At 39.4% G+C, this 72089-nt stretch overlaps 1 protein-coding gene across 1 annotated transcript; it reads left to right on the top strand.

The window, feature by feature from the left end:
• The first annotated feature begins 44629 nt into the window (after positions 1-44629).
• On the top strand, positions 44630-47603 carry LOC107788548 (endoglucanase 17). Its single transcript, XM_016610229.2, has 8 exons — positions 44630-45013; positions 45594-45800; positions 45906-46106; positions 46198-46290; positions 46406-46567; positions 46655-46766; positions 46846-47009; positions 47088-47603. Exons 1-8 carry the CDS (start codon positions 44756-44758, stop codon positions 47418-47420), a joined length of 1530 nt encoding a protein of 509 aa, XP_016465715.1. The 5' UTR covers positions 44630-44755; the 3' UTR covers positions 47421-47603.
• The last annotated feature ends 24486 nt before the right edge of the window (positions 47604-72089 follow it).

Genomic DNA, 72089 nt, shown 5'->3' on the forward strand with positions numbered 1-72089 from the left:
TGATGACCTTCTTGTTTTAAAATTTAATTCTATGTTTTGAGGCCTTAAAACCTCCTCCTTTTTCTCACCTCATTTTGCGTGCACAGTCCGGGCGTATATCCGGAAAGCCCTTATTTGAAAAAATTGAGAAAATGCTAATTTTGCCTTTTAAAATTGAATTTAAGTTGACTTCGGTCAATATTTTATGTAAACGGACCCGGAACCATGATTTGGCGGTCCCAGAGGGTCCGTAGAAAAATATTGGACTTTGGCGTATGCCCGAAATTAAATTCCAAGGTTCCAACCCTGAGAAATGAATTTTTGAAAGAAATTGTTTAACTGAAATTCTAAGAGTTTTTAGAAATTTAAAGATGTTTGAATTTGATGGTATCGGGTCCGTATTTTGGTTCCGCAGCCCAGTACAGGTTTAATAAGGTATTTAAGTTGTGCCTGTAAAATTTGGTAAGAAACGGAATTCATATGACGTGAATCGGACCCTCGGATGTGAAAATGAAACTTTAAGAGTTCTTGAGATTTTTCTTAGATTTCAATGCTAAACTTGAAGTTGTAGGTGTTATTTTGGCGATTTGATCGCACGAGTAATTCCGTATGATGTTTTTAGTTTTGTGTGCATGTTTGGTTTGAAGCCCTGAGGGCTCAGGTGAGTTTCGAATAGGTTTCGGGATGTTTTGAGACTTAGAGATTCTGTTGTCTTAGCTGTTACAGGTGCACAAGGGTTTTCTTCTTCGCATTCGCGAAAGAACTCTCGCGAATGCGAAGAGTAAAGTTTGTCAGAAGGAAATTACTTCTATGCGAACGCGAGGTACAGGTCGCGAACGCGAGGTACAGGTCGCAAACGCGACCTGGCTATCACTAACGCGAAGGCCATTATGGCAGGCACCTAGGGGAGGGGTGAAATACTAATCGCGAACGCGTCACTTGGATCTCGAACGTGGAGGTTGGGGGAGAACGCCTTCGCGAACGCAATGGGTATCTCGTGAATGCGAAGGCTTTTGGCCGCTGCATCTCGCGAACGCGAAGAAGGCCTGTCGAGCGATTTAAAAACAGGGGTAGAATGTGATTAAGCCCAAAATTTCATATCCCCATCCCTATAATCAGACCTTGGGCGATTTTTGAAGGAGGATTTCATCACCAAACCATAGGTATGTGTTGTTAGACTCATATCTTTCATTTTTTATCAATACCCATTAGATTTTCTAGGCCAAAATCTTGTTCTTTTAGGATAGAAATTAAGGATTTTAAGAGAATTGGGGATTTTACAAATTTGGGGATTTAGACCTCAATTTGGGGTCGGATTCTAAAACTAATTGCATATTTGGGTTTGTGGGTGAATGTGATTCAGGTTTTGGTCCGAACCTCGAGTTTTTACCAAACAAGCCCCCGGTCGATTTTTGGATTTTTGGGAAAAATGTTGGGAAGCTATAATTTAGCATTGGGTATGAGTTCTTTAGCAATTATTGATGTTAATAAGTTAATATTGGCTAGATACAATTGTGAATTTGAAGTGGAATCAAAAGGGAAAGCGATAGTTGAGGCTTGATTCGTGGCCGTGGAATTGAGGTAAGTGTTTGGTCTAACCTTAGCTTGAGGAAATAGGTGTTGTGCCTTATTTGCTATGTGCTAGTGTAGTGTACGACGTATAGGTGTGGTGATGAGTATCTATACGTTGGTGTCAAGCATGCCCGTGAGTCTTAACTTGTAATCGTTGTGATTCTTGATAAGTGCTATAAATGCCTAAATTGTTGATTTTACCCGTGTTGAGTAAGACTTATGATTATTTTTTGTAGTATTTGTCTATTGTCGAGCATTGGCTCCAGTTGAGGTTCATTTGTGAAGTTAATTGTTGGAACAAGATTGGTTATAGCTGATTCCCTTGTCGGGACGTATTTAATTGTTATTGTTGATTCCCTTGCGGGGATGTATTTATTCTTATTGTTATTTCCCTTGCAGGGATGTTGATTGTTACCATTGTTTGGGTGAGGAAAGAGTGATAAAGCACGAAGGGTGATGCGTGCACATTCATACTTATGTATATGGTGAGGAAAGAGTGATAAAGCACGAAGGGTGATGTCGTGCACATTTACATTGATATCGATGCATATGGTGAGGAAGTGAGATAAAGCACGAAGGGTGATGCCGTGTACATTTCTAATATTTATATGGTGAGGAAGAGAGATAAAGCGCGAAGGGTGATGCCGTGCACATTTTCATTATTGATTGCATGGTGAGGATTGAGAGTAAAAGCACGAAGGGTGATGCCGTGCATTTATTGCCAGTTTGTTATGATTTCTTGTTGTTATTGGTTCAAGTTCTTTAATTGTTTCATTCCGTTATTTTTGTGATTCTTTATGTTGGTATTCCCCATAGCATGTTACCTCTCCCCGTTACTTTTGATTTGCTTCTATTACTGTTATTCTGTTAGGTATTGTTTAACTGCAGGTTATGTTGTTTGTTATGTCCTAGCCCCGTCACTATTTCGCCGAGGTTAGGCTGGACACTTACTCAGTACATGGGGTCGGTTGTACTGATACTACACTCTGCACTCTTTTGTGCAGATCCCGGTATTGGAGCATACAGACCATAGTTAGAGGTTGTTGCCTTCAGTCCAGCGGAGACTCGAGGTAGTCCTGCAGGCACCCGCAAGTGTTGGCATCCCCTTCTATCCTATTTTGCTCTATTCTTTTCTATTTCATAGACAAACATGTATTTTCTTTGTTCAGACCCTATTTGTAGTATTCGTGGATAGTCCGTGAGATTGTGACACCAGTTCTGGGTGGAGTATTGTTATGGATTTCATATTGGTATTAGCTAAACTGTTAAATTATGTTCTTTTGCATTTCTAATTCCACTGTATGCTTACATTAACTTGGTAAATTGTTAAAGATAAAGGTAAAAAAGTTTGAATAATCAATAACGTTGGCTTGCCTAGCGGGTTCAATGTAAGCACCATCACGGACCCGACGGTGGGTATTCGGGTCATGCAAGTTGGTATCAGAGTTCTAGGTTGCTTAGGTCTCACAATTCATGGACAAGCTTAGTAGAGTCTACGGGATCAGTATGGAGACGTCTGTGCTTATCCCCAGCGGCTACGGAGTTTAGGAATGACTTTACATCTGTTCTTCTCTGTCATGCAATTTGGTTTCTCAATGCTAATAGAGCTTCTACTCTGTTCTTTCATAGATGGCGAGAACATGTGCTTCTTCATCCGCTGATCAGCAGCCCGAGTCCCCAGAAGTAGCTCCCACGAAGGGTAGAGGACGAGGCTGAGGCCATGCTAGGGGTCGAGGCAGGGGCAGAGCTAAGCCTAGAGCAGCAGCACCAGTGGCGGAGCCTCAGGTAGAGTTCGATGATGAGGATCCAACCCAGACAGTTCCAGCAGGCCCAGCTCAGGTCCCAGAGGGGTTCATCACTACCCCGGCACTCCAGGATGCTCTGGTCTATCTAGTGGGCCTTATGGAGAGTGTCACCCAGGTAGGCTTACTTCCTGTAGCACCAGCCGTCTCTTAGGCTGGGGGAGGAGCACAGACTCCCACTACCCGCACTCTAGAGAAGATGGCTCCCTAGTTTCAGACTCCAATAGCTCAGCTAGTTGGAGCAGTTCAGCCGGGTGTAGTAGCTCAAACCAGTAATGGAGCAGCCATGTCTGCCGATGCTTTGTGGAGGTTGGATAGGTTCACCAAGCTCTTCACTACTACCTATGGTGGTACATCTTCAGAGGTTCCCCACGATTATTTAGACAGCTACCATGATTTTTTTTGGATTATGGGGATAGTGGAGACCAATGAGGTCAACTTTGCTACTTTCCGTCTGTCAAGTTCTGCCAAGAAATGGTGGAGAGATTATTGTTTGGCTAGACTAGATGGATCACCAGCTCTAACTTGGGACCAGTTCTCATAGATATTTCTCGAGAAGTTCCTTCCTGTCACTCAGAGAGGAGTACCGCAGGCAGTTCGAGCATCTTCAGCAGGTTTCTATGACTATCACCCAGTAACAGACGAGGTATATTGATTTGGCTCATCATGCACTTCTGATACTCCCCACCGAGAGAGAGAGGGTAAGGATGGTTATTGAGGGACTCGCTCAGCCTATTAGACTGCAGATGGCTAAGGAGACAGGTAGCAATATTTCTTTCCAGGATGCCACCAATGTGGCCAGGCGGGTTGAGATGGTTCTAGATTAGGGGAGCGGTCAGGGGTCTGATAAGAGGCCTCATCATTCTGGCAGATTTAGTGGTGCCTCGTCTGGAGGAAGGATTCTTTTGGCCGAGGCCATCCTCCTAGGCCATTTCAGTCAGCACTTCAGGTTTCTCATAGTGCTCCAGGTGGTCGTGGTTCTCATATGCAGTATTTTGATTATTTTCCCTACAATGCACCACCAGCTCCTACCAGTGCACCTCCGCTCCAAAGTTTTCAGGGTGGTTATCCAGGTTGTTAGGGTCAGTTTCAGGGTCAACAATCTCAGCAGCCGAAGTCTTGCTATACGTGTGGCGATACGAGGCATATTTCTAGATTTTTCCCTCAAGCCTCGAGCAGTTCTCAACACTAGGGTTCTCGTACTATGGTTCCAGCATTATGTGTTCCACCGCCCGCTCATCTAGCTAGAGCTAGGGGTCGAGGTCATAGAGGTAGAGGTCAGGCCGTTAGAGGTGGAGGCCAAGCAGCTAGAGGTGGAGGCCAGCTAGCAGGAGGCCATCCTAAGGATGTAGTTCAGGGTGGTGGGGCCCAGCCCCGATGTTATGTTATTGCAGTTAGACCTGAGGCTGAGGCCTCCGATGCAGTTATCACAGGTACGGTTTCAGTTTGCAGTAGAGATGTCTCAGTTCTATTTGATCCAGGGTCCACATATTCTTATGTATCATCGTATTTTTCCCCTTATCTGGCTGTGCCTCGTAATTCTTTGAGTGCTCCTGTATATGTGTCTACACCGGTGGGTGATTCTATTGTGTTAGATCATGTTTATCATGCTTGCGTGGTCGTTATATTGGGTCTTGAGACCCGTGTATATCTCCTACTTCTTGACACGGTGGACTTCGATGTCATTTTGGGGATGGATTGGTTATCCCCTTATCATGCTATATTGGATTGTCATGCCAAGACCGTGACCTTAGAATTATCGGGGTTGCCTCGTTTGGAGTGGAGCGGGACTCCTGGTCATTCTACCAATAGGCTTATCTCATATATGAAGGATCGGCATATGGTTGATAAAGGATGTTTGGCCTATTTGGCGTATATTCGTGATTCTAGTGCTGAGGTTCCTTCTATGGATTTTGTGCATGTTGTTCATTAGTTTCCAGAGATATTTCCTTCAGACCTACAGGGGATGCCACCCGACAGGGATATTGACTTTTGTATTGATTTGGCTCCGGACACTCAGCCCATTTCTATTCCGCCTTATCGTATAGCCCCGCCAGAGTTGAAAGAATTAAAAAAACAGTTGCAGGACTTGCTGGATAAAGTCTTTATTAGACTGAGTGTCTCGCCTTGGGGTGCACCAGTGTTGTTTGTTAAGAAGAAGGATGGGTCGATGAGGATGTGCATATATTATCGGCAGTTGAACAAAGTCACCATCAAGAACAAGTATCCATCGCCAAGGATTGGTGATTTTTTTTATCAGCTTCAGGGTGCCAAGGTATTTTCGAAGACTTATTTGAGATATGGCTACCATCAGTTGAGGATTAGGGCATCCGATGTCCCTACGATAGCTTTTCGCACTCGGTACGGGCATTATGAGTTCTTAGTGATGTCGTTCGGGTTGACCAATGCCCCAGTAGCTTTCATGGATTTAATGAACCGAGTGTTCAAGACTTATTTAGATTCCTTCGTGATTGTCTTCATTGATGATATTTTGATCTACTCACGCAACTAGGAGGAGCGTGAGGAGCATCTTCGAGTCATTCTTCAAACTCTGACAGATAGTTAGTTGTACGCAAAATTTTCGAAATGTGAGTTCTGGTTTTGAGTTCAGTTGCATTCCTGGATCATGTTGTATCAGTAGAGAGTATTCAGGTGGATCCTAAGAAGATTGCGGTAGTCAAGGACTGGCCTAGACCCATATCAGCTACAGAGATCCGGAGTTTCTTGGGTTTGGTAGGTTATTACCATCGGTTTGTGGAGGGGTTTTCATCTATTGCAGACCCGATGACCAGGTTGACCTAGAAGAGTGCCCCATTCAGGTAGTCGGATGAGTGTGAGGCGAGCTTTCAGAAGCTCAAGACAGCTTTGACTATGGCGCCTATGTTGGTGTTGCCCACAGGTTCAGGGCCTTATACAGTTTATTGTGACGCATCTTGTATATGACTTGGTGCGATGTTTATGCAGAATGGCAAGGTTATTGCATATGCTTTATGGCAATTGAAGGTTTACGAGAAAAATTATCCAGTTCATGAATTAGAGCTTGCAGCCATTGTTCACGCGCTGAAGATTTGGAGGCATTATTTATATGGCGTGTCATGTGAGGTGTTCACGGATCATAAGAGTTTGCAATATTTGTTCAAACAAAAGTGGCTCAATTTGAGGCAGAGAAGGTGGTTGGAGCTATTGAAAGAATATGACATCACCGTCTTGTACCATCCCGGGAAGGCCAATATGGTGGCCGATGAATTGAGTTGGAAGTCAGCCAGTATGGGCGGCCTTGCGTATATTCCAGTCAGTGAGAGACCGGTTGCATTAGATGTTCAGGCTTTGGCCAATCAGTTCATGAGGTTGGATGTTTCTGAGCTCAGTTGTGGTTTAGCTTGCACAATCGCTCGGTCTTCCTTGTTTGAGCGTATCAGGGAGCGGTAGTATGATGATCCTCATTTGCTTGTCCTTAGGGACACATTGTGGCACGGTGATGCCAAACAGGTTACGGTTGGAGATGACGGAGTTTTGAGGATGTAGGGTCGTATTTGTGTGCCTAATGTGGATGGGCTTCGGGAGTTGATTCTGGAGGAGGCCCATAGTTCCCGGTAATCTATTCATTTGGGCGCCGCTAAAATGTATCAGGACTTGCGGCAGCATTACTGGTGGAGGAGGATGAAGAACGACATTGTTTCATACGTAGATCGGTGTTTGAATTGTCAGCAAGTAAAGTATCAGAGACCTGGTGGTTTGCTTTAGAAGATTGAGATTCCTAAGTGGAAGTGGGAGCGTATCACTATGGACTTCGTTGTTGGACTCCCACGGACTCAGAGGAAGTTCGATGCAGTATGGGTTATTGTGGATAGGCTGACCAAGTCAGTGCATTTCATTCCTGTGGTAGTTTCCTATTCTTCAGAGTGATTAGCTGAGATCTATATCCGGGAGATCGTTCGTCTTCATGGTGTGCCCATGTCTATCATTTCTGACCGAGGAATGCAGTTTACCTCGCATTTATGGAGTGCAGTGCAGCGTGAGTTGGGTACGCGGGTCGAGTTGAGCACATCATTTCATCCTCAGACGGACAGACAGTCCGAGCGTACCATTCAGATTTTGGAGGATATGCTTCGAGCCTGTGTTATGGACTTTGAAGGTTCTTGGGATCAATTCTTGCCATTAGAAAAGTTTGCCGACAACAATAATTACCAGTCGAGCATCCAGATGGCCCCCTATGAGGCATTATATGGTAGGTGGCGTCGGGCGCCGGTTGGGTGGTTTGAGCCGAGAGAGGCTCGGTTGTTGGGTACAGATTTAGTTCAGGATGCCTTGGATAAGGTTAAGATCATTCAGGATAGGCTTCATACGGCTTAGTCCAGTCAGAACAGTTATGCCGACCGTAAGGTTCGTGATGTGGCATTCATGGTCGGAGAGCGAGTGTTGCTTCGGGTGTCTCCCATGAAAGGCATTATGAGATTTGGGAAGAAGGGAAAGCTAAGCCCTAGGTTCATTAGTCCTTTTGAGATCTTTAATAGAGTGGGAGAGGTGTCTTAGAGACTTGCGTTGCCGCCGAATTTATCAGTTGTGCACACAGTGTTTCATATGTCCATGCTTCGGAAGTATCACGACGATCCATCCCACATGTTAGAATTCAGCACTGTCCAGTTGGACAAGGACTTAACATATGAGGAGGAGCCGGTAGCTATTCTACACTGGCAGGTTCGTCTGTTGAGATCAAAGAATTTCACTTCAGTTAATGTGTAGTGGAGGGGTCAGCCTATTGAGGCAATGACCTGGGAGTCCGAGTCCGATATGCGGAGCCATTATCCTCGTCTTTCCCTGACTCAGGTACTTTTCTATGTCCGTTCGAGGACGAACGGTTGTTTTAGTGGTGGAGAATGTGATGACCCTTTCACTTGTTTTAAGAGAATTTTATGTTCTGTGGCCTTAAAAAACCTACTTTTATCTCACATCGATTTGCAGGGGCAGTCCGGGCGTGTATCCGGAAAACCCTTATGTGAAAAATTTGAGAAAATGCTAATTTTGCCTTTAAAATTGAATTTAAGTTGACTTCGGTCAACATTTTGAGTAAACGGACCCAGACCCATGATTTGACAGTCTCGGAGGGTGCATAGAAAAATATGGGACTTGGGCGTACGCCCAAAATTGAATTCCGAGGCCCCAAGCCCGAGAAATGAATTTTCGAAAGAAATTGTTTAATTGAAATTATAAGACTTTTTGGAAATTTAAAGATGTTTGAATTTGATGGTATCGGGCCTGTATTTTGGTTTCGGAGCCCGGTACAAGTTTAATATAGTATTTAACTTGTGCCTGTAAAATTTGGTAAGAAATAGAATTCATATGACGTGAATCAGACCCTCGGTTGTGAAAATGGAACTTTAAGAGTTCTTGAGATTTTTCTTTGATTTTGATACTAAATTTGTAGTTCTAGGTGTTATTTTGGCAATTTAATCGTACAAGTAAGTCCGTATGATGTTTTTAGGTTTGTGTGCATGTTTGTTTGGGAGCCTCGAGGGCTCGGGTGAGTTTCGGATAGGTTTTGGGATGTTTTGTGACTTAGGGATTTTGTTGTCTTAGCTGTTGCAGGTGCAGAGGGGTTTTCTTCTTCGCATTCGCGAAGGAACTCTCGCGAACGCGAAGAGTAAAGTTTGTCTGAAGAAAATTCCTTCTACACGAACGCGAGACACAGGTCGCGAATGCAGAGCGTTGGAAGCGTTACCCTTCACGAACGCGACCTGGCTATCGCGAACGTGAAGGCCATTATGGCAGGGACCTGGGGGAGGGGTGAAATACTCATCGCGAACGCGTCACTTGGATCGCGAACGCGAAGGCTGGGGGGAGAACGCCTTCGCAAACGCGATGGGTATCTCGCGAACGCGAAGGCTTTTGGCCGCTGCATCTCGCGAACGCAACAGGCTTCTCGCAAACGCAAAGAAGGCCTGTCCAGCGATTTAAAAACAGAGGTAGAACGGGATTAAACCCAAAATTTCATATCCCCTTCCCTATAATCAGATCTTGGGCGATTTTTGAAGGGAGATTTCATCACCAAACCATAGGTATGTGTTCTTAGACTCATTTCTTTCATTTTTCATCAACACCTATTAGATTTCTAGGCCTAAATCTTGTTCTTTAAGGGTAGAAATTAAGGATTTTAAGAGAATTGGGGATTTTACAAATTTAGGGATTTAGACCTCGATTTGGGGTCGGATTCTGAAACTAATTGCATATTTGGGTGAGTGGGTATTCGGGTTTTGGTCTGAACCTCGTCTTTTGACCAAGCAGGCCCGGGGTCGATTTTTGGGATTTGGGGGAAAATGTTGGGAAGCTATAATTAAGCATTGGGTGTGAGTTCTTTAGCAATTATTGATGTTAATAAGTTAATATTGGCTAGACACAATTGAATTGGAAGTGGAATCAAAAGGAAAAGTGATAGTTGAGGCTTGATTCGTGGCCGTGGAATCGAGGTAAGTGTTTGGTCTAACCTTAGCATGAGGGAATAGGTGTTATGCCTTATTTTCTATGTGCTAGTGTAGTGTACGACGTATAGGTGTGGTGATGAGTATCTATACGTTGGTGTCAAGCATGCCCGTGAGTCTTAACTTGTAATCGTTGTGATTCTTGATAAGTGCTATAAATGCCTAAATTGTTGATTTTACCCGTGTTGAGTAAGACTTATGATAATTTTTCGTAGTATTTGTCTATTGTTGAGCACTGGCTCCAGTTGAGGTTCATTTGTGAAGTTAATTGCTGGAACAAGATTGCTTATAGTTGATCCCCTCGCCGGGACGTATTTAATTCTTATTGTTGATTCCCTTGCTGGGATGTATTTATTCTTATTGTTGATTCCCTTGTCGGGATGTTGATTGTTACCATTGTTTGGGTGAGGAAAGAGTGATAAAGCACGAAGGGTGATGTCGTGCACATTTATAATATTTATATGGTGAGGAAGAGAGATAAAGCACGAAGGGTGATGCCATGCATATTTTCATTAATGATTGCATGGTGAGGACTGAGAGTAAAAGCACGAAGGGTGATATTGTGCATTTATTGCCAGTTTGTTATGATTTCTTGTTATTATAGGTTCAAGTGCCTTAATTGTTTCATTCCGTTATTTCTGTGATTCTTTATGTTGGTAATCCCCATAGCATGTTACCCCTCCCCGTTGCTTTTGATTTGTTTCTATTACTGTTATTCTGTTAAATATTGTTTAATTGCAGGTTATGTTGTTTGTTGTGTCCTAGCCTTGTCACTACTTCGCGGATGTTAGGCTCGACACTTACTCAGTACATGGGGTTGGTTGTATTTATACTACACTCTGCACTCTTTTTTGCAAATCCCGATACTGGAGCATACGGACCATAGTTAGAGGTTGTTGCCTTCAGTCCAGTAGAGACCGAGGTAGTCCTGTAGGCGTCTGCAGGCCTTGGTGTCCCCTTCTATCCTATTATTTTCTATTTCAGAGACAGACTTGTATTTTCTTTGTTCAGACCCTATTTGTAGTATTCGTAGATAGTCCATGAGATTGTGACACCAGTTCTGGTTGGAGTATTGTTATGGATTTTGTATTGGTATTAGCTAACGTAAACAACAAAATGATGTGGCGCACCTCCCGATCCCACCATATAATCAGTAACGATGTGAACATTTACCCTAACTACTCCTCCTTGTGGCGTGCAACCAGATCCCACCAGTCCACCCTTATTACTCCTCAATATATCATCCTTATTCCTCCTGTTGCGGCATACAACCCGATCCCACCTTTCCACCCTTATTACTCCTTGTTGCGTGCAACCCGATACCACCAGACAATGACATCTCACCCTTATTCCTCCTGTTGCGGCATGCAACCTGATCCTACCACATCACTACCAATCACACAATAAGAACAAGTATTTCACAATTTAGCTCAAACATTCCACAACATTTATGCCTCAACCAAATCAAACGAAAATCTACACCATTATGAAATCTCATCAATTATTACTAGACAGCGAGACCAACCAAGATGTATCATGAAATTCCAATAGACCAACTTAAACCAATAATATAATATAATGAAACTACGGAACAATTAATACCTTCAATAAAGAAAACTACAACTAACAAGAAGAAATTAGGCATGGAAGCATCAATAATCATGTAGCAATTAAGATAGGAAGACAATATATTAGGAACGGGGAAGGGAACAAGCTTAACAAATAATTTGGCGGCGCAAAGGTATTCGTCACCACAGCTATACGCCACACACATGGAATTTCACATAGCAACTAGGTCGGGGATCTCTAATCCCTTGAGTCAAAAATAGACCAAACACAAACCTCAATCCAATGGGCAATTCAAAGCTCAATTACCGCTTTACCTCTCGATTCCACCTCCAATCCACTCGTATCTAGTCATAATTAACTTAATAACATTAATTATTGCTAAAGAAATCAATTCAAATGCTTAATTATAGATTTCCCAATATTTGCCCCAAAAAGTCACAAACCTACTTCGGGCCAGCTTGGTCAAAACCAGAAATTCAGACCAAAACCCGATTACCCATTCACCCCTCGAGCCCGGATATACAATTGGTTTTGGAATCCGACCTCAATTTGAGGTCGAAATCCCTAAATTTTGAAATTCTTACAAGATATATATAACAAGCGGACTCAATGTGTTGAAGAAAGCGTCCATGTTATTTTTTATAATTCTCATACATCATTTGAGAAGAGTGCTAAGGAAGATCAAGATGGAGAACCCTTACTTGTTCCTGGTGAAGTGATTAACATGACAAACGGAAAGGTGGACATGATAAGTTAAGTGAAGGATCCAAATGAAGATAACGCTGCCTCATCATCAACAAAACCAAGCAATTCAATTACAATCGCTGAAGTCGAAGAAAGAGTGGTTGATGCAGTTCAGGGAACTCCACTGGTATATGAGAGAAGGATAGAAGAAAATCAACCAAACATACCTTCCTCCTCTCAGAATGAACCCCAGACATCTAACTGGAGACATCAAAGTTCTTACCCTATAGACAACATAATCACTCCTCCAGCTTCCAGAGTTCAAACCAGGTCAAGAGCTAGAAATTCACTTGCCTTCTCATCCTTTCTCTCCCGGATTGAACCCAAGAACATCAAGGAAGCTTTAAAAGATGCAAATTGGATTACGGCCATGCAAGACGAGCTGCATCCGTTTGAGAGAAATAGTGTGTGGCACCTGGTACTTAGACCCCTAGATATAACCATTATAGGAATCAGGTGGGTATTCAGAAACAAGCTCGTTGAACATGGAATTACCACAAGGAACAAGGCCAGACTAGTAGTCCAAGAATACAATCAGGAGGAAGGGATTGACTATGATGAAACATTTGCTTCAGTGGCTCCCATGGAAGCCATCAGAATTCTGATCGCCTTTGCTTCTCATATGGAATTTACTTTGTTCCAAATGGATGTCAAAAGTGCATTTTTGAATGGACTGCTTAAGGAAGAAGTCTATGTGAAGCAACCCCCTAGGTTTGAATGTCATAAGCACCCTGAATATGTGTTCAAATTGGACAAAGCTCTGTATGGGTTAAAGTAGGCTCCTCGAGCGTGGTATGAAAGATTGTCAAAATTTCTCATAAAAAATGGGTTTAAGAGAGGGAAGATTGACAACATTGTTTTCTTAAAGAAACAAGGAAGGAACCTGCTCATTGTTCAGATTTATGTTGATGATATCATTTCTGGAGCAACAGCTGACTCTCTATGTGAAGAATTCACAAACCTTATGGGAAGAAAATTCGAAATGAGCATGATGGGGGAATTAAACTTCTTCCTGAGTCTTCAAATAAAATAGTCCCCAAAGGGTACTTCCATTTGTCTGCAAAAATACATTAGGGAACTCTTAAAGAGGTTTTACATGGAAGCATCAAAAGTAATAGACACTCCCGTTGCAACTGCCACTCGATTGGACATTGATTAAACTAGATCTCCTGTGAATCAAACAATATATAGAGGCATCATTAGGTCTCTCATCTATCTCACTGCTAGTCGACCTGATATTGTCTTCAACGTGGGGCTGTGTGTCAGGTTTCAATCAAATCCCAAGGAATCTCACTTGAAGGCTGCCAAAAGAATACTAAGATATCTCAAAGGCACACAGGACCTGGTGCTATATTATCCATCAGGTGACAGTTTTAATCTGATTGGGTATGCTGATGCAGACTATGCAGGTTATCTTGTGGACAGAAAAAGCACTTATGGGATGGCTCACTTCTTAGGATCATGTCTTATCTCTTGAGGGATAAGGAAACAAAATTCAGTGGCTCTTTCAACAGCTGAAGCTGAATATGTAGTTGCAGCATCCTGCTATGCTCAGCTTCTGTGGATCAAGTAACAGTTGGCTTATTTTGGAGTTCTCACTGAGAGTGTGCCTCTCCTATGTGACAACACCAGTGCACTCAATATGGCAAAGAATCCAGTCCAACATAAAATGACCAAATATATTGATGTGAGGCATCATTTTCTGAGAGATAATGTGGAGAAAAGGTTGATATGCATGAAGTAGAAGATCAAACTGCAGACATTTTCACCAAGGCATTAAGTAGGGAACAGTTTGAAAGAAACAGAGTAAAGTTGGGACTGTTGAAGCCAAATTAAGAACCTGATTCCTCTTTAGCTGGGTCGTATTCTTAAGAAATAATTAGTTCAAAGTGCTTTTTGGCCCTGTCTAACTCACTTCACTGCCATTGTAGGTAGACACGCATGATAAGCATAGAAGCAGTAAATGCAGTACATGACTGATAAAAGAGGATTAATTCTTTTCAAAAAGGGCTTGAAGAAAATGTTTTTTCAAGAACCAGGTTCATGTACTTTAGTAGTTATGTGCATCCTTTAATACACATCCTAAAAGGTACAAAATACAATTGCCACGTCATCAACTTCTCAGATGTGGCTGTCATGTCCCTTCAATTTAAAATGTTCCATCTACCTCTGAAACATCATAATTCTCCATGCCAAACCATCGTTTCAGAACCGGTTCCTATTCTTCTCCCTTCATAATTATCCTCTTCGTTTAAAAAAAACCCCTCTCTTCTGTCCTTCTTAACCATAGGCCTTGTTCTAGATTCACCCAAAAGGAACGGATCATCACACCACCTCTTCCAATGGCTGAGAAAACTTTCAATCTCTCTGCCTCAACTGTAACCACCTATGGCCCATCTATGGAACCTCTCGCCTTCATTGAGTCTTTGTCACCATCTATCACTCCTACTGCTGCAGTAACACCTTCCCTAGTTTCCCAACCTCTTCCCAACTCAAAAACCCTTGAAATTATTGTTTCTTTCTCTCCGACGTCTATTGCCCACACCAGTCAAACCTTAAGTTGAGAACAAGGTTAAAATACTGAGTTCACAAAAGACTCCGCCATCATTGTCGTCGACTCCATTGTTGTGGAAGCACCGGTTGAAGAAGAAAAGACTGTGTTTGTGGTATTCGTTGATGATGTATTGCATGAAGTTATTTCCCAAAAAAATAAGGCACACGGTGTGGGGGAAAAGGGACATTGTAACTATTGAAGGGGATGCACTAGCAGATACTACTGGGGCATCACATGAGGAACCTGATCCCTCTCCAGAGGACCCAAGTTAGGGCTTTCTTTCCTAGGGCAGTGTTGTTCCTACATTCGATGTTGTGCCCCTGGGAATTCAAGCACTAGAAATGCGATCTAGTGATGAAGAAGACCTGGACAATGTGGCCCTTGATGAATTCATAAGTAATCAAAGGGTTGTCTCCACCCCTGAGTCCTGAAATTAGGCGGCCTACTACCAGGCTTAAAGTAAAAGTAGCCTACGACTCTGCATTCCAAAAGAGGAAGAAAAGTAGTAAGAAGAAAAGAAGAAAGTTGGTGAAGGATGGTGTACCTATAAGTGATGAAGTTATTCCTGTAGTGGAGATGGAAGAAAGAACTCTTGAGGAACCAGGTTCCCTTGTAAGGCGGTCCTTGAAAAAGACTGAGTCTGTTTCTATGGAGAAAGGGTCTACTTCTAAGTCCAAGTTGAAGGAGGCTATGAGTGATGAGGATATTCTTGTCAAGTCCAAGGGGAAAGGCAAAGTCAGTGGAGAAAAGCATAGGAAATGCAAGTCTGAAACAGTTGAAGAACCTAGTTCTGAAAAGAAAGCAAGAAGTGAGGTCTTCCTTGGCTCTGAGCGCCCAAGGCATCAAAAAGTTCTGCTAGGTCGTACATTTGACCCAACAATCTCGGAGATGGCCAGAATGCGCCAAATTCTGGAAATGGTGGAGTTTCAACAATGGATGCATCTATTCTACATTGATGCCCCTAAAGTGTATGAGGAGGAGGTACAGAGTTTCTTCGCTAGTCTTTTTCCAGTCGATACTGACCATGTATGTGTGTTGGTCAATAGGGTGGACATTGCCTTTGACGTGAAATTGCTTGGAGAAATTTTGCAAGTTCCTACAGTTGGGGTGTCGAGCGTACGAGATGTCTGTCAGTACAACTTTAGAAATGTAGTGGTGAAAGATAATTCTAATTAGAAAAGGGACTAGATTCATAAGAAAGCACTACTTCCTGTCTACCAACTGTTGTTTGAGCTAGTTAACAAAGTCTTGTTGCCTCTAGCATAAAGGAGGTCTGTAACTTCAAAATCTGATCTATACCTAATGGAGCAACTGGACGGTTTCAACCCTGTGAGTCTGCCTGCCATAATGATTGGACACATGTAGAAGGTGGCCAATTTCAAGGATGGTAATCATGGGCTTCCCTATGGATTCTTGCTCACTCAGGTGTTCAAATTCTTTGAGGTTCCACTGGGAACAGGTAAAGTGGGGACCCATAAGCAGACATTCTCTCAGACAACCTTGGAAGAGTACGAGTGTATTCAGAAGTATGGGGGTGTAGGAAGTACTTCAACTGTGTCTCAGCTCATCAATGCCCAGAATAGTGCATCTGAGGAAATACGTCGATTGAAGGCCAGGAATGTTATCTTGGAAGGTCAGCAAGCCCGAGCGGTTCCTATGTCAAATGATGAGGTGATCCGTTTGACCCAAGAAAATGTTGATCTCAAGGCGCAAGTCGAGAACCTGAAGGCTGAATTGCTCAGCGAGCAAAAGTCGGGAAATGCCCGAATAGACCTTGTTCTCCAGACACTTGCTGCAGCTTCCAAGCCTTTTCCTCCTAGTGCCCCCTAAGAACCCCTTCAGTGACCAGTTTTCTGGATATATTTCTTCTTCTTTGTCAATTTGTTGATGGATGTTTTCTAAGAACCGGTGGATGTTTTTTTTCTTTTTTTATGGTTGGGATGTACTACTACTACTACTACTACTACTGCTCCTGTGAACAAGTCCAATGTAGCCTCTTCCTTTTTTCAAAGGATGAGGCATAATAAAAATTATTAATATGAATCCTTTTTCTTATGTCTCGTATTGTCTCTCTGTGTTCTATTCTTTCTCATGATTGTGTGCACATATGTGGCATGAGTTAGCTTAGTTGGACTTCTTTGTGTTGTTGTTCTTTTTAATGATGCCAAAAGGGGGAAATTACACATTGGGGAACTAGTACTCAGGGGGAAACACATTGGGGAACTGGTTCTTATGCTCTATTATTCATTAAGATAAGGCATAGTCTTAGGGGGGAACTCTTTGAAATTGGTTGTTTGGTTTCTACTACCCCAATTCCGATTTATAATTGTTGAAGTTTGTCATCATCAAAAAGGGGAAAATTGATAGATCTTAAATGCTCTTGCCTGATGTTTTGATGATCTAACTAACTTATGGCTAAGAACTAGATAGGTAACCTGACCTACTTGGATTACTGCAAACGTTAATAGATTTTAGCTAAAGATGAATTGCTACAGCTTCAGGAACTAGGAACCAAACAAGGACCTGATGCTTTTGTGGTTTCCTCATAGCAGTACAAAGTCATTTTGACACAGCTGGAAATGAAGTGACCGATGACACTATTTCTATCACACTGCACCATACTGTCAGCCCACTCACTCTCTAACCAAAACAAGTACTCACATCATTTCAAGTCATGTGATCAAGATGCACCAAATGTGCTTTACACAAAAAGATCATTGGAAGTTTCTGTTTCTCATTCAAGCCTCTTGCAAAATAGAAAAATCATCCTCTCAAGCTTGAAGAACTAGGTTGAACGCCACTACGGACCAGTTCCTAAAAGATTGATGCTTGCTGTCCTAGTTGAGTTGTAACCTTGTTGTTGTACTTACCATATCTCCTAAATCGCTTATGTAGAAGCATACTGATTAGGAATCCTCTTGTAAATCTGTAAACTCATTGAGTTTATGTTGTGACTAGATTAGTCATAAGGAAAAGTCTTTGTAATCGTAGAATAATAAAATGGCTTGTGGTAGCATCACAAGTTAGAAAAAGCCTTTGTAACTAGGATAGTCACAAAGTGGCTTGTGGTAAAGGTACCACAAGTTAGTTGAGTAAATTCTTTGCAATAGGAAGTATTGTAAAGTGGCTTGTAATAGGTAAGATTACAAGTTAGTAAAGTTAAAAACTTCGTGGTTTTTTGATCCCCTTGTGTGGGATTTTTTCACGTAAAAATCCTCTGCCTCATTTACTTACTACTTTACTAGGTGCTCTCAGCAGAATCTTGTAGAGGACCAGGTACTCTACGATTTGGTGGATCCATACAATCTGACATACATGGTTGGGGAGAAGGTCTACTAAAGGTTTCACCCATGAAGGGTGTTATGTGAGTTGGGAAGAAGGGTTAATTGGGTCCTCAGTTCATTGGGCCTTTTGAGGTGCTCCGAATGATTGGGGAGGTGGTTTATGAGCTTGCTTTGCCATCCAGATTATCGAGTGTGCATCCGGTATTTCATGTGTTCTATGATTCGGAAGTATAATGGCGATCCGTCTCATGTTTTGGAGTTCAGCACGGTTCAGTTAGATTGTGATTTGACTTATGATGTGGAGCTAGTGGGTATTTTGTAGCGTCAGGTTCGAAAGTTGAGGTCAAAGGATATAGCTTCAGTGAAAGTGCAATGGAGAGGTAGGGACGTGGAGGAGGCTACCTGAGAGACCAAGCAGGATATGCTATTTGAGGCTTTAGGTATGTTTCTTGACTTATTCGAGGACGAACGTTTGTTTAAGAGGTGGAGGATGTAACGATTCCACCGGTCATTTCATGAGTTACCGCTTTGTTTTCCCCAATTCTGCATCTTTATCTTTTGTTCAGCTGTATTATGTGGTATCGAGTTGGTTGGTTCGGATTCGGAGTGGTTTTGTAGAGGAATGAGACACATAGTCTCTTTTGAGTAAGCTTGAGTTAGAAAAGTCAACCGGATGTTGACTTATGGGTAAAAGGTCTTAGATGTGAATTCTGATAATTTGGATAGCTTTGTTAGGTGATTTGGGACTTAGGAGCATGATTGGAAGGCGTTTTGGAGGTCTGTGGAAGATTTAGGCTTAAATTGGCAAAATTGGAAATTGGCATTTTTCGGTCGGCAATGAAAATTTTGATATCAAGGTCGGAATGAAATTCCGGAATTGGAGTAGGTCCGTTGCATCTTGGGACGTGTGTGCAAAATTTCAGGTCATTCGGACGAGGTTTGATAGGCTTTTTGATCGTTTGCAGAATTCGGAAGTTTGGAAATCCTTAGGCTTAAATCCGATGGTGATTTGATGTTTTGATGTTATTTTTAGCGTTCCAAAGGTTGGAACAAGTTTGAATGATGTTATGGGATATATTGGCATGCTTGGTTGAGGTCCCGAGGACCTCGGGTGTGTTTCAAATGCTTAACGGGACAAATTTGGACTTAAGGTGATGGCATATTTTGCTGGTGTTATGTTGCAAAAGAATTCCTATTCGCGATCACGAAGAGGAAGTCGCAATCGCGTAGGCTTATTTGGGGCAGAGGTGGAGTTTTTCTTTGCGATCGCAGAGGTAGGTCCGCGATCGAGTATGTGTGTGAAGTAGTGCTTCGTGAACGCGTGGTCAGAGTCGCGCTCGCGTAGAATAAAGTGAGCTGAAGAGGGGCTTAGATGATTGCTATATGTGATCGCGTGAAGCAGGTTGCGATCGCGTAGGTTTGTGTGGCATAGTTTCGCGAATGCGTGTGTATTTCTGCGATTGCCTAAGGTTAAAGGAGGGCAGCCAGTTTTTGTGCTTCGCGATCGCGAGACAGTTTCCGCGATCAAGATTAAGGAAAAATACCAGGGCAGAATGTATATAAAGCCATCTTCGCGATTTTTAGTCCATTTTCCACCATTGTTGAGCGGTTTTGAAGCTTTTTGAGAGGGATTGAAGAAGGAACCGAAGAGAAACACTTGGAAGTAAGATTTTTGAACCCAATACTTGATTCTATGGTGATTTCTAACTATTAAGACATGAAATTAGTGGGATTTAAAGCCTAAAATTGGGGAATTAGGGCTTGAAATTGGAGAGTGTAAATTGGGGATTTGAGCGGTCATTTGAGGTTTGATTTTGATGTTCTTGGTATGTATGGACTCATGGGAGGATAAGGATTCTATTGATACGATTTTTATCGGATTCCGAGACATGGGCCCGGGGGTCGGGTTTGTCCAATTTCGGGATTTTTGGGTTAATTTGATTATTTTCGCTTGGGCTTTGTTCCTTTAGCGCGTATTTATGGTATGATACTAATTTTTGGTTAGATTTGGAGAATTTGGAGGCCGATTCAAGAGGCAAATGCATCACCGGCTAGAGTTTGGACTGGATTGAGGTAAATAATGATTGTAAATATTGTCCTGAGGGTATGAAACTCCGGATTTCACATCGTTGTGATACTTTGAGGTGACGCACATGCTAGATGATGAGCGTGGGGTCATGTACTGTTGGGGATTGTGACTTGGTCCATCCCGTACGACTGTTAAGTCGCGTATTTGATTGAAAAACTGTTTGATATCATTGTGTTTTGGAAAGTATTTTTATGTTTTGGGCTGAATGCCATATCTGGGCCTCGTGCCAACTGTTTTGGACCCTTAGGGGCTTTTTACTACAATTCCTCACTATTTTGATTTAATATCTGTACTCAGTCATGCTGCATTCTACTGTTTTCATAACTCAGCCGTATTTACTCCGTTTTGACATTTTAAATGATAATTTGGGTTGAGCATCATGTTTTATTGTTGCCCGAGTGGCTTGAGAGGTTTCTGACTAAGTGAGGCTGAGGGCCTGTGTTGTGAGGATATTATAGGATCGGGCTACATGACGCAGCATGTTGTATTTATTTGTCATATATGAGAGGTCGAGGGCCTGATTTATTATGCCACGAGATGGCTTGTGATAGCACTTGGGCTATAGGAGCCCGTCCGGAGTCTGAACACCCCCAGTGAGCGCGGGTACCCAGTGTGAGAGATGTGATATTGTCCGAGGGACTGCTGTTATTTTGTGTTGTTGCTCGAGGGATGATTACGAGTGATTGTGAGGTAGCCCGAGGGGCTGATTCTGTTGATATCTTGACCGAGGGGCAGTTGTGGTACATGTTTTGCCCGAGGGGCTGTTTACGTTTCTATCCTTTTACTCATTGTTTTCATCACTCGTTCGAAACTATTGAGAGATGTTTTGAAAAGGTTTAACTGAACTGAGTTGTTTTTACGAGTTTATTGATTTACTGTATTGTTTTGGACATATACTGTTTACCTGTAGTGCTATGACATGAAATTACCTATTTTCTTACTGCTCAATTGCTTTTACTTTTATTACTAACTAAGTTATCGTACTCACATTACTTCCTACATCTTGTGTACAGATCTAGGAGTCTTGGGACGCGATAATGAGTGTTGATCAGTCTTCCAGCAGGTCTCTGGAGTTGACTAGGTAGTTGCTTGGTGTTCGCAGTCTTGTGCTTCTCCTTCCTATCTTAGTCAGATTGTCTTAGTATATTATTTTCGGACTATGTTGTCCTTTCTTGTTCCTAGACGAGTTTGTAGTTGCTCATGACTGGTGAAACCCCGATGTCGGGCTTGTGTTACATTTCCGCACTGCTTGTTTAAACTTATATTATGGGATTTTAGTTCATTAATGGTTTTAAATGACTTCTTATGATTTTTTGGTTGGTTTTGCGTTTGTGTCGGCTGGCCTAGTTTCATGGTAGGTGCCATCACGACCGGGTCAGTTTTAGGGTCGTGACAATAATTTGCTAGATTTGGTTGGTTTGGAGGCTTGTTCAAAAGGCAAGACCGTGGTTGATTGATTGCTTGAGTTGTGGAGTGAGGTAAGTATTGGGTCTAACCTTGATTTGAGGGAATTAGGAAACCTTGAACTACATGTTATGTGAAGTATGTGGGAAATAATGTATATGCGAGGTGACAAGTGTATATGCGTCGTTATGTTACTTTCTTCCATGTTTTCCTTACTTCATAATATATCTTGTTTCATACCTTAATTGCTACATTTTTATTTGACTTCCATGCCATAATTGTTACTTGTCAGTTAGTGATCCTTGTATTAAATTATCTATCCCTTCCATTATTCCATGCTTATTTGATGCTTGTCTCTACTTGCTTTACTTGTATATCCAAATTGTCTTATGTCTTACTTGCTTATAGTATTGTCATATTTGTTGCCTTCTATGACTTAGTTCCACTTGTATGTTGTTAATTGGTAGATACCGATAAGTAGGTAAAGTTGAGACATTCGAGTTGTTAGAGATTCTTTGATTATTATGTGATTCTTTATTGCCTCATACATATACTCTTTTGATGTAAAAATTCTTGTAAATTTTGGTTGTTGATTGAAGTTGTTTGGGAAGCGGATTGCACGCCGTAATGGAAATTAAAAGGTAATGAATTGAAATGGGTGAATAAGGACGGATTCTGATGTTGAAAGATGATGATATGGTAGGATCGGGTTGCGCACCGCAACGGATTGTTCATGTTGTATTTTTTTGTGACTGTTGGATTTGCCTCGATATATTGAGATGAGTTTATAGAACTTGCTATTCTGGGCTCTCTGGTAGTTGGATATCGAGTTTGTTTCTATGGGTTAACTGCTTTAATTCCTTATCCTGTCTTTCCTGTTATTACTATTATTTGCGTACAGGTTATGGTAAGTGACCCGTCTTAGCCTCGTCTCATGACCTCATCGAGGTTAGACTCAGCACTTATATAGTACATGGGGTCTTTTGTACTCATACTACACTATGTACTTCTTGTGCAGATACCAGAGTTGGTCCCAGCGGCGCTCAGCGCTGAGTGAGATTGCTCGGATCTAGATATTAGTAGAGACTTGAGGTATAGTTGCACGACGTCTGCAGCTCTGAAGTCCCCTTCTACATCATCTTAACTATTTATTTTGTTTCAGGCACTTATGTTTTTATTCAGACTATTATCTGTATCACTCTAGATGCTCATGTATTCATGACACCATTTCCAGGATTGTATTAGGATTTCGTCGTTTATTAGTTTATCACCTTATTTTCAGACTTTTCAGTTTTATTATTGTCATTTAATTTGGAATTTTTAAAAATGGTTAATGAATATAGCGAACGTTGGCTTGCCTAGCAAATGAAATATTATGCGCCATCACGGTCCCGAGAATGAAAATTCCGGGTCGTGACACTTTAAAGGCGGGAGCGTGGCATTTTGTAAGAAAGTTTAATCACTGGTATAGGTAGTTTGGTAAGTTTCACTCCCATTTGATTGAAACTGTGTATTTTTATTAAAGGCTTAAAACATAACGTACTAAAGTATGGATAAATGGAACCAATTCTGTTCACTTTTGGTGTGTACTATGACTAATTGAAATTCTGAAAACCTAGTTCTCACAGAAAAAGGCACAAAAATACTTAAATTAAGTCCCTTCTAGGGAATAAACTAACGTGTCTTAATGCTTTGCGTGATGATTCTTTACTATGCATAAGCGTCTAGGACATGCAAGCTGGTCACTATTGAAGAAACTGGTGCCTGATCACGTCCAAGTCGCAACCCAAATAGGGAATATGAAACGATCGTTACAATAATAATTACCTAACACGTGTCGGGGTCGAACCTCAAGGAGTTTAATATGGGTGTTATGGTGAACACTTAAGTGAGCAACTTGATATAACTTAATTTATCATTCAAACAAAAATGGGTATCAATTTCACTAATTAAACTAATATGATTTGTGAACTAAGCTAATAAACTAGTAATATGCAAAATATTTTTTAAGTTTTATCAAATGGAGAAAAGCCTAGGATTGTAATCTTAACCTAGGTATAAACCTAATGGGTAAATTCAATTTATGCTTGCTTGGTAGATCGAGGTTGTTATGACTCTCAATACTCAAGTACTCACTCAATACCTCTCGGTTAAAAAGTGAATATGCTCAATTTAGCTTTCTCAAGTCCAAATGGGTCGCTAAAAGTGCAATTGAATATGAGCCCAGGTGAGATTATCCTTATCTCTATTTCAAATATGTTAGTTAAACTAATCAATAACTCAACTAGTTTAATTTCTCGTTAGACAAGTGTCACGACCCAAAATCCAACTAGTCGTGATGGTACATAACCCGACTCGCTAGGTAAGCCAATTAACAATTATCCAATTTAATGAGATTGATTAAGAGAAGAAATGAAAATACAACTAATTTTATAAAAGAATTTCCAAGGACTATTAGTACAAATCATGAGCTTCTAAGATTTAGATTTTTACAAATCTGAATTAAAATAATTACAACATCGGTTTGAAATGTAAATGAACAGAAGTCGAATCTAATGCTACCAAGGATAAGTGATAGTCATAACTGGAAAGTAGTTACATCTTCAAATCCAGGTCTCGCTGTACATAACAACATTAACATCCAACATCTACACGCAAGGTTCAGAAGTGTAGTATGAGTACAACCGACCTCATGTACTCAATAAGCAACAAACCTAACCTTAGGTTGAAAGTAGTGACAAGCTGGGACAAGGGTCAGAGTACAGCTCCAATAACCAGCAATAGTTCATAACAACATAATAAAAATAGTGCAAGAAAAATAACTCAGAGGTATGATGCTTAACTCGTCACAGTTGCGGGAAAATAGGCATGTTTTTCAAAGATGTCCGTAAAACTCAATTCCTTTCACCAAATCACCAAAGATATGAGTAAGTCTGAAAACTTTGATTTTTTTGCAAAAATCTCTCAACAATATTTAAGATGATTCATTTTCAGACAGCATGAGGAAAGTACATCTCTATACCTACATGTCGATATGCAAGTGAAACCATGAATGCCACCAAAATCGGGTAGCATAAGGAAATGCATCTCTATGCCTGTATCTCAAGTACTCATGTCAAGTGCAATGCATCTCAATGATGAACTCATATACTCACATTCCCAGAGTACTCAATCTCACTTTCTCGTATTCTTACTCCTCATGCTCAATACTGAGCACACTAAGTCACCCTGATAGATCTTAAATACTCTTTCCTTGTGTTTTGATGATCTAACAAACTTACTGATAAGAACCAGATAGGGAACCTGGCCTACTTGGATTGCTGCAAACTTAAATGGATTCCAGCAAAGGATGAACTACTACAGATTCAGGAGCTAGGAACCAATCAAGGACCTGGTGCTCCTGTGGTTCCTATGTAGCAATACAAAGTCATGTGGACATATCTGGAACTGAAGTGACTGATGGCACTATTTCTGCCGCACTCCAATACACTGTCAGCCCACTCACTCTCTAACCAAACAAAGCACTCACATAACCTCAAGTGATGTGATCAAGATGTACCCAATAAAGCTTCATACAAAGACATCACTGGAAGGTTTCTATTTCTCATTCAAGCTTTTGCAAAAACAGAAAACTCATCATCCTCTCAAGCTTGAAGAACAAGGTTGAACGCCACTACGGACTAGTTCCTAAAAGATTGATTGTTGTTGTCCTAGTTGAGTTGTAACCTTGTTATTGTACTTACTATATCTCCTAAATCGCTTACTTAGAAGCATACTGATTAGGAGTCCTCTTGTAAATCCTCAAACTCGCTTAGTTTAGGTTGTGACTAGATTTAGTCATAAAGAAAAGTCTTTGTAATTGTAGAATTGCAAAGTGGCTTGGGATGATAGCACCACAAGTTAGAAAAAGCCTTTGTAACTAGGATAGTCATAAAGTGGATTGTGGTAAAGGTACCACAAGTTAGTTGAGTAAATCCTTTGCAATTGAAAGTATTGTAAAGTGGCTTGTAATAGGTAAGATTACAAGTTAGTAAAGTTAAAAGCCTGCAGGTGTAGGTCGTGGTTTTTTTATCCCCTTGTGCGGGATTTTTCCATGTAAAAATCCTCTGCCTCATTTACTTACTGCTTTACTAAGTGCTCTCAGCAGAAACTTGTAGAGGACCAGGTATTTAGTGGACCCATACAAACTATCAATTAGTACTAGAGCAAGTTCCTCCTATCATGTTAACACCTAGGAAGGATCCTCGTGACGACTCCACTAAATCTTGAAGAAGGTCAATCCATATACCACCCACCCAAGTTTGATGGAAAATACTATTGGTGGTGGAAAGCTAGAATGCATGATTTCATCATGGCTGAGGATTGTGAGCTTTGGGATATTATCTACGATGGTCCGTTTGTTCCAATCAAGACTAGTGGAGAATACACTGAATCAGACAAGAAAGCATTGAAGAAGAATGCTCGTGCCAAGAAAATACTTGTATATGGTTTGGAACCTAATGAGTACGACAGAATCTCTACATGTGACACTGCCAAGGAAATATGGGAGGCTTTGCAAAAGCTTATGATGGAACTACACAAGTAGAATAAGATAAATCTAATACTAACAATAATTCTACGATGGCAGTTGAAGGCGAGGAGACTGGATATAACTCAATGCTTGATTTGATAGGGCAATCAGACAATGATGAAGACAAAGGCAATGAAGAGGTAAACTTCAGGGATGTTCAGAAAAATCTAAAATCCTACTCTCCAAAAAAACTCATGTGTTTAGCTAATGTTTTAATTACTGCATTTTGTAGTCTTGCGGAGGATAGGGATTCCATGTTCTTAGAACTAGAAGAATCTAAACATACTAGGAAAGACTTAGTGGCTATAATTAATGATCAAAAGAATGTCATTGAAACTCTTAGAAAAGAAAAGAGTGATCTCTTGGCAGAAGCTGCTGACCAAAGGGAACAAATAGTAGAGCCCTTGACTAAGTCAAAACCTGAAAACCCTAAAAGAGGAAAGGAGATAGTTAGTGAGGAATATGTTAGGCTTGAAGATGAGGTGAAGGCCTTGAGATGTAGGATGAGCACTGAAATTGAGAAAAACGATCTCCTCCAAGCCAATCTAGAAAAACTAATGAATGACCTTGAAAAGTCTCTAAAGTGGACCTGGTTCGTAGAGGCTACCACTGCCTTGTTCACTAATGATAGTGAAAAAGGGCGGGGAATAGGGTTTTCAAGGAAAAAGGATCCTTACAACCCTCACAGTAAGAGCGCTACTGCATCCGATAACTGGCCTCGGACCTAATGTGGGAACACTAGGCACTCCAAGGAAGGTGTCCAGGTCAAAAATCAATCAGTACCAAAAGATAAAGTGGTTGCTGAAACTGTGATCACAAAAGAGGGACCAGGTTCCACTCATAGAAAACGCACATTACCTGTATGGACTAAAAGAGCTTTTACTCATCCTCTTGGTTACTACAAGGGACCCAAACTTGTTGGGGTTCCTAAAATAACTCCTAAAATTCTTGTGCATGGGACAGTGAAGGGAAGTGGTCAACAATGGTTCATGGATAGTGGATATTCGAAACACATGACTAGGAACACCACAAACTTTCTTTCACTAAAAGCCCTGCAGGGAGGGAGTGTATCCTTTGGCAATGGCAAAAAGGGGTACATTCTTGGAGTTGGAAAAGTTGGGAAGTCACTCACTCACTTTATTGAAAATGTGTACTATGTCAATGGACTTAAGTACAATCTCCTGAGTGTCTCTCAAATTTGCGATAAGGGAAACAAGGTGGAGCTCTTGTCCAAAATATGTACAGTCACTAACCTTGTGACTGGTGAAATAGTCCTGGTGGCCAAAAGATACAAGAACATCTATGTTGTTGATTTCAAATCTTTATATAGTGGTAATCTGAGTTGTCTGAAGGCGGTTGATGATGATGCTGAACTATAGCACAGAAGACTGGGCCATGCAAGCTTCTCTCTTCTAAACAAACTAATTCAGAAGGACTTGGTCTATGGTTTGCCTATGTCACAATTCAAAACTCAAAAACTCTGTGATGCCTATGCTAGAGGAAAACATGTAAAGTCCTCCTTTAAGTCAAAAAGAGATGTGAGCACCTCAAAACCACTTGAGCTCTTGTATATGGATCTGTGTGGACCTATGAGGGTGCAAAGCAGAGGAGGAAAGAGATACATTTTCGTGATCGTGGATGACTATTCCAGATTCACATGAACTTTGTTTCTTAGAACAAAAGATGAAACGGCTAAAGTATTTGTGGCCTTTATGAAGAACATTCAGGTGAAGATGGAGTCTAGAGTTGTATGCATTAGATCAGATCATGGGACAGAATTTGACAATGTCAAATTTGATGATTTATGCAATGAAAATGGTATCTCTCCCAACTTCTCAACTCCCAGAACTCCTCAGCAAAATGGTGTAGTAGAAAGAAAGAACAGAACTCTGGAAGAAATGGCAAGAACAATGCTGATTGATAGTGGACTTGCAAAGAACTTTTGGGCTGAAGCTGTCAACACTGTCTGCTACTTAGTGAACCGGTGCATGATCAAATCAATTCTAAACAAGACACCATATGAACTGCTGAATGGAAGAAAACCCAAGCTAACCTACCTAAGAACGTTTGGATGCAAATGTTATGTTCTCAACAATGGAAAAGATCAGCTTGGTAAGTTCAATGCCAAAAGTGACGAAGGGATATTTCTTGGCTACACTTCTCAAAGAAAGGCTTACAAGATATATAACAAGCGGAATCAATGTATTGAAGAAAGCGTCCATGTTATATTTGATGAATCTCACCCATCATTTGAGAAGAACCCTGAGGAAGATCAAGATGGAGAACCTTACTTGTTCTTGGTGAAGTCATTAACATGACAAACAGAAAGGCAGATATGATGAGTCAAATGAAGCAGGGAAATGAAGACAATGCTGCCTCATCATCTATAGAACCAAGGACTTCAATTACAACCACTGAAGCTGAAGAAAGAGTGGTTGATGCAGTTCAGGGAACTCCACTTGCATCTGAAGAAGGATAGAGGAAAATCAGCCAAACATACCTTCTTTTTCTCAGAATGAACCCCAATCATCTAACTAGAGACATCAAAGTTCTCACCCCATAGACAATATAATCACTCATCTAGATTCCGGAGTCCAAATTAGGTCAAGAGCTAGAAATTCACTTGCCTTCTCAGCTTTTCTCTCCCATATTGAACCCAAAAACATCAAGGAAGCACTAAAAGATGCAGATTGGATTACAGCCATGCAACACGAGTTGCATCAGTTTGAGAGAAACAGTGTGTGGCACCTGGTACACAAACCCCAAAATAGAACCATTATAGGAACCAGGTGGGTATTCAGAAACAAGCTCGATGAGCATGGAATTACCATAAGGAATAAGGCCAGGCTAGTGGTTCAAGGTTACAATCAGAAGGAAGGGATTGACTATGATGAAACTTTTGCTCCAGTGGCTCGCATGGAAGCCATCAGAATTCTGATCGCCTTGGCTTCTCATATGGAATTCGCTTTGTTCCAAATGGATGTCAAAAGTGCATTCTTGAATGGACTACTTAAGGAATAAGTCTATGTGAAGCAACCACCTGGGTTTGAAAGTCATGAGCACCCTGAGTATGTGTTCAAATTGGACAAAGCCCTGTATGGGCTAAAGCAGGCTCCTCGAGTGTGGTATGAAAGATTGCCAAATTTCTCTTAGAAAATGGCTTTAAGAGAGGGAAGATTGACAACACTCTTTTCTTAAAGAAACGAGGAAGGAACATGCTCATTGTTCAGGTCTATGTTGATGATATCATCTTTGGAGCAACAGCTGATTCTCTATGTGAAAAACTTGCAAAACTTATGGGGAATGAATTTGAAATGAGCATGATGGGGGAATTAAATTTCTTCTTGGGTCTTCAAGTAAAACAGTCCCCAAAAGGTACTTCCATCTGTCAGCAAAAATACATCAGGGAACTCTTGAAGAGGTTTGACATAGAAGCATCAAAGGTGATAGACACTCCCATTGCAACTGCCACTCGACTGGACATAGATGAAACAGGATCTCCTGTGAATCAAACAATGTATAGAGGCATCATTAGGTCTCTTCTCTATCTCACTGTCAGTCGACTTGATATTATTTTCAATGTGGGGTTGTGTGCGAGGTTTCAATCAAACCCCAAGGAATCTCACTTGAAGGCTGCCAAAAGAATACTAAGATATCTCAAAGGCACACAGGACATGGTGCTATATTATCCATCAGGCGACAATTTTAATCTAATTGGGTATGTTGATGCAGACTATGTAGGTTATCTTGAGGACAGAAAAAGTACTTCTGGGATGGCTCACTTCTTAGGATCATGTCTTATCTCTTGGGGTACAAGGAAGAAAAATTTAGTGGCTCTTTCAACAGCTGAAGCTGAATATGTGGCTGTTGCATCCTGTTGTGCTCAGTTTCTGTGGATCAAGCAGCAACTGGAGGATTTTGGAGTTCTCACTGAGAGTGTGCCTCACCTATGTGACAACACCAGTGCACTCAACATGGCAAAGAATCTAGTGCAACATAAAAGGACCAAACATATTGATGTGAGGCATCATTTTCTGAGAGATAATATGGAGAAAGGGTTGATATGCATGAAGTTCTGCAGCACTGAAGATCAAATTGCAGACATTTTTACCAAGGCACTAAGTAAGGAACAGTTCGAAAGAAACAGAGTAAAGTTGGGACTGTTGAGGCCAAACTAAGAACCTGATCCCTTTTTGAGTTGGCTAGAGCTATTAAGAAATAATAGGTTCAAAGTGTTTTCTGGCCCTGCCTAACTCACTTCAATACCATTGCAGGTAAACACGCATGATGAGCATAGAAGTAGTAGATGAAGTACATGACTGATAAAAGAGGATTAAATTCTTTTCAAAAAAAGGGGGAATGAGGGCTTGAAGAAAATGTTTCGCAAGAATCAGGTTCTTGTACTAAAGGTTAGTAGTTCTGTACATCCTTTAATACACGTCTTAAAAGGCACAAAATATAACTGCCATGTCATCAACTTTTTAGATCCGTCTATCACGTCTCTTCAATTCAAAACGTTCCATCTCGCTCTGAAACATCACGATTCTCCATGCCCAACCGCCGTTTCAGAACCGGTACCTATTCTTCTCACTTCATAATTGTCCTTTCCATTTAAAAACCTCTCTCGTATGCTCTTCCTAACCATAAGCCCTATTCTAAATTCACCAAAAAGGAAGGATCATCACACCTCCTCTTCCAATGGCTAAGAAAACCTCTGACTCATCTATGGAACCTATCCCATTCACTGAGTCTGTGTCACCCTCTATCACCTCCATTGCTACAATCACACCTTCCCTAGTTTCCCAACCTCCTCCCTACTATGAAACTCCTGAAACTATTGTTCCGTCCTCAACGTCATTTGATGCCCACACCAGTAAAACCCTAATTGGAAAACAAGGTGAAAATACTGACTTCACAAAAGACTCCGCCATCATTACCGTCGACTCTATGGTCGTGGAGCACCTGTTGAAGAAGAAAAGACTGTGTTTATCGTATTCGTGGATGGCATACTGCATGAAGTTATTTCTCAGAGACAAGAGTCACAAAGCATGTGGGTAGAAGGGACCCTTCTGGCTGTTGAAGGGGATGCAGCATTATGCACTACTGGGGCATCTCATGAGGAACCTGATCCCTCTCCGGAGGATCCAGGTCAGGACTCTCATCCCCAGGATAGTATTGTACCTGATGTCAATGTTGTGCCCCTGAAAATTCAAGCACCAGAAATGAGGTCTAGTGATGAAGAAGACTGGGACAATGTGGCCCTAGATACATTCTTGAGTCAGCGCAGGTTTGTCACCACTCTTGAGTCTGAAAGTAAACGGCCTACTACCAGGCTTCAAGTCAAAGTAGCCTACGATTCTGCACTTCAAAAGAGCAAGAAAAGTAGTAAAAATAAAAGTAAAAAGTTGGTAAATAATGGTGTCCTTTTAAGTGATGAAGTTATCCCTGTCGTTGTGGTGGAGGAATGAATCCCTAAGGAATCTGGTTCCCTTATTAGGAGGTACTGGAAAAAGGTTGAGTCTGTCTCCATAGAAAAAGGATCTACTTCCAAGTCCAAGACAAAGGAGGCAGTGAGTGATAAAGATATTCTTGTCAAGTCCAAGGGGAAAGGTAAAGTTAGTGGAGAAAAGCATAGGAAATGCATATGGGAAATAGTTGAAGAACCCGATTATGAGAAGAAAGCCAGAAGTGTCGTCTGCCTTGGATCTAAGCCACTAAGGCATCAAAAGGTTTTGCTGGGTCGCATGTTTGACCCAACAATCTCTGAGATGGCAGGAGTGTGTCAGCTTCTAGAAATGGTGGAGTTTCAGCAATGGACTCATCTGTTCTACATTGACGCTCCTAAAGTGTATGAGGAGGAGGTCAAGAGCTTCTTCACCAGTCTCTTTCCAGTGGATACTAACCATGTGTGTGCTTTAGTAAATGGGGTGGATATTGTCTTTGACGTGAAATTACTTAGGGAAATTCTGCAGGTTCCTACTGTTGGGGTGTCTAGTGTGAGAGATGTTTGTCAATACAACTTCCGAAATGTAGTCATGAAAGATAACTCTAATCAGAAGGGGGACCAGGTTCGTAAGAAAGCACTGCTTCCCGTCTACCAGTTGTTGTTTGAACTGGTGAACAAAGTCCTGTTGCCTCGAGCAGAAAGGAGATCTATCACTTCCAAATCTGATTTATTCTTAATGGAGCAATTGAACGGTTTCAACCCTATGAGTCTGCCTGCCATAATGATTGAGCACATGCAGAAAGTGGCTAATTTCAAGGATGGTAATCACGGGGTTCCTTATGGATTCTTGCTCCCGCAAGTGTTCAAATACTTTGAGGTTCCGCTGGGAACAGGTAAAGTAGGGACCCGTAAGCAGACATTCTCACAGACAACCTTGGAAGAGTGCGAGTGTATTGAGAAGTATGGAATGTGTAGAAAGCACTTCAACTGTGTCTCAGCTCATCAATTCCCAAAACAGTGCAGCTGAGGAGATACGTCGACTGAAGGCCAGGAATGCCATCCTGGAAGGCCAGCAAGCTCGAGCGGTTCCCTTGTCGAATGAAGAGGTGATCTGTTTGAATCAAGAAAATGCTGCCCTCAGGGTGCAAGTTGAGAACCTGAAAGCCAAACTGCTCAACGAGCAAAAGTCGGGAAACACCCGAATAGACCTTGTTCTCCAGACACTTGCCACTGCTTCCAAGTCTTTTCCTCCTAGTGCCCCCTAAGTTTCCCCTAAGTGACCAGTCATTTGGATGTTTTTTTTTCTATTGATGATTGGTGGATGTTTTTTTGTTGTGTTGTTATGGTTGGGATATACTACTACTGCTGCTCCCGTGATCAAGTCCAAATGTTGCCTCTTCCTTTTTCAAAGGAAGGGGCATATGAAACTATCTTTAATCTAAATCCTCTTTTATTTTGTCTATTACTTTCTCTTTGCATTCTGTTCTTTCTCATGCTAGTGTGCACATATGTGGCATGAGTTAGCTTGGGTGGACCTCTTTGTGCTTTTATTCTTTTTAATAATGCCAAAAGGGGAAAAAAGATTAATATGGACTCAGGGGGAATCACATTGGGGAACTGGTTCTTTATATATAAAGAAAAAAAGATAGATTAAGGCATCGTCTCAGGGGGGAACTCTTTGACACTGCTCTCTGCTGCCTTAATTCTGAACTTATAACTGTTTAAGTTTGTTATCATCAAAAAGGGAAAATTGATAGATCTTAAATACTCTTGCCTTGTATTTTGATGATCTAACAAACTTACTGATAAGAACCAGATAGGGAATCTGGCCTACTTGGATTGCTGCAAACTTAAATAGATTTCAGCTAAGGATGAACTGCTACAGATTCAGGAACTAGGAACCAATCAAGGACCTGGTGCTCCTGTGGTTCCTATGTAGCAATACAAAGTCATGTGGACACAGTTGGAACTGAAGTGACTGACGGCACTATTTCTGCCGCACAGCAATACACTGCCAGCCCACTCACTCTCTAACCAAACAAAGCACTCACATCACCTCAAGTGATGTGATCAAGATGTACCCGATGAAGCTTTATACAAAGACATCACTGGAAGGTTTCTGTTTCTTATTCAAGCTTTTGCAAAAAAATAGAAAACTCATCATCCTCTCAAGCTTGAAGAACAAGGTTGAACGTCACTACGGACCAGCTCCTAAAAGATTGATTGTTGTTGTCCTAGTTGAGTTGTAACCTTGTTATTGTACTTACTATATCTCCTAAATCGCTTACTTAGAAGTATACTGATTAGGAGTCCTCTTGTAAATCCTCAAACTCGCTGAGTTTAGGTTGTGACTAGATTTTGTCATAAAGAAAAGTCTTTGTAATTGTAGAATTGCAAAGTGGCTTGGGTGATGGCACCACAAGTTAGAAAAATCCTTTGTAACTAGGATAGTCACAAAGTGGCTTGTGATAAAGGTACCACAAGTTAGTTGAGTAAATCCTTTGCAATCGGAAGTATTGTAAAGTGGCTTGTAATAGGTAAGATTACAAGTTAGTAAAGTTAAAAGCCTACAGGTGTAGGTCGTGGTTTTTTGATCCCCTTGTGTGGGATTTCTCCACGTAAAAATCCTCTGCCTCATTTACTTACTGCTTTACTAAGTGCTCTCAACAGAAACTTGTAAAGGACCAGGTACTCTAAGAGTTGGTGGACCCATACAAACTATCACACCAAGTATAGTATAGGGCAAATCTAGCCCAAACATAAACAAATCCAGTGCAGATCCAGCCTAATGCGCATGAATCCAGGGCAAACCCGGCCCAAAAATCAAAAGCAACTGTGCCCACTATGGATGTACAGAATCCGAAGGGGCCGATCCAGCCTAAGCGCTATAATAAGCCAAATCCTGGCATGAACCAATTAAACAGGCCCTCGATTTCACTCAGTCATCAACCTCTCCAGTCTCTCGAGCTCACAACGCTCATGCTAAGCAGCCCTAATCAATGATACGAGATGTGACAATATACGATAACAGAGACTGAGATATGACATGTAATGATGAATGCTACTAAGTACATAACTATAATTAAGCAAATAACTCAACAACAAAGAACGACCATTGTGGGTCCCAATAGTACCCGCATATAGCCTAAATATGATTTCTAGCATAAATTACAGCTCAAGTACTCTAACACATGGAGTACAGTAAAAATGTTCCAATAAGATAGCTACACAGTTCCATGGAATCGAATAAATCACAATTCACATGGTGCACGCCCACACGCCCGTCACCTAGTATGTGCATCACCTCAATATCAATCACATAACACGTAATTTGAGGTTTAATACCCTCAGCATCAAGTTTAGAAGTGTTACTTACCTCGAACAAGCCAAATCCAATATCGAGCAAGCCAAATGATACTCCAAAAATGCCAAGCCAAGCGTATCGACCTCTGAACGGCTCGAAACTAGCCAAAAGCAACTCAAGAACATCAAATAATGCCTAATGAAATAATTCCAGATGATAAAGGTCGAATCTTTAAGCAAAACTCCAAAGTCAACCAAAAGGTCAAACCTGGGCCCATGCCTCAGAACCCGACAAAACTTACAAAATCCGACAACCCATTCAATTACGAGTTCAACCATATAAGTTTCAATCAAATCCGACTTCGAATCGATGTTCAAAACTCGAAAAATCACTCTATGAAACTTTAAACAAAAACCTCCAATTTCTCTCTTGAAATCCTCAATCAAATGCCAAAAATAGGATAGATTCATGAAATATAAACAAAATCGAATAGAGAACACTTACCTCAATCCATATGGTGAAAACAAAAATTGCTCCAATCCGAACTCCATAACTCCAAATATGATAAAATGACTCAAGGTCCGAAAATAAAGTATTTATATTCACTGCCCAGTGGTACTCTACGCAATCACAGTAGTACCCTCGCAATCGCGGTGAACAAACATACGCTACCACAAATAACTCTACGTGTTTATGGCACAAGCCTCACGAACGCGATGCACACAAAAGATAGAATTATGTGAACGCGATAGAAGCGGTGTGAACGCAAAGAAGAGGCCATTGACTACCCAGCTCAGTCAAACACTATGCGAATGCGTAGAAGAGAATGTGAATGCGAAAGACCAGTCCCCACAACCTACGCGAACGCAGTCAGCAAATCGCGATCGCGATGAAGAACTGTGACACCAGAAATTAGAAGAACACAGCAGTGCCAAAATGATCTGAAACTCATCCGAAACTCACTCGAGCCCCTCGGGACCCCGTACGAATATACCAACAAGTCCTGAAACATAACATTGACCTACTCTAGGCCTCAAATCACACATTACAACATCGAAACGACAAATCGCACCTCAAATCGAGCTTAATAAACTTTGAACTTTTCAACTTCTAAAACTCGTGCCAAAACATATTAAATCAACTCGAAATAAACTTAAATTTTGCACACAAGTCCCAATGACTTAACAAAACTATTCCAATTTCCGAAACCGCAATCCGAATACGATATCTTCAAATTCAACTCTCGGTCAAACTTATGAACTTTCCAAACCTTCAAATTTCCAACTTTGGCCAATTCGCGCCGAAACCTTCTAGAAATATTCAAATGCAAATCTGAGCATACACCCGAGACCAAAATCACCATCCCGACCTAACGGAACCATAAAACTCCGTTCCAGGGTCAAATACACAAAATCAAACTTGGTCAGTTCATTCTTCCAAATCACTTCGGAATAACCTGAAAGTGAAAACCGACGATTCACACAAGTCATAACATATCATACGGTGCTACTCATGCCCACAAACTACCGTACGAAGGACAAATGCTCAAAACGAACGGTCGGGTCGTTACACTATATTTTCCTAAACTAAGTTCCTCTTTCTCAAGTAAGAAGAATATCGAAAGGTATGAATCAATATTTGCAACCATCATTTCTAACTTTAAAGCATAAATAGGGTTAAGTAATACTAACCAATCAATAACAACCATAATATTAATACCCCATAATATTTACACACTAGGGTTGAATCACAACCCTAGATAGAAATCTAGCTACTCATACTAAGAGACATGGAAAAATAAAAATAAGAAGAAATTAAAGACATAAAACCAAAAATAAATGAAAGAGCAGATGATCTTCTCCAATTGTAGCTCAAACTTGCTCCAAATAGCTAAAAGTAACTAACTCATGGCTGCTACAGTGAAAAGTTGTCTTAAAAAGTCATAAAGTTCTAATGATAGGGCAAAATCTCTGATAAAAATGCCCTTCGGAGGGTTCTGCGGTCGCACATCAGCTTTTTCGGTCCGCACTTTGCTGGATTGACATTGCTTGTGCTTTCAGCAGGGGAAATTCTGCGGTTGCACTTCAGTTTTTGCGGCGGCACATCGGCTTTTGCGGTCGCACTTTAATTTTTGGGGGTATTGATACACATATTAACAATTAGAGTTTGAAAATTAGTTGATTTGATTTTGGCAGGAAAAGTAGTTGCTACTTGTTTCTCACTTTTTGCATTTCTTTTTTACTTTCTTTTAGTATTAGTCATATAAATAGAGCAAATTGCAATTGTAAAAGCATCTCTATCGTGATAGTGAAATCTGAATTTCCTTCTCTCTTTTCTTCTTCTTCTCCCTTTCTCTCATTTCTTCTCTCCTTCTTCGCATTTCTGCTTTCTTGTCACTGTTCTATTGGTAAATCTGTACCTGATACCAATAATTTGGTATCAGAAAACTAGCTAGAAATCAAGTGAGAGAATAAAACCTTAACGATATTTTCCACATCACGCGAAGAGATACTAAAAGGTACGCCACTTAATACAAAAGTTACAAATTAAAATATACAACAATTAAGCCTCGGTTGTTTGGCGGTGTGAGGAATTTTAACAAGAAAATACGCGAATGTCACACTTGGAATCTAAACTTGTGACCTAAAGCAAATTTTAAACTATTGTTGCATGTCACTACACTAAAAGTTTCCCTTGCAATGAAAATTCAACAATTTATATACATAAAAGAATAATTATTTCTACCCTACTTATATAGTGCAATTTTCCGATGAAACTGATCCAATTGTTCATAGCTCCACCCGTGCCTCATACCAAGCAGGTTGGGATCAGTTTTATGAATCTTTACCGTTCATGTTATAATTCTATTTAAGTTCGTCTTAGTCCAATGTAATAAAAAGAATTTAGTAACATGACCACAACTATGTAATAATAGAGCAAGCGACGATCAGGAAATACATGCCAACTCCAAAGGGATGAAACATGAAAAAGAATGTAAAGAGAGATTCGAATGATGAGTCCTATAGCAGCACATGCCCACGCCCCTTATTTGTTGTTACAGATGCACCCCTCGAAGGGAATTATTGAGAAGGAATAAATATTCTTCCTCTCCTATTATTGATTCCAAATGGCGGTGTTTTGGAATTGATAGAAAATCTAGTAGTTATGAGGCTGTCCATGATACTTATCTACTAACTTTTAATCTTGAGGCAGTTTCGTCTCTTCAAAATAGAACTCAGACAAGTTTTGCGCAGGAAAATAAATCCAATGAGAGAAGAGAAAAGGATAAAGTAGACTTTTTAGGTAATTGCACATGAAATGTGACCTTTTAGCATGTGGAGAGAGATCAGAACTTCAGAAGAAGCACATGCTGATATGACAAACATCCTTCTAACTTCTGGTCTGGACCCAATTGCCTTATTTTGCTTTTTTTGCTAACCAGAAGTTAGATTTTTCATGGATCCCTTTTCCTTACTAGTTTATACTCCCTCCGTTGTGAACGTATTTTTTTTTTGGTCCGTTCCAAAATAAATAATTTCTTTTTAAATTTAAAAATAATTTAGCTTAAATTCTAAATTTTACCCTTAGTGAAAAATTTTTATAATTACACAAATACTTTCGATCCCTTTTTGATTTGTTTAGGACCATAAATTTCAAAGGTCTTCATTATTTCTTAAACTTCATGCATAGACAAACAGATTCACATAAATTGAAACGAAAGTGTATCACTTCTACCAAAGGAGAATTAAGCCTCCCCTCCATACCCCCTCCCCCTCCTTGTATTATTTTAATCATATGGCCCTTTGTTGATGATGTTTTTGGTATTTAACAATGGCACTTCTCACCCAATCCACAACGTCCACTGCGCTGCTTTTCATTCTTCGGCATCTTTTACCTGTCGGTCAGTATTGACTGATGACTACACTTGCTCTTATTACAAGGACTATTCTACCCTTCTTTTACAACAGCGTAGGTGGGCATGTGTGTATATCGACTATTCCACTAAATCATGTTGATTAGTTTGAATAAAAATAATTAATTATTAGCATTTTTTGTGATCTCTATTGGAGTTGAGCCCTAGTCTCTTTGTGATTTTACTTTTTTATTGATGGCTTGGACACTCTTTGGTGCATAAATTATTGTACTTGTACCCTCCTTAACAATTTACACATAAACACGGAATAAGGAGCTACCAAGTTGGTCATTTTAGTAAGATTTTAGTATCAGTAATTGGAATCACAAAGGGAAAACTACAGATGTATCTCTGCATTCCCAATTCGATCAGATTGATTACGATTAAAGAAAATAGCACAAAACGAAAACTTTGTTATCTTTACAGTTTTCACATAATCACGCACTAAGGAGCTGCCAAGTTGGCCAACTTAGTAAGATTTTAGTATCAATTTTCGTGGTACATGTGTACCACGAAAGGGAAAACTACAAATGTATATCTGCATTCCCAATTCGATCAGATTGATTAGGAATAAAGAAAATAACACAAAACGAAACATTTGTTATTTTTAATTCTTTTATCTTCATTGGGTTCAATGAGACAAATTGGTGGTGCCAATGAGCTTCTTTTTTCTTTCTGTTTTTTATGGGGAGACTAGCTTAACAGCTGGAAATGAAAGCAGGGCATGTGAAGAAAATCCTATTTCTTTTTTCTACATCTCTGATCTCTAGACATACTATCAAAATGAAAGAACTCAAGGAAATCGAATTGGTAAATACTTACCCGCACATATCAATTTAACCGTAGCAGTCTAAATTAAAGTGAAAGTGTATATTACAATCATGGTTAAGTAATAATTAGTTGCAACAACAACAACAACAACAACGACGACCCAGTATAATTCCACAGGTGGGGTCTGGGGAGGGTAATATTACGCAGACCTTACCCCTACCCCGAATGGTAGAGAGGCTGTTTCCAGGAGACCCTCGTCTCAAAAAAGCAACAGGAGCCGATATATTAGTACCGTAAAAATGCATAATAAAACAACAGCAATATAAGAGATATTAAATACAGAATACGAAATACGAAATATGAAATATATGGCTGGTATAGTAAAACTAGCAGGTAAAGTCCTACATCAATAGACGATCAATGACATTCTTAGTCTAACTCCTAACTGACTAGTCTCACTCTATTGTGCTGTAGAAATATTCACAACTTTCCCCTAACCTACAACCTTAATGCTCGACCTCCATAATCCCCTGTCAAGGGTCATGTCCTCAGTAATCCTAAGTCTCACCATGTCCTGTCTGATCACCTCTCCCCAATACTTCTTAGGTCGCCCTCTACCTCTCCGCGTGCCCACCACAACCAGTCGCTCACACCTCCTCACCGGTGCATCAGTGCTCCTCCTCTGAATGTGTCCGAACCATCTGAGTCTTACTTCCCGCATCTTGTCCTCCATGGGGGCCACGCCCACCTTCTCTTGAATATCTTCATTCCTAATCTTATCCATCCTTGTATGCCCGCATATCCACCTCAACATCCTCATCTCTGCTACTTTCATCTTCTGTATGTGTGAGTTCTTTACCGACCAACATTCAGTTCCATATAACATGACAGGCCTAACCACTGCTCTATAAAACTTACCTTTTAGTAACGCTGGCATTTTCTTGTCACACAAGACTCCCGATGCTAACCTCCACTTCATCCACCCCACCCCTATACGGTGTGTGACATCCTCGTCAATCTCTCCGATCCCCTGAATAACTAATCCAAGGTACTTGAAACTAACCCTCTTGGGAATGACTTGAGAGTCAAGCCTCACTTCAACTCCCGCTTCCGTCGGCTCAACTCCAAATTTGCACTCGAGGTATTCCGTCTTCGTCCTGCTCAACTTGAAACCTTTAGACTCAAGAGCATGTCTCCAAATCTCTAGCCTCTCATTGACGCCGCCTCGTGTCTCGTTATTTAGAATAATGTCATCAGCAAATAGCATGCACCATGGCACCTCCCCTTGAATATGATGAGTCAGTGCATCCATCACCAGGGCAAATAGGAATGGGCTGAGCGCAGACCCTTGGTGCAACCCCGTAATAACTGGAAAGTGTTTAGAGTCGCCTCCTACTGTCCTAACCCGAGTCTTAGCTCCAGCATACATGTCTTTAATCACCCTAATATAGTCAACCGGGACCCCTTTATCCTCTAAGCAGCTCCATAAGACCTCTCTAGGAACCCTATCGTACGCTTTCTCCATATCAATAAACACCATGTGGAGATCCTTCTTCCTATCCCTATACTGTTCCACCATCCTCCTAATAAGGTGGATAGCTTCTGTGGTAGATCGCCCCGGCATGAACCCGAACTGGTTGTCTGAAATAGACACCGTCCTTCGCACTCTCATTTCTACCACTCTCTCCCAAACTTTCATGGTATGACTTAGTAATTTTATGCCCCTATAGTTGTTACAGCTCTGGACATCACCTTTGTTCTTATACAACGGGACCATTGTACTCCACCTCCATTCTTCAGGCATCCTATTAGTTGCGAATGACAGAAATAACGTATACTTATTAATTTGGTATAAAACCAGATAGAATAAGCAAAAAAAAATTACAAAATTAGTGATTAATTAGGTTCAGCGGCGGTTTAAATTGTATGAGTTCTAAATTCTAGAATAGTGGTATCAAGTGTTAGTAATTGCATTCTAAATTTAATTTTTGTACACATTTTGTAAACTATTTAATACTCCCTTCGTCCAAGTTTACTTATTCATTATACTAAAAATAGATGTCCACTTTTATTTGTCCGATTTGAAAAGTCAATAGATAATTTTCCATTCTATATCTATTTTATCCTTCTTATTAAGTACTACTCACTTATTTTCAAATTTATTTTCCAACATATAATAAATATGGGTGATAGAGTAAAATTACTCTGTTATTTATTATTTTTTTAAGAGCGTGCCAAGTTAATAATTGACAAATAATGGACGGAGAGAATACATATACAAAATCTCAATTAAAATATGAGATTCGGCCGAAGCGTACTTAACCTCCTAGCTCTGAATGAAGGATGGGGAGTTCTTAGTAGATTGTGCAATAGAGTCTTTGTCCTGGATCGACAAATAGCTTCTTGGTTCAAGTGCATGAGCATGAAAGCATGAGATTGTCGCAGGACAAGGCATGGGCGTTCTGTTGACTCTTTTTTTGACTCACTCACTGAACTCAAGATTCAAGCACCGTACTCCCTCCTTCCGTTCTAATTTATGTAAATATTTTTTTTTTGGTCTGTTTAAAAAAAAAAGAATCCTTTTCTAAATTTGGTAACAATTTAACTTAAAGTTACAATTCTATCCTTAATGAGAAATTTTTATAACCACACAAATACTCTGGCCCCTAATTGACTTGTTTAGGACCACAAATTCCAAAAATCTTTATTTTTTCTTAAATTCCGTGCCCAGTTAAACAGGTTCACGTGATATGGAACGAATTGAGTATAACCCATCCTTATTTTCTTTGCCTTTATCCGACACAAAGCTTCTTTCTTTACTGCATCGTTTCCCTTCCATGTAAATTCTTGCTAGTACTTCAGTATGCAGTATCTTTGACCCCTGTGTTCCTAAGAAATGGGAGTGGGCTATCTCCATTATTAGGGGCGTTCATATTTCAGTTTGGATCGATTTTTCCCTCAAAAGAAACCAAATCAAGTAAGTCGGTTTTTTCTCGATTCGGTTTATGTCGAGTTTTGTCGGTTTTTTTTTAAATATAAGACATACACTACCAAACATATTCCGGCGACTACATTTTCAACGTAACACTATCAAATCAATTGTCTTTGAGAAATCTATTATTTACCAAGATATATTGATGATAATTGAATCAAACAGTGATGAATAATTGAAGGACTCAATTAAAAATATATTATTTTTAATATGAAATAGATTCTTTAACTTAACAAAAGAAAACTATCAATCAAACTAGAATGTAAAGGTAAAGAACTGTACTAAAAGTGCAAACGATTAATATTTACCATAAAATTTTAAAAACTTTGTAAAATATACATATATATAGGTGTAATAATAAATTTGAAATAACTACTTCTATAGTCGGTTTGGTTCGGGTTTTTTTTAGTTATTTTTTGATTAAAACCAAAATCAAACCAAATTTGATCAGTTTTTAAAATTTAAAACCAAAACCAAACCAATAAGTATTAGTTTTTTTGGTCGGTTTGGTTTTCGATTTGGTTCGATTTTTCGGGTTTTTATGAACACCTCTATCCATCATGATACCATTGCCCGTATCCATCTTTACAATATACTGCAATTTGCAAGTATCTTCACAAAATTAGACGGTCGAAAGTCAAGGTTTAATTCAGTATCTAAGTAATCGTTTCACTATAATTGAACATATATTATTGTCCATTTTGAGTATATAAGAACATACAAAGGGGATTATAAAGTATTAGATTACCTAGTACATTATTTTAAGATTTTATATTGAACGTTCAAACTCTAAGTACAACATTGCATTACAAGAAGGAATTTCTTAAAATATTATAATTTTATTTTATTAAAAGTGAAGTACGGCATCAACCAACCCTCACTAAACATAAGATAAAGGAAACAAATATTGTGAGCAAAGACGAATCTCGAACTCAAATTTTATGAGTTCAATATTAAGGGTTCTTGAAATGAACCTGGTGGCTCCATTAGCATCGTCAGTGATAGGTATACAAATACAATTAATTGAAAGAATGAACTTCCTTAAAGTTTTCTTTTTCTATGTTGAGCTTGTCTTTGCTCATTAAAATGACTTTGTAGATCACCCTTACAACTTTGAACTTCATTGTATTGCATGACTGATATGCCAAATGATTGCAAAATATTCACCAGAATCTAAAATTGGCATGGTTGGGAAAGGATTGCAAGGACTTGCTTTTATGCCTCGTCCATCTTAAGGATTTTCTCTTTGAAGAAAACGGGAAAGAAAGGAGAAACATGTGACAAGTCACTCTCGCCACTAATGCTAAGCCAACGTCTCATATAACGAATAGTAATAGTCTCGTCTATTGACAATACCATGCCGACTTGCGTGATATCGAACTGCCAAATTTAGCAGTCAAAAAGTTTTTCACAGACACTAAAGGGCTCCCACAGTAAAAAAAGAAGAAGGGAAAGCTACTCCTTACTCGTTACTTTAAATAATCATGTAAAGTTAACAGAAATTTAAACGAGGGTTAAATGGAAGGTACAGTCTTTGTGTCTGTGGGATGTTTGTGAGTAGTTAAACTGAGAAGTGTTAAAAAAAAAAATTGGTGCACTAAGCTATTGCTATGCGTGGGATTCGGGTGAAGAATCGGACCATAAGAGTCTATTATATGTTCTTAAAAACACCGTGAAGTGTTAATTGTTGAAAAGCATTTCATGTTAAATGCATTATTGACAAAATTAGTTTTCTCTCCTGTGTACTATGAATAAATTTATATTATATCTCCCAAAATGAAAATACGCATAACAATGAGATTTAACTAATTAGTACTAGTATGTATCACTTTTTCTTGATGCAAGCAACCCAATTTAGTAGTAGTTCTTTACTATCCTTTTAATAGGGTTTATATTATTTTATCTAATCTTTGAATATAAAACACATTTTTCATAAAACAGTTCAGGTCATTTTACATTAGAAGTTCACTAGAATAGACTCCTAAAAGGTAAAAAAAAGAGTACATCAAATATTGGGCAAGAGAGAGTAATACTAGACTAATAGCCATCAATTAATTAAATGAAGCCAAAAAAAGGTCACTAACTGCTAATGGGGTTTAATGATTGCAAGCAGGCAGGACGTTAAAGGGGCAGCTTCTTCCTTTGCTTTATAAATACAGAGAGGGGGTTTCTTGTTTCTCTGCCACTGCAGCCCTTTGCCGGTAGTGGGTCGTTTAGTAGAGGTTTGTTGGTTGGTTTAGGGGGCTGGGGTTTTAGAGTGTACTTTTCAGTTAGGCAGTTTCCAAAATGGCTTCTTCCTTTTCTTCTTCTTCTTCCACATTTGCCATAGCCACTTTCCTTTTTCTGCTATGCTTCACTACCCCTCTGTTTCTTGCCAAACCTCAACACCATGCCCACCATCCTCGCTTTGCTTCACATAACTATAGAGATGCTCTCGCCAAATCCATTATTTATTTTGAGGGTCAGAGGTCCGGGAAGCTCCCTTCTAACCAGAGGATCACTTGGCGCAAAGATTCTGGCCTTTCAGATGGCAAAGCCATGGGTGTATGTTTTCCTAAAAAATTTAGGCCCTTTTAGCATTATAAATGGTTGCTGTTTTGTTTTAACACTAGAAATGGTCCTCTGTCGACATTTTTAGCTGTAAAGGGAGAATCTTGAACTTGTTTCTGTTGATTTTGGGGTGAATAATGATAATGCAGGTCCTCTTTTGACATGTTTAGTTGTTAAGGAAGAATCTTGAACTGTTTTTGTTGATTTTGGGTGAATAATGACAATGCAGATCCTATTCTGTCATGTTTAGTTGTAAAGGAAGAATCTTGATATTGTTATTGTTGATTTTTGGGGTGATTAATGGCAATGCAGGTCCTCTTTTGACATGGTTAGTTATAAAGGATGGATACTTGAACTTGTTTTTGTTGATTTGGGGAGAATAATAGCAATGCAGGTCCTATTTTAACATTTTTAGTTGTACAGGAAGAATCTTGAACTTGTTTTTGCTGATTTTGGGGTGAATAATAGCAATGCAGGTCCTCTTTTGACATGTTTCCTTGTAAAGGAAGAATCTTGAACTTGTTTTGGGGTCAATTTGTGTTTGTTGATTTTGGGATGAACAATGGCAATGCAGGTTGATTTGGTTGGTGGATATTACGACGCTGGAGACAATGTGAAGTTCGGTTTCCCAATGGCATTCACAACCACAATGCTGTCATGGAGTGTGCTTGAGTTTGGTGGATTGATGAAAGGAGAGTTGCAGAATGCTAAAGAAGCCATTGGTTGGGCTACAGAGTATCTTCTCAAGGCCACTGCTTATCCGGACACCATTTACGTTCAGGTTCAATTCTGATCTCAAGAGTGGAACACCTCAACTCTGAAGTGAATAATACTTAATTTTTGTCTTGAAGCAAGTCTTTAACTTTTATATGCAATATTGTTGTAGGTGGGGGATGCAGGAAAGGACCACTCTTGTTGGGAGAGACCCGAGGATATGGACACCCCAAGAAGTGTTTTCAAGATTGACAAAAACACTCCAGGGACTGAGGTTGCTGCTGAAACTGCTGCTGCTCTTGCTGCCGCTTCTTTAGTCTATAGAAAATGCAACCCTTCTTACTCCAAACTACTAGTCAAAAGGGCCATCAGGGTATTTCTCAGAAACACCATCATTTGTTGTATATAGATCAAGAAAATGGGTGGCAGAACCTTAGGTTTTTTTTGTTTGTGTTGGTTTTTAGGTGTTCGAATTTGCGGATAAGTACAGAGGTTCATACAGCAATGGGTTGAGAAAAGTAGTGTGCCCCTATTATTGCTCAGTTTCTGGATATGAGGTAAAAGAAAATCAGCTATGTACTGCAGTTTCGCTTGAAATATTCTCACCATTTTAAGGTGAAAGATAATATCTGTTCTTAGCTGATGCACTGATTTTGAATGATAAATGTATAGGATGAGCTGTTGTGGGGTGCTGCTTGGTTACATAGAGCCACAAAGAACCCATCTTATATCAATTATATCCAAAGAAATGGGCAAATTCTTGGTGCTGCAGAGACTGATAACACATTCGGGTGGGACAATAAGCATGTTGGAGCAAGGATTCTTCTTTCCAAGGTTCAATATTTACCTGTGTATTTTTAGGTACTTGCTTGTTAGTTGGCTAATATCAATTTAATGGGATTATTTTCTTTCTCTTTTCAGGCATTTCTTGTTCAAAAGCTTCAATCTCTTCATGATTATAAGAGTCACGCGGACAACTACATTTGCTCCCTAATTCCAGGCACAGCGTTTTCTCAGGCTCAATATACACCAGGTTAATTTCCTAGTTCATTTTCACATTTCTCTTAGTTTCCAGTTCAAAGCTGTGGATTAAAAAAACTTCAATTTTACAGGAGGGTTACTCTTCAAGATGGATGACAGCAATATGCAGTATGTGACCTCCACCTCTTTCCTGCTAGTCACCTATGCCAAGTACTTAACGTCCGCTCGCATGGTAGTTAAATGTGGTGGAGTTGTTGTTACACCAAAGAGGCTACGAAACATAGCCAAAAAGCAGGTATGCTAAAATCAATTTTGTAACATTTTAAGTATATAGTGTAGACCCTCAGTGCATAAAGTAAACCCGTGCGTGCAGGTGGACTATTTGTTAGGAGACAATCCATTGAAAATGTCATTTATGGTGGGATATGGAGCTAGTTATCCACAGAGGATTCATCACAGGGGATCTTCATTGCCCTCGGTCTCAAACCATCCATCAAAAATAGAATGCAGGTCCGGATTCAGTGTGATGAGTTCACAAGCACCAAACCCGAACGTACTGGTGGGGGCTGTGGTTGGTGGTCCGGATGAGCACGATCGTTTCCCAGATGAGCGTTCAGATTATGAGCAATCTGAACCCGCCACTTACATTAACGCTCCGCTAGTTGGAACACTGACTTACCTGGCTCACTCATTTGGCCAACTCTAGAGAAGAAGTGTCATGGAACTCTAAAGATAGAATAGTAGAATCAAGAATGAAGCCATGTTGGTCTTTTTTTTTCTTTTTTCTATATGCTGTTACTAGTAAAATAGGTAGTAATATAATATAGGTCCTAATTATCCTATTGGTGTTGTGTTGGTGTGTGGTGGGTGTATTGTATTGGCCGAGACCCCCCCCCCCCCCGAGCCGCCCCCCCCCCCCCCCTCCCCCGCGGGGGGGGGGGGGCCCCTAATGCACAGGCATGATGTTGCTTTCATTTTTTGTATTGGCCTTGGAGCATATGTTATCAGTATTATTAATGTATTTCTATAGTGATAGCTTCCTTGTTTCGTCTTGCAACGGCGTTTCTTTGAAGTATAAAGTTCAGTGACTTTCTAATTCATTTTTTTCGCTTTACTAGTAACTAGTAATTGTGCAGTGAAAAAAAAAGGACAAAAAGTGAGAACTTTACTTGTGATTTCCATGTGTGGACGAACAAGTGCACAACAGCTGAAAAACAAATTATGCAAAGGCCAGATTTGGGTTTTAGGAGCCAACGTTCTGAAAGGAGAAGTAATAGCTTGCAAAGTACTACCATGAATTGAGGGGCCAAATATTTGACCGTTACTTCTTAAAAGATAGTGTAGCGAAGAGCCCAATAAGTCCTAAAACCCAACAAAATAACGACTCAAAATTGACATTGAAGTGTGAAGGAGGGGTCACGTGGTCAAAAGGCTGCAAATACTGTCAGACTAAAGTAAAAAATGTGTCAGTGACTTACAACTCTCTCTCTCTCTCGTAGTACCGTAAATAAAATCAATTCAATTTATCATGCTTAAATAATTTAATAAAGTAAAAATATAAACTATCTAATCATAATTATATGATAAAAGTTTATATATGCACACATATCTTTTGATTTAGTGTAAACTAACTTTTTACCAAACAAAACCAAAGCACACACTTTGCTTCTTTGCAGCTTCTGACTTTGAGCTTTGAAGTTCTCTCTCTAATTTACCTCTTATCTTTAGAAGTTCGGAAAAGGAGGTGACATTAGCCAAAGCAGAAAGAACGTATTTAAATGGAACTAAAAGTTTATATTATTAATAATACAACTTAATGATTATGATATTGTATGCGGTTAAAACAGGGCCTACCCGATTGTGCTATTTGATCGAGATAAGGGAACTGCACTAAGGGTTAGCCTCGTAATGAGTCAGACCAGAGCACGAAGACGAGGTGTCGAGTCTGAGGATCGAGGTACCTGTCGGGATCGAGGCCAGCAGCGACCAAGACCAAATATGACAGACTTCGAGCAAAGCGCAATAACGGCAAGGCGAGATATCCCTGACTGACCGGAGATCATGGCGTAAATCTCGGAACAGATCAAATCAAGGTCAGTTATCTAGTTAATCATGGGATTACTTCCATAGTTAGAATTGTATCTTAAATAGGATTCCTCTACTATATAAAGAGGGTCCCAATCATCTTGTAGACAACTTACATTAACACAGATTAAAGCAATACAATATTCTCTCTTTAATTTACATTCTCTTGTTTATCAGCTTGTTGCATTTTAACTATTCTTGCATAACTAGCTTGAGAGTATTCAAGCTCGAGGCCTCTGTCCAAACGCTGGTTTGCTTTATATTATTATCAATTTCTATCACTTATCTTTACGTTTATCAATTGGTATTAGTTGAAATCACATATCCTTAAAACCACATTATAAGTTTAATTGTTATATAATTTTTAGGGTAAACAGTTTGGCGCCCACCGTGGGGCTAAGGATAATAGTGATTGCCTAGTATTAATCCTCATAACACACATTGCTTTTACTGTTGTTCTCGTAAGTGTCTTTGATTCCAGGAACCAACATGTCGAACTCTCAAGCAGTACCCACTCACACAGATACCGGCCTTGGTCTTCATGGCGAGAACGAGCACATAGTTGCTCCGGAAAACGGAGTACCTCCAATCAATCCTGACGGACCACATGCCGTAGATCCAGTCGATGTCAGTTCTCGTGTTGCCATTCACAGAAATTTAGGCGCGGACCCTAAAAAACAGCGCCCGTAGAGATGCTCGTGCAGCCGATCAGAACGCATAGAGTAGTGAAGAAGGAGGGATTAGCCTTCGAATGATATTTGAAATGTTACAAACTCAGCAGGTTGCGGTAGCGCAACTCCAAAATCAGAATCAAGCACCAAGCAGAATCGAACTCGATACATCATAGGAAGTTGTTCATAGGGTCGAATCTGTACAGGATAAATTAAACGATAATGGATCGGGAATTGACCCCACCATCATGAAGATGCTCGAGGAGCTCACTAAACGGATTGAATTAGGAGAAAAGAAAATTGAGGCTAATAATAAAAAGGTAGAAACATACAACTCACGGGTTGATCAAATACCGGGGGCATCCCCAATTCTAAAGGGTTTAGATTCGAAGAAGTTCGTACAGAAGCCCTTCCCACCAAGTGCGACTCCGAAGCCCATTCCAAAGAAGTTCCGCATGCAAGAAATTCCCAAGTACAATAGAACCACTGATCCTAATAAGCATGTCACTTCTTATACATGCGCAATAAAAGGAAATGATTTAGAAGATGATGAAATTGAATCTGTTCTGTTGAAAAGTTTGGAGAAACTCTATCGAAGGGGGCAATGATATGGTACCACAATTTACCACCTAATTCCATCGATTCCTTCGCCATGCTTGCCGATTCGTTCGTAAAGGCACACGCCAGAGCAATAAAGGTCGCGACTAGGAATTCAGACCTCTTCAAAGTGAAACAAAAGGATAATGAAAAGCTAAGGGAATTCGTATCTCGGTTTCAGATGGAACGCATGGACCTACCCCCGGTCACCGATGATTGGGCCATCCACGCCTTCACTCAAGGTTTGAACGAGCGAAGTTCAGTAGCATCACGTCAACTAAAGCAGAATTTGATTGATTATCCAATAGTGACCTAGGTCGATATACATAATCGATGTCAGTCAAAGATTAGGGTCCAAGATGATTAGTTGGGAGCCCCTTCTGGTTCCGTTTACCCAAATAGATCCGAAGGCAGGATTCAAAGAGACATCGACAGAGCCCCGATCAAACAGAGATCGGTACCAACCATATAGCGCAGATGTAGAAATAACGGAGCGGGACCCAATCCCGTTCGAAATGATCGAAGGAATAATCGAGGTCAAAATTCTCGAGGGCTCATGAGTAAGAGTGGATTCGATAAACATGTCGACCCTAAAAAAGTGCCACGATTATAGGAATACAACTTCAGCGTCGATGCTTCGGGTATTATGTCAGCCATTGGACGAACCAAGGATACTAGGTGGCCTAGACCCCTACAGACCGATCCAGCTCAAAGGAACCCAAATCAAATATGTAAGTGCCATGGAACCCATGGTCATAGAACCGAAGACTGCAGGCATTTAAGGGAGGAGGTAGCTCGTTGTTACACCCCTTATTTTCGTAAGTAAAAGTACGCCATAAGTAAATTCGTGAAGGTAAGAGGATGAGTGAGTGGAAGAAAATGAGTTTCATCGAAGTTTGATAATTTGGGATAAAATACGGTCCAAGCTATAATACCCGGTATTTATGGACTAGTGCCATACAAGGTATCATATGACCATGATAGTAAGGTGTATAAAGTGTGTTAAAAGTAAGTAGTATTTTAAGTAATTTGAGATAATTCTTAATTATGTGGGTAATTGCTTAATTATTGGATTAGTGGGGAATTACCAAGTTAATTAAGGAATTGGTAATTAATTAAGATGTTGTGGATAAGCCTAAAAGGCTCCCCAATGTGGTAGCAAGATTTGGGCCAAATTAGTGACTCTTTAAGTATAGGGTAAGGTGGAACATTTTGGAGGATCTTTTTGTGGCTTAGTCATCACAAGTGGATCTCACACTACTAGGATAAAAGACATTCATATCTCATTAATTTGGGACTTATGTATAGAAACAATGGGGGAGGAGCCACAAAGAGAGCTTATAAAATCATACAAATCCACTTTTGGATTTGTGTAACATGATGTCCATGTATATCAACACAATTTTTAATTTTGTAATAGCAACGTGACATGAAATTCTAAAGGAGTACGGTACAATCATTCTTAAGAACATCATACGATTTTTTTCCTACTTCGATCCGTCGTTACGTATTTTTCGCAAAAGACGTATGTTAGAGGGATTATCAAGAGAATCGACTCAGGTATGTTAAGGCTATCCCTTATTTCCTTTTCACATGATCCATACGACACAAATAAAACGAGCAAATGCACAACTTCCATAAATGACTCTATTCGTAGAAATGCTAAAGATACTTATATTCTTGATTCCCCATATGTCTTATTATTCTATCGTCAGTTCATGGGTCTCAGAAAATACGTAAATTAATAAAGTCTATTTTATGATATTAATTAGAGATATAATGTCCCTTGATAGGAAGTTGTGGAGGTCGAGCACTAGGGTTGTAGGTTAGGTGAAGCACCCCGAAATTATTTGAAGTACTTACGTGCTATTAAGAAAGTTGATGTGTGCTAATTACATTATTTTGTATGCAGACGAGGACTATTAATATGATGGATATTAATTGAATATGATAATAAGTGTACAAGGTATATTATAAGTGATGTGGGGTCTAAGGATAGCTCTAAGTCCAAGTCAAGTTGGAAATTACATGGTAGACTAAAATTCCAAATAAGTACACACAAGACCTAACTTTGGACGGGCATATATACATATGTATAAAGAGTTATGTGATGGACAATCTATCAAATGAAAGGACTTGGAGTCTAGTTTCTAAAGCTTCAAACCGTTTGTTATTTGGATATTTCTACAAGAAGTTATGACCAAATTATCAAATGTTGGCGGAGCAGCCTGCGGATGCGAAGCATCCGGAGCCACGTCCGAAAGATTGACTGGCAGTGAAGTGCTGCCATAGCATCCAAGGTCGCGTCCAAAGCCCAGAAATATGGGCCTATAAATACCAAGTCGGGGGAGAGAGTATTTTAAGTATTGGGGGTTAGGGTTCTTGAGGTGAAGGGGCGATTTTGAGCTTAAATCAAGTCCAATCAACCGAGGTAAGTTCTTAATGATGTTTTGGGTTGATATTACTCAATATACATGAGTTCTAACATCATTCTATCATCCAAATTCTAGATTTCATCATCAAATCCTCAAGAACACAAAAATTACCAAAGTTGTGATTTTTCAAGATTGATCTACTATAGGTAATTCCAATACTTCAAACTTGTTTTTTATGAGTAGTTTGAGGTATTTGAAGTATTTGTTACAAGTTTTATTGATTGAAAGATTGGATTATAAAAATCTAATTCATGACATGAATAGTACTTTTGAGGAAATAAGAGAGAAGATGATTGGTGAATCTTGGGGATGAAATTGATTGAATACAATGAGCCTATGGAATTATTTGTTAGCAAAAGATGAAAGTGATAAACTAAATAATCATCTGAATTATATATTGGTGCAAGTTTTGATTATGGAAGATGATGAATAGTAACTTGGTGGCATTGGGCAATGGATGTAGTAACATTAATGACTTCGAATGGGTATTAGAGAATATAAGGATGAAGTTGAATGGTCTAACTTATAAATTTATTTGGCGATTTGAGTTTTTGGAGGCTTGTAGCCACTTTATGAGCCATATATGGATATTGCTTAATATCTTAGGTCATAGTTTGATCTAATTAGGATATCTAATTGTAGATATCAACTTGTTGGTGATATTGAGCTTTTTAATCAACATTGGAATGATGGAAGATGATTGAAAGCTTGTGAATATTAATAAAGCAAAAGCGAGGTAAGTTGATTAAAACTTACTCTTCTTGAGGGACTTTCTCTAAAAGCATGTTTCAAGTTAATACTTAAGTTGTTTGCAAATGTGCTTTCGTACTTGTGAGGATGAACAAGTACGAATGTCTCCATGTACTAAAATATTATGTTGCATATGTAGTGTCATGCCGTTTTGTAAAATTTTATTTTAAATCTTGTTGGCTAAATGACACTCAAGGTAAATGTTATAAGTTATTATCAAAACTTATGTATTAACAAGAGTATACATATTGAGTGCTACAGAAAAGTTTTCATGGAAAGTATTTTTTGGAAATTAATGTGCAGAAGAGCCCTTGTGGTATCTTTTAAAGACTGATGTTAAATTGCTAAACGCTTTAGCATGTAAAATATTGTTTATTTTTTTTTGTTCAAATGATTTAGATTTTATATAAATGCTATGATTGATAAAAATAGATCCTTTGAAGCTACTATGCTATGAATCTATTTTTGAAGTAACAAATATTTTGGGAGTTACTTGTGTTCACCGAGATTGACTTCGGATATGTTGTCTTCTTCGTCATGAAACTACACGTGCCGGTATAGGCGTAGATGGCCACTTTGTGGTATAGACTACGACAGAGTGCTCTTCCTCGAGAGGGTACTATTTTGTGCTATTATTAGCATGGCTGAGTCAATTCGTATGGCACTACGATGAGACGACCTGAGCAAGTAGGATATATGATACTTGCCGCTAGGTACATAACCTAGTTGACCTTGTCATGTCGGTGATGGTGTATGGTTCTCCCAGTGAAAGGTAAGGATGATTTTCTTATGTTTAGGCCTAAGGAGCCGAAAATGATTTCAATGACTTAAAGCACATGAAATGTATATGTATGATTTTATCCAAAATCTTGGATTGGTGTAAGCATTTTAAAAGTTTGTATGATTTCACTTGGCTTTGGTTCAAAACGACAAGGTCATGAATTGATAGAATTTTTATCGTTTTATTTCAAATATTAGTGAATTATTTTTATAAATTTTGTCCCAAGAACTTAAGTTAGAGAGAGTCTATGACACTTATTGAGTACCGCTGTGGTGTACCCAGCCCTTAGGGCCCCCTCCAGGGCCCTGCTTACTTGACATGTTTCAGGATAATGTATGATACATGGCATGCGGTCAGGCCAGGATGACTCTCTTTCCAAGATATTATGAAGCACCACTTTTATTTCGTGGTAGCTATCATGTTCTTCCTTATTTTATTTTGTTGGAAATTCTCCAACCGTTGGTTCTATTCTTTGTTATAGAGGCTCCATAGATTGTTGTAAAAGGTTGTAGTAACGGGGTTGTACATGACATTCATGAAAGTATATTTATTTTACTTACTCTCATTGTTATTATCATGAAAGGATGTCATGTGTGATTTTGAATTGGAAAATATTTTATCATTTAACTTGAAAATGTATATGGTTTTCGAGGAGCTTCCGCAGTTAAATTGGTTTTCATGCATATGATTTGGGTGCATCATATGGGTTGGTTCACTCGGGTCGGGCAGTGTGTCGGGTGCTGGTCACGTAGATTTGGGTCGTGACAAACTTGGTATCAGAGCAACTGCTTCTAAGTCTAGTCCTAGGAAGTCTATGGAGTCGTGTCAAGTAGAGTCCCTCTTATCAGTGTGTTGCCGACCACACTTATATCGGGGAGGCTACAATGACATCTAGGGTGTTTCACTTTCTTCATACTCCAGATCGTGCGTTTGTGTCTGAAGTGAGAGTACGAATTTTTGATGGTATTAATTACCTATTGTGGAAGGTATAGAAGTAACGAGAATAATGCTCAAGGTTCAAGTTATAATACAAGATGTTTTGGCTAATAGCCAGAAAGTGTCAGATTTGTTCAAAATGGAAGGATAAATTGAGAATAGATTGGGACTAATACAGTTAACACGTATAACTTTGGTGAATAAGAATTATCAGTCAAATAATGAGAAATCATGAAAGAAAATAAGGTGATGATGTCATCTAGTATTGTCAGGATGGTGTCCTGACTTATAAAGAGTTTTACTAATGGATGCGAATAAAGGGCACCTATGTTAGACCCTGGATTTCAATTCATGGTTGTTGGTCAAATTTTTGGAGCGATTGTTTACTATGGTAATCACCATTAACGAGTTAAGAAAAGTTCAAAAAAATGTGTAAATAAAGATGTTGCATCTTAAACTATCATGACAAGATATAGAGAGGTGATATGGATCTAATTGATAAGTCAATGTGAATCAGTCAAGTTTGTGGTAAACATAGTATAACTCATAAGGAATATGGCATAGTTAAGACAGTGTCAACGATGACTAAAAACACCTTCCCAAAGGAAAAAGAACAAGACTTTCTTGATCATCCAGAAAAGGGAATAATATTAGATAAGGGAGATAACCCTTAATTATACTAGAGATCGGGTTTCCTCTGAGCATTATAGGTTATCGTCATAATTGTGTCATATGTAATAGAAGTGACATACAAGAAATAAAGTGCCACGTGTAAGTAAGAGTTGAGGATAGACGAAGCATGTCATATGTAAAAGATGGGCATGACAACCTTGAGTTCCTCCAGATGATGAATGTGATACAAGTAAAAGTCAACCTCTAATTATGCATACCAAGGCATGGGAGGATAAAGCATGCTGACTTAAATGGGTAAGCGCGAAAATATTAAGGCATGAGATGCACAAAAGGCGTAATCTTGGAGGTTATAAGAAGCAATATAGATTGTCAGATAATGAAGAAAGAAAAAAAATTGATATGGAATAATAATCTTGAGTTTTTCTTATCGAGGTATATTTTATTTTATTCTGTTGAAATGATGAAAAATTGAGAATTTCCAAGAATGATCTCAAAGCAACTCTGTATATGTCCAATATTGAAAGAGCTGTTAACTTGTGAGTGAACGGATCCTTATGATTTAAGAAGAATAAATATTGAAATGGCTCATGGTCTAAGTTCAAGTTGTTGGAAAGTTATACATATAATGTGTACGACATAAGGCTTAAAAACAAAATTGAAAATGGTTATGGTATGGATTTGTAGATTGAGAAGTTACAAGAATTCTAAGTCTACATGAAAATGTGTCACAAATTCCTAACATGATATGTATGGACGAGGTCAGTGATACCATGAAGAATGGGAAGATATGCAAGTATATTTTTTTTATAAGAAACATGTTGAGGTAAATATGTGGTATTAGCTATGGGCAAAAGAGTTCGCATTATGACGAATGCATGAGGTAATAAGACCCTACAGGCATGACATCTTTATTATAAGTATTAGCCTACTCGGTGGGATACGTCAAAATAATATTTTATGAAAGTACTTAGTAGCAAGAAATATAATTTCAGAGAATATTCTATGGAATATCATATATATATATATATGCGGCTTGAGAACATGATGGTGGCCTAAAGATAGAATGCGTAATTCTAGCATTAAGCATTGTGAAGATGGTGTATGCTGTGAAAAAAATTTATATAATGATTTGTGGATTTCGCCTAAGGGAGTCACACTTGTTCAGCATATTTAAGCACGAGATGAGAGGCGTAAGGCAGTCATACTTGCTAGAATTGTATTAGAGCATGGATTGAAGGTTGAAATGTTAGAAGAGATTTTAATGGTAGACTAAATATAAAAGAGTGAAGTGGTAACTATAATGATGTCGTAAGGAAAATAATGGCCCTTAGCAATATATGTTGCAGCTAGTAGCATACAGTTCTTAGCAGGGTCACTCATCTTTCAGTGCTCTTCCAGCTCAGAGTTCGTCTCATGCACCATCAGCTCAAGGTTCATCCATGTCGGGGCCTTCTAGCAGTTATCCAGGTGCTCGGGGCTCCCTTCAGTCCCCATCGCTATTTGCAAGGAGAGGTTGCTTTGATTGAGGAGATTTGGGTCATATCAAGAGGCATTGTCCTCGCCTCTCAGGAGGTTCAGCTCAACAGAGGAATTAGCCTACGACTTCAACACCAGTTACTTTACTACCTACCCAGCTAGCTCGGGGTGGAGTTTAGTCAACGAGGGGTTTCCCTAGAGGGGGAGGCCGATCAGGTAGCAGCCAGGCCCGATTCTATGCACTCCCTTCCAGACCAGATGCTACTGCTTCAGACATAGTGATCACAAGTATTGTCTCAGTATGTCATCGAGATGCTTCTGTATTATTTGACCCTAGTTCCACCTATTCATATGTATCATCGTATTTTGCTCGTTATCTGGATATGCCTCGTGAGTCTTTAGCTTTATCTATTTATGTATCTACATCGGTGGGCGATACTATTTTTTTGGACTGTGCATATCGGTCGTGTGTAGTGACTATTGGGGAATTGGAGACTAGAGTTGATCTATTGTTACTTAGTATGGTTGATTTCGATGTGATCTTGGGTATGGACTGGTTGTCTCCATGTCATGCTATTTTGAACTGTCATGCTAAGACTGTGACATTGGCGATATCGGGGTTGCCACGGATTAAGTGGCAAGGTTCTTAGACTATGTTCTTAGTAGAGTGATTTCATACTTGAAGGCCCAGCGGATGGTTGGGAAGGGTTGTCTTTCTTATTTGGACTTTGTGAGGATGTTAGTGTAGAAACCCCTACTATTGATTCTGTGCTGGTAGTGCGAGATTTCCCGAATGTGTTTCCTGCAGACATGCCAGGTATGCTGCCTGATATGGATATTGACTTTGGTATTTACTTGGTGCCAGGCACTCAGCCCATTTCTATTCCTCCGTACCGTATGGCACCAACTGAGTTGAAGGAGTTGAAGGAGCAGCTTTAGGAACTCCTTGATAAGGCGTTTATTAGGCCTATTGTGTCACCTCGGTGTGCACCTCATATGTTTGTGAACAAGAAGGATGGTACTATGAGAATGTGCATTGATTATAGGCAGTTGAACAAGGTGACATTCAAGAACAAGTATCCTTTGCCGCGTATCGATGATCTATTTGACTAGCTTCAGGGAGCGAGGGTGTTCTCCAAGATTGATTTGAGGTCCAGGTATCACCAGTTGAAGATACGAGACTCGGATATTCTAAAGATAGCTTTCAGGACCCGTTCTGGTCATTATGAGTTCCTTGTGATGTCTTTTGGGCTGACTAATGACCCAGCAGCGTTCATGCATATGATGATCATTGTATTTTAGCTTATCTCAACTCGTTTGTTATTGTATTCATTGACGATATGTTGGTGTACTCTCTCAGCCAAGAGGAGCATCCCTAGCATTTGAGGGTTATGTTACAGCGGTTGAGGGAGGAGAAACTTTATGTCAAGTTCTCCAAGTTTGAGTTTTGGCTCAGTTTAGTGGCATTCTTGGGGCACGTGGTGTCTAGTGAGGGTATTCAAGTAGATCTGAAAAAGATAGAGGCGGTTCAAAGTTGGCATAGACCGTTCTTAGCTACGAAGATTTGGAGCTTTCTGGGGTTGGCTGGTTATTACCGTCGCTTCGTGCAGGGTTTCTTGTCTATTTCATCGCCCTTGACCAAATTGACCCAAAAGGGTGTTCCTTTCAGGTGGTCAGATGAGTGTGAGGAGAGCTTTAAGAAGCTCAAGATTGCCTTGACCACAGCTCCAGTTCTAGTTTTACCATCAACTTTTGGTTCTTTTACAGAATATTGTGATGCTTCTCGGATGGGTATTAGGTGTGTTTTGATATAGGAGGGTAGAGTGATTGCTTATGCTTCACGCCAGTTAAAGCCACATAAGAAGAGCTACCATGTTCATGATTTGGAGTTGGCTGCCTTTGTTCATGCGTTGAAGATCTGGAGGCACTACCTCTACGGTGTGTCTTGTGAGGTATTTGCTGGTCATTATAGCCTCCAACACTTGTTCAAATAGAAGGATCTAAATTCGAGGCAGCGGAGAGGGTTAGAGCTGTAAAAGGACTATCATATTACTATTCTATACCATCCGAGAAAGGCCAATGTGGTGGTCGATGCCTTAAGTAGGAAGGTAGTGAGTATGGGTAGTCTTGAATTCATTCCTGTTGGTGAGAGACCTCTTGCAGTTGATGTTCAGGACCTGGCCAACCAGTTCGTGAGATTAGATGTCTCGGAGCCCAGTCGGGTTCTAGCTTGTGTGATTTCTCGATCTTCCTTATTTGATCGCATCAGAGAGCACCAATATTATGATCCTCATTTGCTTGTCTTCAGGGACATGGTTCAACACGGTGGTGCCAGAGATGTTACTATTGGAGATGATGGGGTGTTAAGGATGCATGGCCGGATATGTGTGCCTAATGTAGATGGTCTAAGGGAGATGATCCTTGAGGAGGCACACAACTCGCGGTATTCTATCCATCCGGGGCCGTGAAGATGTATCAGGACTTGAGGTAGCACTATTAGTGGAGAAGAATGAAAAAGGATATAGTTGGGTTCGTAGCTCGGTGTCTTAATTGTTAGCATGAAAAGTATGAACATCAAAGACTGGGTGGATTGCTTCAGAGGATAGATATTCCAAAGTGGAAGTAGGAGCGGATCACCATGGATTTCATAGTTGGGCTCCTACGAACTTCGAGAAAGTTTGATGCTATTTGGGTGATTGTGGATCGCTGACCAAGTCTGTGCACTTCATTCCAGTGGGTACTACTTATTCTTCAGATTAGTTGCCTGATATTTACATTAGAGAGATTGTTCGCCTTCACAGTGTGCTAGTTTCCATCATTTCAGATAGAGACACGTAGTTTACATCGCAATTTTGGAAAGCCGTGCAGCGAGAGTTAGGCATGCAAATGGATTTAAGTACAACATTTCACCCTCAGACTGACGAATAGTCCGAGCGCACTATTCAGATATTGGAGGACATGCTACGCGCTTGTGTCATTAACTTTGGGGGTCCATGGGACCAGTTTCTGCCACTCGCGGAGTTTGTTTGCAACAACAATTATCAGTCGAGCATTCATATAGATCCATATGAAGCATTGTATGGGAGGCGGTGTAGATCTCCAGTGGGTTGGTTTGAGCCGGGTGAGGCTAGGCTATTGGGCACTGACTTGGTTCAAGATGCTTTGGACAAGGTTAAATTTATTCAGGAGCGGCTTTGCACGGTGCAGTCTAGACAGAAGAGTTATTCCGACAAGAAGGTCCGTGATTTGTCTTACATGGTTGGGGAGAAGGTTCTGTTGAAGGTTTCACCCATGAATGGTGTTGTGAGGTTCGGGAAGAAGGGCATGTTGAGCCCTCGGTTCATTGGGTCTTTTGAGGTACTTCAGAGAATTGGGGAGGTGACTTACAAGCTTGCCTTGCCACCTAGCGTGCCGAGTGTGCATCCAGTAATTCATGTTTCTATGCTCCAGAAGTATATCGGCGATCCGTCTCATGTTTTAGATTTCAACCCGGTTTAGTTGTATGGTGATTTGACTTATGATGTGGAGCCGGTGGCTATTTTGGAACGGCAGGTTCGAAAGTTGAGGTCAAAGGATATAAATTCAGTGAAGGTGCAGTGGAGAGGTCAGCCCGTGGAGGAGGAGGCTACATGAGAGACCGAGCGGGAGATGTGGAGCAGATATACATACCTATTTGTGACTCCAGGTATGTTTCTAGACCCATTTGAGGATGAACGTTTGTTTAAGAAGAGAGGATGTAACGAACCGGTCGATCGTTTCGAGAGTTGTAGCCCCGTTCCCCCATTTTCTGCTTCTTTTGTATTTTACAGCTATTATATGACTTACCGGGTTAGTTGGTTTGGGTCCGGAGTGATTTCAGAGTGAATTGAGACACTTAGTCTCTTAATTGAAAACTTAAGTTGGAAAAGTTGACAGGATGTTGACTTAAGTGTAAACGATCCTAGATTTGAATTTTGATGGTTCCCTTAGCTCCGTTAGGTGATTTTAGACTTAGGAGTGTATCCGGATCATGATTTGGAGGTCCGTAGTGGAATTAGGCTTGAATTGGTGAAAGTTAAAATTTTAGAAAGTTTGACCAAGGGTGGAGTTTTTGACATCGTGGTCGGATTGAAGTTCCGAAAGTTGGAGTAGGTCCGTGGAGTCATTTGTGACTTATGTGTAAAATTTGAGGTCAATCAGACGTGATTTGATGGGTTTCGACGTCATTTATAGAATTTGAAAATTTCAAAATTCGTTAGGCTTGAATCCTGTGTAATTCGTATTTTTGATGTTGTTTGAGGTGATTTGAGGACTCGACTAAGTTCGTATATGTTTGGTTGAGGTCCCGGGGGCCTTAGGTTGATTTCGGGTGATTAACGGACTTGGTTTTGAGTTGTTGAAACAACTGAAGTGTTGCTGCTACTGGTTTAACCGCACCTGCGGAGTGGGCACCGCAGGTGCGAGCCCACAGAAGTGGGAAGGTGCCCGCAGAAGAGAAACAGAGGAGGCTTGGCTGTGGCCGTAGGTATGAGGTCCTTTCCTCACCTGCGAGGCCGCAAAAGCGGGACTGTTATGCAGAAACGCTTTTGCAAAAGCGGATAGGGGAGTGTAGGTGCAGTAGTTGGGAACTTAAGTGGTTTCCGCAGATGCGGATAGTTTACCGCAGGAGTGGTTCCGTAAGTGCGAAAATATGGCCGCAGGTGCGAAAGGCCTGGGCAGAATGTTTAAAAACGAGGGTTCGCGATTTTGGCTTCATTTCAACATTTTGAACTCGGACTTAGGCGATTTTGGAAAGGATTTTCGAGAGGACTATTGAGGTAAGCTTCTTGTAATCATTTTTGATCAATAATCTTGTTTCCCCATTGTTTTTCCCACCTAGATTGTGTGGTGTTGAGGTACAATTTGGGGGTTTGAGGCTAGGAATTGGAGAGGAAATTTTAGGGATTTGAATGACCAATTGGTGTCGGATTTTGGTAAATTTAGTATAGTTAGACTCGTGAGTGAATGTGCTTTTGAATTTTTTGACTTTTGTCAGATTTCGAGACGTGGTCCCGGGGGCTTGGTTTGAGCCGATTTCGGATTTTGGTTATAATTTCGTATTTTTCTTATAGAATTGATTTCTTTAGCCTATATTGATTTTATTGTACTGCTTGTAGCTAGATTCGAGACATTTGGAGATTGATTTGAGAGCAAAGGCATTTTGGAGTAGTGTTTTTCCCGGATTGAGGTAAGTAACACTTTCAAACTTAGTTGTGAGGGTTCGAAACTCTGAATTATGTGTTATGTGACTGGTATGAGGTGACACACATGCTAAGTGACGGGCGGGCGGTCGTGCACCTTGAAAATTGTGACCTGGTCGATTCCATGGCACTGTATAGTGGTTCTATCTTATTGATATCCGTGTTTTCATCATGTGATAAAGTAATTGCGCTGTCAATCATGATAGATATCATGTTTAGACTTTATACCGGTTCCTGTTGGGACCCATAGTGGTCTTTTCTTGCTGTCATCTTACTATTTCACTAATATTTCATACTCAGTCATATTCATTCATTTCATATCATATCTCAGCCTCAGTTGTTATTTATTGATGCATCATATCATTATTTTTAGGCTAGTTTCATGGCATTGTGAGCCCGCGAGTGACACTAGAGAGATTGATGACTGAGTGAGGCCGAAAGCCTGATTATGAGTGACAGGTATGGGATTGGGCTGCACAATGTCATGAAATGCCCGATTTTGGGATAGGTTGTTTCGTATTTTAGATTATTTTTGTTTTAAAAAGGCTTTTCTTAAATATTAATTGTTTCCGTCTTTATTTTTAAAGTTTTTACTATGTTGAGATGTTGAGTAATGGCTTGCTAGTTCCACGATAGATGTCATCTCGACAGTTGGTTTTGGGTCGTGACACTTATCCAAAAATTATCGAGAATAACTATTCATTATTTTTATATCCTTTGACTCATTTGCTCTCTTCATATACTTTAAGTAATATTACTTGAGAAAGTAAAAGCTACACTGATGTAGTTGCGGCTAGTTGATGGTTGAGTATACCTTTTAAATATCTTATTTGTACTAATTTATAAAATATAATTGATATCATAATTGTATTTCTCTTTAAGTACTCATTTATGTTCTACGTTTTATTTTCTATTTTTATTCACTGTTCATCTATTTTATTATTTTGAGTATGACTAAGTATAATTTGCGAAGGATAGTATCAGAGGATCATTCTTAGAGCTTGCTTATTACTCCTTCGGTTCGCTATTACTTATCCATTATACTAATAGTATATTTAGTTACTTGTCTACTTTAGTAAATCAAGAGAAAATTATTTTTTCCTATTTTACCCATATAATTAATTACTCATTCTTCATATTATTTTTAAGACTTTTTTAGACTACTTATTATTATTAGTGTACTATAGTAAAATATGTCGGAGTAGTTGATTAATCTTTTACATAAATGAGTCTTCAGCATAGTAGAATCGGAGAAAACAACAAGGGAAGAAAATGAGAGAATTATATTTTGTAACCGTGAATGATATTTTAGCAATTATATAATATTTAGTAAAATTAAATAGATTTTAAGCTAAAGAGTAATAAGTTGGGTTGTTCAAGTTATGACTTTTAATTTATTTTAGCTTATAAGCTCTTTTGATGTTTGTCACAAGTTAAAAAGTATTTTTAAGCTAGTTTGATCAACTTTTAAACCAATTCAAATACCGTATTTTTTATTTTCATATAATTGGGTTTTCTTTTACCTTTTTTTAAATTCGAAAAGAGTTGTATCGAGAAATATTGTCTCGAAATTATCGAGAATAACAATTCATTATTTTATGTCGTTGGACGCATTTACACTCTTCATCTACTTTAAGTAATCTCACTTAAGAAAGTAAAAGCTACACTACTATAGAGGCAACTAATCGAGAGTTAAGTATACCTTTAAAATATCTTGTTCGTACTCATTTATAAAATATAAATGATATCATATTTCTATTTCTCATCGCATTCAAGGTTTAATTTGCTATTTTTATTCACTTTTCATCTATTTTATTATTTTGACTATAATTTAGTATTATTTGTTGCAAATGGTATCAGAACATTATTCTTGGAGCTTGTATATTACTCTTTCTCAGTTTTTTATTATTTATCCACTATACAACAAATATATTTTACTTTATATTGTGCACCTTAGCAAATCAAGAAGAAAATAATTCTATTCCTATTGTGCCCTTATCATTAATTACTCATTCTCCAAACCATTTTTTCAAGACTTTTTAAAATTACTTATCATATTATGTGTATTATAATAAAATATATGTTATTTATTATTTCTCAAGAGGAGTTCAAACTTCATTATGGATAACTACAAAGGAACAATGGCAGTACTTATTTCTTTGATGTGAATGATATTAGAAAATGATATTAAAATTATTATTTTCTCTTTACTTCTTAGTTTCATTTAGTATTTTTATTCATTATTGATTTTATTTATTTCTTTGAGTATGAGTTAGTATCATTTGCTACAAACGCTATCAGATCATTATTCTTGAAGCTTGTCTATTGTTCATTTTCAAGGTCCACTTAGCCGGTATAAAGGGCAAAGATGAGATAATACGAAAATTTGTCAGCTTCTCACAAGTCACAAACTTTATTATTAAAGAATTTAATCCCCCATTCAACCACCTTGCAGATGTTAATATCAAATTCTCAATCTCCTAGGAGATTCGATGGAGATTTTTGCTATTAACGATGATGCAAAGTAAGACACAAAAGTTTTTTTTCAAATTTGATCAATTGATAATGTCCTTCCCCTTTATATTTACATGGTTGGTGTGACGCCTAATCACGGGGGGGGGGGGGGGGACTCATATAAATTTGGTCTAGATGAGGAATCATACCTAATTTAGAAAGCAAAAAAGCTTGGTTATGCGAACGTTGAATGTTATGGAATAGTTTATTATCTACGAGATCTCAAGTGTTGCATTCGTCTTGAGTCAGCTTCCAAAGGCAATATTATTTGCTGGTCTTCTTGAAACTGGAGATCAAGTGTCATGAGCTAGTTTGGTCGAAATAATCAGGTGCCAAGTAGAAACTAGTAAAGCAAGCCTTGAACGATGATAAATCAGACAACAAAAGAGAAATATATCAGAAGAGACACAAATATATAATGTGGTTCGGTCAGTTGACTACGTCCACAGATGGCGATGAGCAATCCACTACATAAAAGAGAGTACAAAATATTGAGAGAACAACCTCACAAAGAGGCAAATACAAGTGACACACTAACACTTGTCCCGAAAAGTTATGTCCCTAAACAAGACTCTCAAACCCCTTATGACTACATTGTGGATGCTTCTTAATGAGAAGGAAGGATCTTCAATTTATAAAAGTTCAAAACTTATCTTCCAAGAAAGAGGTGGTGGTCCCTACCCCTGAGGAAGATATCACTACCCATGAGAATGGGTTTTGTCACGACCCTAGTTCGCCCTCTGTGAACTATCGTGACGGCACCTAGTCTCTACGACTAGGTAAGCTTAACAAATGCGGAAAAGAAATAATTTGCGGAAAGAAAATAATATAAAACCGAAATAACAAAATGAAATAGTGTTTAAGATGCCGCCTGGCACATAACAGTACAAGAATCTCAACCTAACACTTCCCAAAATCCGGAAATCCATGAATCACAAGCTAAGAGATACATAAGAAGCTCTAACTTCAAAAATGTCTAACAAAAAGGAAAATACTAAAAGGCTATACTATTACAGAAAGATAGAAAAAGACTCCTCGGTCTGCGGACGCGACAGATATACCTTGAAGTCTCTACAGAAGCGCCTCGCCTCAAGAATGATAAGACTGAGTGGAAGTAGCTGGATCTGCACATTAAAAACATGCGTAGAAAGGGCATAAGTACACCACAGCGGTACTCGGTAAGTGCCAAGCCTAACCTCAGTCGGGTAGTGACGAGGAAAGCCAGGGCCCTATTGAGGTTAAATGAAATACAAGGTATAACAGTATAAAAATAAGACAGTATAATAAGTGCAACAGTAAGGAGTAACACAGAATAGGAAGAACAACAACAACTACTACAGAGGCAAAGTAAATACAGAGAGAAATACAACTCAACATAGAAATAACAACCAGGGATCTCTCAGGATACCATCCTGTAGTCCCAAATTTAAATTATCCAGTGGATCTCCCAGGATACCGTCCCGTAGTCCAACTCATAATGCGAGGGGATCTCCCGGAATACCGATCCGTAGTCCCAAATATAAATACTCGGTACAGGGGAAATCTACCAGGTGCAGTCCCATAGTTCTAATGTAAATGTGCAGGGGGATCTTGTCACGACCCAAACCGATGGGCCACGACGGGCACCCGGTACCTTACTCAATCGAGTACCAACGTAACGTATCTTTCTTATTACATCATCATATACATGTGACATACGGGCCTAATAGGCCAACATAATCATTTATAAACTCAAAATATAGGCCGACAAGGCCGTACAATCTTTCACGTACACGACATATGCCTACAAGCCTCTAAGAATACATAAATATCATAAAGGTCGAGACAGAATCCCGCCATACCAAACAATACACGTCTAAATCATACTAACCAAACAAGCAACTCCGAAGCAAATGGAGCGCACCAACATCTTCCAATGAGATGATAGCCTACTTGGAGGGCTCTATACCTGTCTATCGAGACCTGTGGGCATGAAACGCAACATCCCCAGGCAAAAAGGATGTCAGTACGAATATTGTACCGAGTATGTAAGGCACATAAATAAATACATAAGAGACATGGAAGAATTATAGAGTACATGACTCAACCTGTCAGTCTGAATAACTTTGTAAATCATAAATTACTTTTAGCATCATACATATGCGTATGAATGTCATGTCGTGCATAGGTACATGTTTCATAACATATCAACCTCTAAGGGCATCCCATCATATCATATCGGCCACTGTGGGCAAAATCATCATCCTATACCTGCTGATTAGGTGGTGCGTATATAATGCCATAACCTTTCCCATATCTCATATACATATATATACATACATATATACGCGTATATAACGTTGTTTGAATCATATTTCAGCCACCGTGGGAAACATCATCATCATATACCAATTGATCAAGTGGTGGTGCGTATATAACGCCGTAACCATTTCCCATATCCCATATACATATACATACCTATATACACGTATATAACGCCATCTGGTCATGGGTCAATGCATATGAGTGAAATGCATGAAAATTACGTAATAATCTCAATATTCTTTCTGAATAAACTTTTCCAACTGCATATTATCCTAAGACCCATGAACAGAAGATAGTAACATTTTTCATGGGGAATCAAGAATATAGACACCCCAACTATTTCTATAAATAGAGTAATTTATGGAAACTGTGCGTTTGCTTGTTTCTTCAGTATAATTGGACCATGCCAAAAAAAAAAAGGGATGACGTTAACATAACTGTTCCTGAAATTATTTGAACTGTCTGCTTCTTGCGAAATACGAACGAACCTAGGCTTGGATTAAACAAGATTGTTGTTGTTCTTTGAATTTCAGATCGAACTTTGGCTAAATAATTTTTGACGAAGCAACTTCTATTCCAAGTTCTTGGATTTTAAAATTCAAGGCAGAATGTTGTTTAATCTAAGGAATTTAAAATGGATTTGGCTAAGAAAATCTCTTTCCAAGTTAATTCAAGGTAGAAAGTTGTTGGTCTTCACGTTTTTTGTTTGAACCCTTACTAAGTTTTCTAATGAATTCCTTATTTGCTATAGATTTATTAAATGAATTTCTTTGCTATGTTTTCTAGACACAAGTCTTATTTGCCAAGACTTGAAGGTAATGTCTTGGTCATATTCATGATTAGCCATTTGGCAAAAATCCCTACTTAGTCATTTCCCATTTTGGTGGCTTCTTGCCACGTGGGGTGGGGGATAATTATTAAGTTTTTATTCGTTTATTAGTTAATCAGGTAATGTCCCATTACCCGGTAATTAACCAATTATCTGAATAATAAAAAAAATTATTCCAAATTACATAATTAAATACTACTCTCTTTTAACATGCTTTGTACACCTTATGGTCATGTAGTACCTTGTATGACACTAGTCCATAAATACCGTGAGGATCTAAGAGTTGAAGCCATGAGGATCTACCTATAGATGTTTTACCGCTTCATCTTTGGTGTCGTTTCTCAATATCAATGATCCTTACTTGCCTTACGACAATCCTTCTGTACCAAGGATGACAAATTCCCTTACTCGCGAGGGTGACACTTAATGTAACTGGTACATACAGTCCTTTAAGCTTAACTTTGCTCACATTGCTTGCTCTAAGGAAGCATCTCCCTGAATGACCATCCTTTGAATTCATCATGAATTTTCTTTTGTGGTCCATTCTATTACCTCCGGAATGAAATCTGAAATTCCCATGATTTCGAGTACTTTCCAATCATTGAGTCCCTAATTCATTTTTAGTTTATCTTATTCACCAGCCCAAATTGATTTCTATTACTCTGGGGGTTTAATGTTTCCTCTTGATAATCGCGCTAGAGTTGCGAAATTAGTTCTCGAAATGAGGACATGGCTGTATGACCTATACTCTTTTGTTGTCCTAAGGTCTGTCACCCCTCGTATCTTCCTTCACATGACTATAGATTTTGTAATATTATCATCTTTTGATCTACCGTTGTCATCCATGTACCACATCTTACTCATAATTCTTTATTAACTCTTTTCTTATTTCCCGTTAACATTTATGCCTATCACTTTATTCTGAAAATTCGAACAAGACATTTTTTTTTTTTGCTTTTTGCTTCCCTTTGCTCCATCCAGTGTCTCTTCAAGTTGCTTAACGTTCTCGCTTTACTAGGGACGTAAGCCACACTAAGGTAATATGTATCCCTTCAAGGTGTCTCACAAGGAGATCTATTAGCAGATTTGCAATTTCCTTCAGAAATGTCAACTGACACAAACAATTCATCCATCATATCTTCTTATACTACTTCTATTAACCCCCATAGGGCATATCTGGAATGGGTGCGACCAATTGTATATACCTCTGTTACTATTGAATATAAATCAAAAGGCTTATGTTCCTCTGCCTGAATTATAAACACTGTTAACCTTTGTTAACTGGGCGCCTCGTACCCTTATTTATCTTGCTTCTTTTATTTGTTGAAACTTCTATTTATCTTCTTAATTTCTCATTGTCTTTCACCATAAAGGTGGATAGGCATTCTTGCATTAAGGCTTCTTATAAAGAGGCTTACACCTTTCAGTACGCACATGATCTATTGAAGACCTTACATTTACTTATCATAAGCATGATACAAAGTCGAGTTCCTCTAATTCAACACTTCCAAAGCTATATCTCTTATCGATCATCTTTCTGAACGTAGGCATCGTCTTATTACAAATAAAAATAGAAGTTCGGGACTTGAATTCTTATAAGTGAGCTCTACCACACGATCTAGAGTAAAAAGAAAGAGTGACAATCCTAAATTCCCTGTAGCCTACTGATGATAAGTGTGGTGCATAACACACCCATAAACAAGACTCTACTAGACACGACTTGTAGACTCCCTAGGACAGAACTGCTCTGATACCACTTTTGTCATGACCCAAACCGATGGGCCGCGAGGGGCACCCGGTACCTTACTCAACTGAGTACAAGGGTAACGTATATTTCTTATTACATCATCATATACACGTGACATACGGGCCTAATAGGCCAACATAATCATTTATAAACTCAAAACATAGGCCGAGAAGGCCGTACAATCTTTCACGTACACGATATATGTCTACAAGCCTCTAAGAATACATAAATATCATAAAGGTCGAGACAGAGTCCCGCCATACCAAACAATACACATCTAAATCATACTAACCAAACAAGAAACTCCAAAGCAAATGGAGCGCACCAACATCTTCCGCTGAGCTGATAGCCTACTTGAATGGCTCTTGACATGTCTATTGGGACCTGCGGGCATGAAACGCAGCATCCCCAGGCAAAAAGGATGTCAGTACGAATATTGGACCGAGTATGTAAGGCACATAAATAAATACATAAGAGACATGGAAGAATTATAGAGTACATGACTCAACCTGTCAGTCTGAATAACTTTGTAAATCATAAATTACTTTTAGCATCATGCATATGCGTATGAATGTCATGTCGTGCATAGGTACATGTTTCATAACATATCAACCTCTAAGGGCATCCCATCATATCATATCGGCCACTGTGGGCAAAATTATCATCGTATACCAGTTGATCAGGTGGTGGTGCATATATAATGCCATAACCTTTCCCATATCCCATATACATATATATACATACATATATACGCGTATATAACGCCGTTTGAATCGCGTATATAACGCCGTTTGAATCATATTTCAGCCACTGTGGGCAACATCATCATCATATACCAACTGATCAGGTGGTGGTGCGTATATAACGCCGTAACCTTTTCCCATATCCCATATACATATATTTACATATATATATATATATATATACGCGTATATAACGCCATTTGGTCATGGGTCAATGCATATGAGTGAAATGCATGAAAAATACGTAATAATCTCAATATTCCTTCGGAATAAACTTTTCCAACTGCATATTATCCTGAGACCCATGAACAGAAGATAATAATATTTTTCATGGGGAATCAAGAATATAGATACCCCTACTATTTCTATAAATAGAGTAATTTATGCAAATTGTGCGTTTGCTCATTTCTTCAGTATAATTGGACCATGCCAAAAGAAAGAAAGGATGGCCTTAACATACCTGTTCCTGAAATCATTTGAACTGTCTGCTTCTTGCGAAATACGAATGAACCTAGGCTTGGATTAAACAAAATTGTTGTTGTTCTTTGAATTTCAGATCGAACTTTGGCTAAATAATTTTTGATGAAGCAACTTCTGTTACAAGTTCTTGGATTTTAAAATCCAAGGCAGAATGTTATTTAACCTAAGGAATTTGAAATGGATTTGGCTAAGGAAATCTCTTTCCAAGTTAATTCAAGGTAGAAAGTTGTTGGTATTCACGTTTTTGGTTTGAAACCTTACTAAGTTTTCTAATGAATTCCTTATTTGCTATAGATTTATCTAATGAATTCCTTGCTATATTTTCTAGATACAAGTCTTATTTGTCAAGACTTGAAGGTAATGTCTTGGTCATATTCATGATTAGCCATTTGGCAAAAATCACTACTTAGTCATTTCCCATTTTGGTGGCTTCTTGCCACGTGGGGTGGGGGATAATTATTAAGTTTTTATTCGTTTATTAGTTAATCAGGTAATGTCCCTTTACCCGGTAATTAACCAATTATCTGAATAATAAAAAAAATTATCCCAAATTACATAATTAAATACTACTCTCTTTTAACATGCTTTGTACACCTTATGGTCATGTAGTACCTTGTATGACACTAGTCCATAAATACCGGGTATTTGTGAAATAGCATAATCCTTATAATCCCCAAATAATTTTTTTCCTTGGACTGATGTCAGTTACCTTACGACAAATTCAACGTAAAATACTGCGGGGTGCAACATCGTCGTAACTTATTACTGCGGAGCGTAATATCACCGTAATGTAATATTGTCGGGTATGACACTGTCGTAACTTAATATTGCAGGACGTAACATCAATCGTAATATATTACTGCAGAGGGTAACATCATCGTAACACATTATTGCAGAGCATAACATCGTCGTAATATAATACTGCAGGATGTAATATTGACATATTATTGCGGGGCGTAAAAGATCTCCCGGAATACCGTTCCGTAGTCCCAAAGTAAACATACAGGGGGATCTCTTAGGATACCGTCCTGTAGTCCCAAAGTAAACACACAACAACAATAACAAGAAGAATACACAGTTCAATTCAAATTCCATACCAAGGTAAAGTAGGTATTTCTAGCCTAGCATGCTGCACGTAATCCAAATAGGGCAGTTTGAGCAAGTAAAGCAATTAA

Source organism: Nicotiana tabacum, chromosome 22 (genome assembly GCF_000715075.1).
Source record: "Nicotiana tabacum cultivar K326 chromosome 22, ASM71507v2, whole genome shotgun sequence".
NCBI lineage: Eukaryota > Viridiplantae > Streptophyta > Magnoliopsida > Solanales > Solanaceae > Nicotiana > Nicotiana tabacum.

Excerpts from the sequence above, each read along its gene's own strand:
- LOC107788548 (XM_016610229.2), top strand. The coding sequence starts at position 44,756 with ATGGCTTCTTCCTTTTCTTCTTCTTCTTCCACATTTGCCATAGCCACT. Across the intron at positions 45,801-45,905 it reads CGGACACCATTTACGTTCAG|GTGGGGGATGCAGGAAAGGA; the intron begins GTTCAATTCTGA and ends ATATTGTTGTAG. Across the intron at positions 47,010-47,087 it reads GAAACATAGCCAAAAAGCAG|GTGGACTATTTGTTAGGAGA; the intron begins GTATGCTAAAAT and ends CCGTGCGTGCAG.